At 36.8% G+C, this 60,948-nt stretch overlaps 4 protein-coding genes, 1 long non-coding RNA gene and 1 other non-coding gene across 9 annotated transcripts in view; 1 reads left to right on the plus strand and 5 right to left on the minus strand.

The window, feature by feature from the left end:
• Positions 1–2,178, plus strand: part of LOC113716474 (uncharacterized) — a 3,274-nt gene extending 1,096 nt beyond the window's left edge. Inside the window, exons 3-5 of the mRNA XM_027240814.2 lie at positions 307–414; positions 920–1,398; positions 1,501–2,178. Coding sequence (XP_027096615.2) covers positions 307–414; positions 920–1,398; positions 1,501–2,112 — 1,199 coding nt within the window. The 3' untranslated portion in view covers positions 2,113–2,178. The remainder of the gene's footprint in view (positions 1–306; positions 415–919; positions 1,399–1,500) is intronic.
• A 20,042-nt stretch (positions 2,179–22,220) lies between these two features.
• LOC140016637 (uncharacterized) lies at positions 22,221–23,500 on the minus strand. Its single transcript, XM_072070199.1, has 5 exons — positions 23,353–23,500; positions 23,144–23,264; positions 22,841–23,054; positions 22,651–22,746; positions 22,221–22,568 (listed from the first exon to the last, which is right to left on the minus strand). The coding sequence occupies exons 1-5, from the start codon at positions 23,445–23,447 to the stop codon at positions 22,441–22,443; spliced, it is 654 nt and encodes a 217-aa protein (XP_071926300.1). The 5' UTR covers positions 23,448–23,500; the 3' UTR covers positions 22,221–22,440.
• A 96-nt stretch (positions 23,501–23,596) lies between these two features.
• LOC140016769 (uncharacterized) lies at positions 23,597–24,109 on the minus strand. The gene is made up of 3 exons (XR_011822974.1): positions 23,991–24,109; positions 23,814–23,892; positions 23,597–23,713 (listed from the first exon to the last, which is right to left on the minus strand). It is a non-coding gene; the product is annotated as an uncharacterized lncRNA (long non-coding RNA).
• Positions 24,110–24,242: 133 nt separating this feature from the next.
• On the minus strand, positions 24,243–30,213 carry LOC140016562 (uncharacterized). The gene is made up of 6 exons (XM_072070110.1): positions 29,871–30,213; positions 25,969–29,701; positions 25,082–25,789; positions 24,794–24,938; positions 24,437–24,710; positions 24,243–24,343 (listed from the first exon to the last, which is right to left on the minus strand). The coding sequence occupies exons 1-6, from the start codon at positions 30,211–30,213 to the stop codon at positions 24,243–24,245; spliced, it is 5,304 nt and encodes a 1,767-aa protein (XP_071926211.1).
• Positions 30,214–34,113: 3,900 nt separating this feature from the next.
• LOC113716455 (uncharacterized) lies at positions 34,114–38,134 on the minus strand. Of its 4 annotated transcripts, XM_027240789.2 has the most exons (8): positions 37,845–38,134; positions 37,620–37,697; positions 35,806–35,842; positions 35,599–35,655; positions 34,871–34,918; positions 34,673–34,702; positions 34,467–34,577; positions 34,114–34,368 (listed from the first exon to the last, which is right to left on the minus strand). In XM_027240789.2, exons 1-8 carry the CDS (start codon positions 38,006–38,008, stop codon positions 34,357–34,359), a joined length of 537 nt encoding a protein of 178 aa, XP_027096590.1. In that variant the 5' UTR covers positions 38,009–38,134; the 3' UTR covers positions 34,114–34,356. The 4 variants fall into 4 exon arrangements, 1 of the variants encoding a protein (XP_027096590.1); XR_011822867.1 differs by lacking the exons at positions 34,114–34,368; positions 35,806–35,842 and adding an exon at positions 35,325–35,393 and having other exon boundaries at positions 34,474–34,577; positions 37,826–37,987; XR_011822865.1 differs by lacking the exon at positions 34,114–34,368 and having other exon boundaries at positions 34,474–34,577; positions 35,325–35,655; positions 37,826–37,987.
• Positions 38,135–43,870: 5,736 nt separating this feature from the next.
• On the minus strand, positions 43,871–43,977 carry LOC113717449 (small nucleolar RNA R71). The gene has a single exon (XR_003454379.1). It is a non-coding gene; the product is annotated as a small nucleolar RNA R71 (small nucleolar RNA).
• Positions 43,978–60,948: the final 16,971 nt, after the last annotated feature.

The following is a 60,948-nucleotide window of genomic DNA, read 5'->3' on the forward strand; positions in this document are numbered from 1 at the left end:
TTCTTTTCAAGTACTTAAGTACTCTACCCGCATAGCTGATTAGGCAAATTGACAATAATCATTGGGCTGAATGTGATATGGTTTTGAAGTCAATGCAGATCCTATCAAGCATATGATTATTCCCCTCTTGTAGTATGTTCAGGTGACATGAATTTGTGCTTAGCCTGGAGACCTTGCTAAAAATCATCCAATTTAGTGTTTAATGGGTTCGGGATCCATGGAGAAGCAATTTGAACTACCATTTTTTTGAGGTTGCCCTCAAAATTTTGAAAGAGTGATACTATCAGTTCATTGTGTTGCTGGCAGGTATTGCGGTCGTGTACAAGGAATCACAACCTGTCAACAGTGTAGAAGAACCGAATTTTGCTTCTATTCATAAATTGAACAGATCTTCTTTTGCCAATTTTATCTTGGGTAAAGCATCTTCTTGTATCTACTTCATATGCATTCATGCTAGTGATGATAGAATATACTGGTAAAATTTTGTTTTCCCAAATTCTTCTTTTGAGAGTTGAAGCATAGTGTTGTCTAGCCTACCTTAGTAGTGTCAAGAACGTCTTATTTCCTTCGAGTAAATTAGTTTCTTTTTCATGCCTAAGCAATGTAAGAATTTTGTTTTCAAGCTCTCTTCAATTTCCTTTTACTTCACATATCTTTTATCTGTCGGCAAGCTGTAGAAAAAATGTATAAACAAGCAATTGCAAGTCTAGGAATTCATTTCGGCCAATTGAACCTCCTCAAACTGTTTCTTTTCAAGAACCGAATAGATTTGTGCCAAAATAATAGATGCTAAGAAGAGCAAAAAGCCTAGGACATGTATTGGATCTCGAAGTACTATTTCTGCATCTCCCTGACCAAATCCTCCCACATTGGAGTTAGTCATTAATGGTTTATCCAATTTGATATATTTGCCCTCTAGGTTTTCCTTGGCTTAAAGAAATTGATGATGCAAAGCAAAGCCATGCAGTTGCACTAATGCTTGCAGAAAGGTTAATCAGAAGAGAAGATTGGAGCCACTATGTGCATACAGGGGCCAAAGATCATGAAGGCAGCCAGTTTGGGATATCATCAGAAAAGAAAAATAGTATGCCAGATCCACTAATACAAGCAACGAGACTCGGCATCATTGAGGTAGTTCAGGAAATCCTCAGCGTCTACCCTGAAGCTGTGTATACCTTCGATGGAAAAGGAAGGAATATACTGCAAATTGCAGTGGAGGAGAAAAAATGGTTCTTGTACGACCACTTGATGACTAGTGGTACTGACAGGGACAGAATGCTAAGCGCTATTGATCACGAAGGAAATAGCATTATACATCTCGCAGCACTCCTGGAATCCCCTCCCAGCGTTCCCCCTGGAGTTTTTCACCAAATGATGTGGGAAGCCCTCTGGTTTAAGGTACCAAATTAAATTAATACCTGTATTGCATTGCCTGTTGTATATTGTTTAATATTCTTTTCCGGACTATTTGCAACTTATGATTGATCTTTGGCTCAACAGCGGGTGCAATATGACTCTTTTCCACATCTCTGGCAACTGCAAAATTCTGATGGGACGACAGCAAAACAAGTATTCGAGACGAACCATGCACGTCTACGCGAAAAGGCTGAGGAAACTGTGAGAGCATTGTCCAACAGTGTGTTGATTGTGTCTGTCCTCATTGGTACCATAAACTTTGCTGCAATTTTTACCGTACCCGGAGGTTTCGATCAAACGACTGGAGAGGCCATTTTTCTCAAGAACCGGCGCTGGGAATTCGGCTTGTTGATGTTCTACTTAGCTGGAGGGCTGTTCTCCTCTCTGTTCACCATGGGGACTGTGCTTGTGATCATCTTTTTGCGATTTACAACTGAGGATTTTTATATTTCCCTGCCCTGCTACATTGTGACGAACATAATTTCCATCTTCTACTCCACGGTCTTCACAATCGTAGCAGCTGGACAAGCATTAATAGTGCAGAAAGTCGTGATTACCGACTACAGGCTCCTCGTGGTGGTCTTCTTTATCTATTGTCTGCTGGCCCTTGTGCTCATGGAAACATCATATCTGATATTCGACTATGTGTATTACCTAATTCGTAATTGCCTTTGCTATAGAGGGCAAGAATCTTAAGCACTTCCTTGCTTAGTCATGCCAATTTCGTGCAGACTGAAAAAGTTTGAGCAAGTTTGTGAAGAACTTTTGCATGTCATCTATTGATTTAGATGAATTTCATATGGGGAAAACCCAATGAAGAATGTAACAATTAACATGTTCATGAATAAAAGCTGAAATCTAACTCGAATACCACCATAAAGAATTTTGATATTCATCTTGAAAACCAATTAGCAATAAATTGACTAACTCAGGATCTTAATAATAGAAAAAAAAAACTCAAAATCTTCTAAATTCGACTAAAAGTTCTTGGGAAGCCAATGCCTTTGCATCTGTCAAAGGTCAATATGCTATTCTAAATTTGATAATCAATTTGTGCAGCAGTTCTCAAAGCCTTTAAAGAACGAATTTTCCTTTTAAAATATTTAACAAATCACTTTCTTTAAAGAATTTTACCAAAAGAAAAATAGGCGCAAACAAGAAAGCTCAGCTCCCTTCTATTGAAGTAACTTGCATCAAGTGCATTGCAAAGTCAACTTAAAAAATGAAAAGTTTTAATAAATTACATCTCAAAAATGTTAGTAATTAAAATTAAAAACTATCCACTTATAACTATATTCACCAATCATTTTCGTCATCTCAAATTATTGTATGTGTTAAAATTATTTGCAATTAGTATATTCTTATGCGTGATAATTAAAGCTAACTATTTTATATACGAATTGGTTTAGAAGAAAGTTACAATTAAGAAGAAGACAAAAGGTTATAAACAATTAATGAGAAAACAAAAGGTTAAATTGATGATTAAATTCACTATATTATGCGATATTCAATAAGAAAACTTCAAAAAAATTATTGATAATTATAAAAATATATAACAAAAAGGCTTACAACTACTGAAATTGATAAAAATTTGTTGTATCCAAATCATAATGTTTTAGTATTTATTTGGTCAGGTTTTGTTGTATACACTGGTTTGATAGAACATAGAAAATTTCCTCTTCTTATTGTTGCAATCCAAATAAAATATGTAACAATTTAGTTTAGATATGATAATCTTCCATCTTCAAAGTTTAATAAACTTTTAATTGCTTTGTATAAAATAAAAAATTTTTACAACTAGCAATTGCTTAATTTTGTTTATATGGTTTCTTAGTCAATATTATATTAACAACTTAGCTTAAATATGATAATCTACCACCTTCAGAGATTTTATAACTATAAAATGTACAATAAACTTTTAATTGTTTTGTACACAATAAACATTTTACCAATTACTTAATTTTGTTCAATATATAGTATCTTAATTTATTTTATGCCAATAGTCAAATTTTTACACAAAAACTTAATATGTTAAAAATTTTACTTGAAAAAAAAAATATTCACATGCATAAAGGAAAATAATACACATACTTTGCATGTAAGTATAATAACCTAAATATGATATTTTTGTAGCTACTAAAATTTGGATTGAACTTTGTAACAATTGTTAATATTATCATGTTTTACCAAAGGTGTTGTGATTACCCCCTTAAATTATAAATTGTACTTTTTTGCACAGTTCAAAATAATGTTTTTGAGAAGAAAATATATATGCACACATCAAGTATTCATATGAGAGACAATTCTAATTTGCAAGTGCTACTAAAATTTTAAAAGGGGCATTAGAATACAGCATAAATTGACTTGTTAGATCTTTATCATTTCGATTATTGTACTATGCATCTACTTTCCTCCCCCCATGACTTTGCATGCTCATTTATCTATTGGGGTTGAGATATGTCTTTCTTCCTATTGAAAATAAAATATGTGATGTACTTTCTAGTAAAATTATTAGATTTTAATAATTAAAAACTAAGGTTTGGCTAAATTATTAATCACTTCATGAATAGTATTTGCAATATCAACACTTGTCAATGCTGACTATTTCATTGTAAAATTACAATCGGTTAATTTTTTAAGAATAAAGTATGTGAATGGTATTTCTTTTTTCTTTTGATTCAGGTTTTCCATAATTTTAATTTCATATAAAACCTAATTATTTGTAGAGAGGACAATTATTTTTTATCATGTAATATGAGTTGAATGAGGTAGCTTTTTGATGACGTCCTTTAGTATGAAGTTAGCTGCACTATTATTTTAATTTTTTTGGTACCACTTTTTAATTTGTTTATGTACAAACTTTTAGTATATAAACTCTCTGTAATTATGTAATCCACAAGGGAATTTTTATCCATTATATTTAATTATTTCTATGTAAATGTTCATTATCATCAATTAAGATTTTATTGACAAAGGTGGTTAAGTATTCTCTTTTTCATTTTTCTTCTATTGCTTTTATAATTTTATTTGAAGACAATGCAGCATAAAGCACAAATAAGAACTATTCCTTTTTCCTACTAATTTTATAATGGCATGTTTAATATGGATACATTTAAATTAATCCATGAATTTTTTCCCCTTTTGTCTTAGAAGAAAAAAAATCTAAGTATGATATGAAAATTAGTTAGTTGATTATAGGTGAAATATAAGAAAATCTTTTGTTGTTTGCTTGGGCTTGGGTGACATGAACTCTCATTTCAATTAAAATTAAATTGTTTGCATATTTGTTAGTTGCATGAATGTTTTAAGTGCTCTCTTTTGTGACTTGTTAGTTGTTCAATTTTACAATTTTTATATGAATTTGAATAAGATAAAATGAAGTATAATATTCATTGAATTTGGAATAAATCTACGTAATGTGTTAGTTGAAATGCCAGTGTTAACCTACTCAAAGTACTAGACAGAATAAGGATCTGATCACTTTGCATAAAATCATAGAAAAATCATGTGGATATATATTCGTAATGTATTAATTGAAATGCCAGTATTTACTTAGTCAAAGTACTAAACAAAATAAGGTTCTGACCACTTTGCATAAAATCATAAAAAAATCATGTAGACATGCAAAACCATCACTTTACATGAAATCCTAGATTTAGTAGGAATCATGTAACAACATGCAAAATCACAATCGGTGCTTGGTAATTTTACAAAAAAAAGAGTGAACTGTTCTGACTGTTTAAACATTGAAAACTGAAAAGCCTGTTAATTGCCCTTTTCTCAAATCAATATTCAGCACTAAGTTATGGACCATGAAGTATCGACAATAATTGACTGCTGTTATGTGTGGCTTTGTCCCTCATCATTTTTTGTAAATGAGTTTTTTTCCTTAGTTGCCTATAAGTAGAGTGGGCCTGTGATAGGATTAAGTGCACCAAACCAAGAAAGTTTTAGTGGATTACTTGAGTCTTTGGGTCATTAAATCTTTTATTAAGTAAAATGTTTTAGACTCTCTTGTGTTTTAAGTATTAAGTATTTTGGGCCTAGAAACACTTTTCTAAAACATTTTTGTACTCTCTTCTTCATAGTAAAATTTTGTTCCTCCTCCGCTTGTGGACGTAGGTTAATTTGATCGAAACAAATAAATTTCTATGTTTCTATTGTATTTATTTCTACTTTGTTATTTGTCTTTTGAGATTGTCAAAAACACTTTTGTCAATTTCTAGGGGTCAGGCTTAACAAACTGGTATCAGAGTTTCTTTGAAAGTTTTGAGTTTTGTGTCAACAATGACAATAACAAAGACTGTTGCTGAGAAATTTGACAGGAATGTCAATTTTGGGATATGGCAGCTCAAGATGTACGCTATTTTGATTCAAAACGAAGTTGATTTAGCAATACAAAGAGTGTGACAGATGTATATTTTGCTAAGATGAATAAGAAGGCTTGGTCCAATATTATCTTAAATTTCTCTGACGAGATTTTACAGGAGGTAGTCACTGAGATTTTGACAAAGGTCATGTAGGACAAGTTTCAAACTTTGTATATGAGGAAGACAATTGAGAATAGACTGTATTTAAAATAAAGTCTGTATATGCTTTGTATGACTGAAGGTAAATCTATTCTCTCACATCCTGACAAATTTAATTCAATTATTATGGATTTGAAAATATAAATTCAAAAATTGATGATGAGGATCAGGCCCTTTTACTTTTGTGTTCCCTTTCCCAGTTCTTTAAATATTTTCACAATACTAAAATTTACAGAAAAGAAATAATTTGGTATAAAAAATTTAGTCTGCATTAAAATCTTAGAAGTAGATAGACAGGAATATTATTGAAAAAATTAATGGAGGTCAGGTGGAAGGTCTTGTTGTTAGGAGCAGAATAAAAAAAAAGAATTTGACAGTCATAGATCTAAATCTAAACATAAAAATTTGGAGTGCAATTATTATCATAAAATGTGGCACATTAAGGTAAATTGCTTTAAATTAAAAAAAATTAAAGCAAAAGGGGAAATCTGATGAGAAAAATACTAAAACTGCTGAAACTCGTGTTGCAACTAATAAGAGTGAAGGAAATATTTTCTTCGTGATTGATGAAAGGACAAGGTCTAAACATGAATGAATATTAGATTCTGAGTGCTCTTATCACATGTGTCTCAATAGAGATTTGTTTTCCACTTATGAACCTTGTAATGGTAGAATTATTTTGATAGGCAATAATGTCATTTGTGATGTTATTGGTAAGGGTACAATGCAAATTAAAATGTATAATGGTATTATGAGGGCGCTCATTAATGCTAGACATGTTCTGGATTTGAAAAAGAATCTCATCTCTTTGGACACTTTGGAGGCTCCTGAATGCAAATACACAATTGAAAATGATGTTATGAAGGTTTTTAAAAGTGTTCTTGTTGTTATGAAAACTTGCAGGTCTGGTAGTTTATTTTTTTTGTAAGGATCTACTGTCACAAGTTCGGTTGCAGTTTCGTCATCATTTTTATCTAATTCTAATATTATCAAATTATAGCATATGTATTTGGGATATATGAGCGAGAAAAATTTGGACATACTAAGTAAAAGGAGACTTATTTGCGGTTAGAGTATTGGGCCATTGAAATTCTGTGAATATTTTATCTTTGGGAAGCAGAAAAAAGTTAGTTTCAATTTACCAGTAATTCATAAGATGAAAAGTACACTTGATTATATTCATTCAGATTTATGGGGTCTATCTCGTATTCCGTCTAAGGGTGATGGCAGGTATATATTGATTTTCATCGATAATTATTCAAGAAAGTTTGGATTTATTTTCCATTTTCTTAAATATAAAAATGATGTTTACCTCAGTTCAAGTAAAAAAACTTTTGATTGAGAAACAAACAGGTAGACAAATCAAGCGGTTTAGAACAGATAATAGTATGAAATTTTGTGATGGTGAATTTGATGAATTTTGCAAGAATGAAGAAATTATTCTGCATTGCACTGTGAAGATGATGTCTCAACAAAATAGCATGACCGAATATATGAACAGAACACATTTAGAAAGAGCAAGGTATATGATCACTAATACTGGGTTGACAAAGGATTTTTGAACAAAGACAATCTCTATGGTTTGTTACATTATCAATCGTACTCTTTCTGCAGATCTTGATTTCGAAACTCCTGAGAAAGTCTAATTAGGTATTCCTATTGATTATTCTAATTTAAAAATTTTTTAGTGTTCAGCATATATGTATGTGAATGTTGAAAAATTAGTGTCTCGAGCAAAAATTCATTTTTCTTGGATATGTTTTTGGGGTAAAAGGGCACAAATTGTGATGTCCTGATTCCAAATTTTTAAAATTTATAATCAATATAGATATTACTTTTGATGTTATCTTTCAACAAAGAATCTTCTAGTTCTTGTCATGCAGATGATAATATGCAAAAGCTGGTAGAGTTTGAGATTGATAGTTCTGATCTTTCCATTCAACAATTGCCAATAGATGCACCTGAATCTACTTATGAAAATAATCCTAAAGAGGAGCAACATTTCATAGAAAAAATAGACCAAAAAGGGATATTCGACCACCACAAAGATATGTAGATTTGATTGCATATGCTTTGTCTATTACAGAAGAAACTAATGGAGTTGATAAGCCTACTACCTATTCAGAGGCAGTTTCCTGTGATGATTCTGTTAAGTAGTTGATTGCGATGAATGAAAAAATTAAATCTCTCCATCGAAATGGGACTTGGATTCTTGTGAAGCCGTGTTTAGATAAGAAAATTATTTGATGTAAATGAATTTTTAAGAAGAAAGATGGTATTCCAGAATTTGAAGATGTAAAGTACAAAGCACAATTGATTGCAAAGGACTATAGTCAAGTACAAGGTGTTGATTTTAAAGATATATTTTCACCTGTTGGTAAGCATAGTTCTATTCATGTTTTACTTGCTTTGATTGTCATATATGATTTGGAGTTGGAGCAGTTTGAAGTTAGGACAATTTTCTTAAATGATGAATTTGAAGAGAAAATTTATATGAAATAAGCTCATGGATTTGAAATTGAAGGAAAGGAAAACTATATTTTGTTTGTTGAAGAAATCTTGATATGGATTGAAGTAGTCTTCAAAACAGTAGTATAAGAGGTCTGATACTTTCATGTTGGGTCATGGTTATTTAAGGAGTATGTATAATAGTTATGTTTACTTCTAAAAGTTAGATAATGGTTTTTCATTTATTTGTTGCTTTATGTTGATGACATACTTATTGCTGTCAAGAATTTGTTAGAAATTCACATTTTAAAGTTGCAATTAAGCAGTGAATTTGAAATAAAATATTTGGTAGTAGCTAAGAAAGTTCTTGACATGAAAATCAAGAGAGATCGAAGAGTTGAAAAGTTATTGTTAACTCAAGAAAATTTTCTTGAGAAAGTCTTGGAGAAATTTAATATGAAAGATGTTATACCGGTGACTACTTCTCTTACTAGTCATTTTTAACTATTTGCTATTTAGTCACCACAGTCAGTTGAAGAGAAAGAGTATATAGCAAGGGTTCCCTATTCCAATGCAGTCAGTAGTATTATACATGTAATGATTTGTACTCATTCAGATATCGCACAGACAGTCAATGTTATTAACAGATATATGTCTTATCCTGAAAAATCATATTGGCAGGCTATGAAGTCGATTTTCAAACATTTGCGAGGGACTTCAAACAGTTGTCTGAAGTTTGGGAGAAATATTGACACTTTGATTGGTTTTATAGACTTTGACTATATCGAGGATCTTGATAGGAGAATATCACTTTTGAGGTTATGTGTTCTGTATTGGTGGTTGTGCAATTAGTTGAAAAGCTACTTTCCAACCTATTATAATTTTATCTACTGTGGAGGCAAAATATATGAATTAACCGAGGCAATTAAAGAAGTCTTGTGGTTGAAGAATTTGTTTGATGAGTTTAGTCTATATCTGATAGGATGTAATTTTATCATTTATTTTATTATTAATTTCTCCCAATTACCTGATCCAATGTGGATTAATTGTCCGATTCTACTCATTTTTGGCATTTGTACTTATCATAGGGACTTGGAGCAAAATATAATAAATGAGTGAAAATCTCGCATTCCAAGTGCTGTCTGGCGGGGTCGTGTCAACTCAGATCTTCACAAGTCCAGAAGGTATGAGAAAGACATGTGATATCAACCACCAACTGAAAGTGCAATATGGGAGCCGCAAATACTCTATTAGCTGGTCATTTGATTTGAATTAATGAGAGCAGTTTGGCATAGAAAGGAAACTTACTAATAAGTAAGTTTCCTTACTTTTGGGATGGCAGCTCAGCGGGAAAGAAGAAAGCCAAAGTTTGATTAGGACTCTAGTGCTTTTGGGAGTAGGGCCGGCCGCAAGATAGAAACAAATAAAGCAACAGATTGAGTTGGGGCAGCTATGACTTCACTTTGGATTATTCCCGTAAGCCTCTGGCTAGAGGCTACGGAGAAGACATTAGCATCCCCTTCCACTTTGTACTTTTCCTCTTATTCTTAATTATTCGGATTTCTTCATCATATAGAGAAGAATGTCCTTGACAATTACTGCTGAATTGTCAAATGGGATTTTCTCCATAGAGATGAATTAACTCTCCTCTTCTAGCTAAGGAACAACGGATGCTTTGGCTCGTCTAAAATTATGAGATCGATTTAATTTTAATCTTTTCCTTTTAATTATTGGTATTCGCATATTTCTTGATTGCTATGCTTATGATTGTTCAATTGATTGATTGTCTTAGATCCGGATAATTAGTTGATTTGATAATCTATTGTCAATTGGGGCATTTAAATCCGTAATTGTTTAATTGCCTTTGAATAGTGACAATTGGCATGATTAGATTTGTGTCATGGGGATACGCGGGCTAATCTGAAATAACCCTGGTAGTGCGTTATTTGATTAGAATAGAACTCCTCTAATACGTAAGGTAATTGGGGAATTAAATCTTATGGGTATACTTAGGATTATTTCCCAATTAAAGTAGTGATTAATAGGCGTACCTTAGTCACCGACACAGTGAGGAGGGGTTGACTGCCATCGCTTGTTTGGTAGTTATAACCTATTTATTGATAAATAATTGGGATTGCCTTTGTATCGATGATCAATTAGATGCACCAATGCTGAAGTTATTCCTTGGCTAGATTCTTAATTACCACTCATTTGATTTTAGTAAATTGTTATTTAATTTCTAGTTGGCTATTTTATTTTTATTATTTTATTTTTAGTTGAATTGCTTAAATTGTCACCCCTGAGATAAAAACACCCCCTGGTCACTGTGAATTTGAAAAGAAATAATTACTTCCAATCCCTGTGGATTCGACCCTGCTCACCGCTATCTACAGAAATTGATTTTAGTTTGAGCAGGTTTTTATTATTGCACAGGTTTCGATAACCTGTCAATTTTTGGCGCCGTTGCCGGGGACTGGTGTCAGATTAATTTGTTTCCTTTTAAATTCATCTTGTTTTCATTTTTTTTATTATTTTGTTCTCTTTTTTTATATGGTTTATGGCTGCTAATATTCCGTATTTTGATAATAGACTGGATTTTATTCCTGAATAGGGTTATGAGACTCATGTTTTTCCTAATGATCAATGAGCTGTTGCAAATTTGAAACTTATTTTGCCTCAGGTTATTCAACCGACACATGCCCCGTATTTCAAGATAATCTAAGTGCTCCAATTGATACTTTTGGAGATTTTCCACCTCGATTTCAAACGTGGTATGACCCTTACCCAAACAGGTATGATCAAGGATGGTGGGATAATTTCAATTTTAATTATGCGACCGGGCCAATGGATTTTCAACAGCAAGAGTCTCAGCAATCATCCTCCGTGTCAGGTATGTCTCTTGAAGAAATGATGGAATTACTCATTTATATCGATCTCAACAGGAGTTACAGGCGATGGCGGATCAAATGAATCAATTGACATCCAGGATAGCGCGATTAGCTTCTCACATTGAAGAATTGTCCTCACAAACCAATATCAACTTTGAAGAAGATGAGAGTGCAATTATCCGGCCAAATAATATGGAACTGCAAGAGTTTCAAGGAAACAGATCTAAAGATGCAGTTGAAAGAGAAAGTGAAGTGCAAGAAATGAGACCCAATATCAATTCATCCAAGTGAATGAATCCAGTGTACAATCTCCAAATGCGGTGATATCTTCTTCATCCCTTAATCAATATTTTCCTGACTCCTATTCTTCAACTCCTGTTACTGAAATTGATTTTATTAGACCAGAAAATTTGAAATTTTATGACAGGAATAAGTTAAGAGTGGAGATGGCAAAATATCTTGAACCGACAAATGCGTGTGATGGAGAAGTGAGTGGAGAATGCAAATTATTGTTGACTTGTTTGGCGTCATTTACTAGTTCAAGGAAAACCGTAGCTCGTGTGCTCAAGAATTACTCTATTTACGAGAGTTATCAGGACTATATAGAAGATGAAGCATTAAAACGAGCCACAAGATTTTATCCTCCCTGAGCAAACATGATAATGTCTAGCCAAAAACATTAAAGAAAAGCACTCATTGGGAGGCAACCCAATTTCTTTTAGTTGTTTGTTCAATTTTGTTTGATAGTTTGACATATTTTTCCTTGGATTTGACTGATTTTTTGCTTCAAATTTCGTTTTTGATGATTCATAGGCATCCCTCTGACATGACGCGCCCGCGTCAACTAGGTGCGTGGCACAGTGCGACTTCCTGGTGCTTAGTAAAAAGGGTTTCAATCCTCTTGACGCGTCAAGTCCCATGAAAAGTTCATGGTCAGAGAGCTCTCTTGTCCTCATGACGCGCACGCGTCATGTCATATGGAGAGCTCCAGAGTCCGTGCCTTCATGACATGCCCGCGTCACATTCGCGGGAAAAGTAAGTATTCAAAAAAAAGCTCAAGAACGATTATTGATTTTCTATTAATCTCTACTTTTGGATTTCAAAAATAAATTTTGTCAATAATAAAAGAAAAAAGAAGTTATATACATAAAACAAACAAAAAAAAATTTTCAAAAAAAAATTTCCAAAAAAAAAACCTTTTTAGTAATTAACTAAAAAAAAGGGGGAGAGTCTTCCCGTAAAAAAAAAATTCTAAAAAGAGAAAAAAAATTAAATGAAAAAAAAAACTATTTTCTTTTTCTTTTTCTTTTTCTTTCTTCCCTCTTCTTTCTTTTCTTTCTTTTTCTTTCTTTCTTTCTTCTTCTTTCTTCTTTCTTTCCTCTCCCCTGTTCTCCTCTGTGTCAACCGAGGCTCCCTCGCGCGCCTACCTCTCTCCACCGTAGCTCCATCGCCACCACCTCGCGTGACCAGCGTCGCGCCGCAAGCCACTCTACCTCACTCCAGCTCACCTCCACCGTACGCAAGCCACTCCATCTCACTCCAGCTCACCTCCACCGTACGCAAGCCACTCCACCTCGACTCGTGACGCCGCCGACCCTCGCTTCAAAGCCGCCCGTTCCAGCTCCCGCCCTTCTCTGCTCGCCTAGCTCGCACGCCACAGCCCAGCAGCCTGAGCTCTCCACCCGCGACTCTACCCTCTCTCGCGCACCTCTCACCACTAGGCCGCCGCCACGCCAGCCACTACCACTCCAGCTCGTTGTTTGGCATCCAGTGGAGGTATTTCAACCTCGATCCCAAATTTTTGGTGTTGATTGGTATCGTTTAGCGACTGTGTTATTTTACTTCAGATTTGTTCATTCTCTGTTGTTGCCTACGTAATTGAGAGCGCGGAAATGGTGCCTATGTTAGTACTATCTATATTCTGACTTGATATTTCGGGTCGGCCAAATTCTTGGGAATATTTGTTGCATTTTTTTTAGTGGATTTGAGTTCAATTGTTTTGGGTTGTTAGGTGTTTGACAGTTGCCCTGCTCTTAGCCTCTTCGATTAGCATATTCGTTGAAATTAGTTGTGCTCTTGCACAGTGCGGGGGTCCTTTGTTGACCTTTTGGATACTATTGTTGAGTTTTTGGGTGCTATTATTGGAATATTTTCCCTTGAATGTGTTAGCTCTCTTTGATTAGATATCTGATTGACTGCCACGGGCTTGTTACTGCGTTGCTATTACTAAATTCCTAAACTGCTATTGTTGGAATTGCCGCTTTTGAGTTGAGAATTTAACTGTCCACTTGGAGCCATTTGTTGAGATTTTGGGTGAACAGAGTTTTGCATTTGCTGGTTGAATTGAGTATGTTGTCTCAGCACTTGGCCGCGTACTTCCACCACATCGGTTTCCCTCCACCGTTCTTGCCTACCCCCTCGCCACTCGAGAGGGAAGTTTCATTATTCTCTTCGCTTTAATTACTTTATTACCTCCATTGAGAACAATGTAGGATCTAGGTATGGGAGGGACAGCTATACTAGTTTTTCTGTTTTTTTTTCTAGTTTTTAGATTTTTTTCTTTATTTTTAGTTTATTATTTGTCCACCTCTCGTTCATTTTTTTTCTTTCTAGTGATTGGCTCGTAAGTATGCCAAGGTTTGATGTTGGATTATTGCCTCTATTTCTACTTTTGCCAAGTTTTAATAATAAGAATGTATTAAGTTAATGTGGTTGAATCCAAGAACATCTCTTTGGTGAATATCGATAATTGTTTTACTCTTATAATTTTTGGTTAACTTTTCTAGACATAGGGAATGATTGTTGGCATTTTCATGTGAATTGGTCCAGTTATTAACTTTAGTTCTCCATTTTTGAAAATGAGGCTAGCAGCTGCAAATTTTCTTTTGATTTTTGTGTTATTTTGAATTTTTGGTGCTATTTGGCTGTGAATAAGAGTTGACTGTACTCCGCTAGTATTTACTACCGAGTAACCGGGGATCTTCATCAAAAGTGTCGATTCTTGCATCAAAAAGTAGTAATTGCTATGAGTGCGTGGTCACGTGGCGATAGAAACTGAGTAACCGGGCTCTTTCATCTAACAAATGTCAGAGTTCGCGTCACAAAATTCCAATGGCTAGTGACTAAGTCTTTTGTTACTATTGAGAAAAGTAAAAAAAAAAAAAAGCGAATCAAAAAGAAAAAAGAGAAAAGTAGAAAGATGTAATAAAAAAGCGAAAGTTGTGTTAGTGCATAATAAAAGTTAGCTTGCCGATTTATGAATTTAATGTTGCGATTTTGATTAATAGTTGGACCATTTGATGTTAAAAATGTTGTGTGCCATTCCCTTTTCTTAGATTAATTAACCTGAAATTGGAAGAGTGTACAGTTTAGAAGCTAATCGAGGTGATATTTCTTGGACTTGATCACTGATGCTTGATATATATTTTTCTTGATATCTTGGCAATATGGTAGATAGAGCAATAGCCATTATCAAATATTGGTGTTTGTTCAATTGCTGTTCCTATGCTTGAGGGCAAGTATGGTTTAGGTGTGGGGGGAATTGATAGGGTGTAATTTTATCATTTATTTTATTATTAATTTCTCCCTATTACCTGATCCAATGTGGAGTAATTGTCCGATTCTACTCATTTTTGGCATTTGTACTTATCATAGGGACTTGGAGCAAAATATAATAAATGAGTGAAAATCTCGCATTCCAAGTGCTGTCTGGCGGGGTCGTGTCAACTCAGATCTTCACAAGTCCAGAAGGTACGAGAAAGACGTGTGATATCAACCACCAATTGAAAGTGCAATATGGGAGCCGCAAATACTCTATTAGCTGGTCATTTGATTTGAATTAATGAGAGCAGTTTGGCATAGAAAGTTTCCTTACTTTTGGGATGGCAGCTCAGCGGGAAAGAAGAAAGCCAAAATTTGATTAGGACTCTAGTGCTTTTGGGAGTAGGGCCGGCCGCAAGATAGAAACAAATAAAGCAACAGATTGAGTTGGGGCAGCCGTGACTTCACTTTGGATTATTCCCATAAGCCTCTGGCTAGAGGCTACGGAGAAGACATTAGCATCCCCTTCTACTTTGTACTTTTCCTCTTATTCTTAATTATTCGGATTTCTTCATCATATAAAAAAGAATGTCCTTGACAATTACTGCTGAATTGTCACATGGGATTTTCTCCATAGAGATGAATTAACTCTCCTTTTCTAGCTAAGGAACAACAGATGCTTTGGCTCGTCTAAAATTATGAGATCGATTTAATTTTAATCTTTTCCTTTTAATTATTAGTATTCGCATATTCCTTGATTGCTATGCTTATGATTGTTCAATTAATTGATTGTCTTGAATTCGAATAATTAGTTGATTTGATAATCTATTGTCAATTGGGTCATTTAAATCCGTAATTGTTTAATTGCCTTGAAATAGTGACAACTGGTACGATTAGATTTGTGTCAGGGGGATACGCGGGCTAATCTGAAATAACCCTGGTAGTGCGTTATTTGATTAGAATAGGGCTCCTCTAATACGTAAGGCAGTTGGGAAATTAAATCTTATGGGCGTACCTAGGATTATTTCCCAATTAGAGTAGTGATTAACGGGCGTACCTTAGTCACCGACACAGTGAGGAGGGGTTGACTGCCATCGCTTGTTTGGTAGTTATAACATATTTATTGATAAACAATTGGGATTGCCTTTGTTTCGATGATCAATTAGATGCACCAATGCTGAAGTTATTCCTTGACTAGATTCTTAATTATCACTCACTTGATTTTAGTAAATTGTTATTTAATTTCTAGTTGGCTATTTTATTTTTATTATTTTACTTTTAGTTGGATTGCTTAAATTGTCACCCTGAGATAAAAACACCCCATTGTCACTGTGAATTTGAAAAGAAACAATTACTCCCAGTCCTTATGGATTCGACTCTGCTCACCGCTATCTACAGAAATTACTTTTAGTTTGAGCAGGTTTTTGTTATTGCACAGGCTTCGACAACCTGTCAATTTTTTGCGCCGTTGCTGGGGACTGGTTTCAGATTAATTTGTTTCCTTTTGAGTTCATCGTGTTTTCATTTTTTTTATTATTTTTTTCTCTTTTTTTATCTGGTTTATGGCTGCTAATATTCTGTATTTTGATGATAAACTGGATTTTATTCCTTAATGGGGTTATGAGACTCATGTTTGTCCTAATGATCAATGGGCTGTTGCAAATTGTGGAACTTATTTTGCCTCAGGTTATTCAACCGACACATGCCCCGCATTTCAAGATAATCTAAGTGCTCCAATTGATACTTTTGGAGATTTTTCACCTCGATTTCAAACGTGGTATGACCCTTACCTAAACAAGTATGATCAAGGATGGTGGGATAATTTCAATTTTAATTATGCGACCGGGCCAATGGATTTTCAACAGCAAGAGTCTCAGCAATCATCCTCCGTGTCAGGTATGTCTCTTGAAGAAATGATGGAATTACTAATTGCTAATTCATATCGATCTCAACAGGAGTTACAAGCGATGGCGGATCAAATGAATCAATTGACATCTAGGATAGCGCGATTAACTTCTCACCTTGAAGAATTGCCCTCACAAACCAATATCAACTTTGAAGAAAATGAAAGTGCAATTATCCTGTCAAATGACATGAAACTGCAAGAGTTTCAAGAAAACAGATCTAAAGATGCAGTTGAAAGAGAAAGTGAAGTGCAAGAAATGAGACCCCAATATCAATTCGTCCAAGTGAATGAATCCAGTGTACATTCTCCAAATGCGGTGATATCTTCTCCATCCCTTAATCAATATTTTCCTGACTCCTATTCTTCAACTCCTGTTACTGAAATTGATTTTATTATACCAGAAAATTTGAAATTTCATGACAGGAATAAGTTAAGAGTGGAGATGGCAAAATATCTTGAATCGATAAATGCGTGTGATGGAGAAGTGAGTGGAGAATGCAAATTATCGTTGACTTGTTTGGCGCCATTTACTAGTCCAAGAAAAACTGTAGCTCGTGTGCTCAAAAATTACTCTATTTACGAGAGTTATCAGGACTATATAGAAGATGAAGTATTAAAACGAGTCACAAGATTTTATCCTCCCTGAGCAAACATGATAATGTCTAGCCAAAGACATTAAAGAAATGCGCTCATTGGGAGGCAACCCAATTTCTTTTAGTTGTTTATTCAATTTTGTTTGATAGTTTGAACATGTTTTTCCTTGAATTTGACTGATTTTGGCTTCAAATTTCGTTTTTGATGATTCATAGGTATCCCTCTGACATGACGCGCCAGCATCAACTGGGCGCGTGGCACAGTGCGACTTCCTGGTGCTTAGTAAAAAAGGCTACGATTCTCTTGACGCATCAAGTCCCATGAAAAGCTCATGGTCAGAGAGCTCTCTTGTCCGCATGACGCGCCCGCGTCATGTCATATGGAGAGCTCCAGAGTCCGTGCCTTCATGACATGCCCGCGTCACATTCGCGGGAAAGGTAAGTATTTTAAAAAAAGCTCAAGAACAATTATTGATTTTCTATTAATCTCTACTTTTGGATTTCAAAAATAAATTTTGTCAATAATAAAAGAAAAAAAAAGTTATATATATAAAAAAAAATCTTCAAAAAAAATTTCCAAAAAAAACCTTTTTAGTAATTAACAAAAAAAAAGGGGGGGGAGAGTCTTCCCGTAAAAAAAAAATTCTAAAAAGAGAAAAAAAAATAAAATGAAAAAAAACTATTTTCTTTTTCTTTTTCTTTCTTCCTTCTTCTTACTTTTCTTTCTCTTTCTTTCCTCTCCCCTGTTCCCCTCTGTGTCGATCGAGGCTCCCTCACGCGCCTCCCTCTATCCACCGTAGCTCCATCGCCACCACCTCGCGCGACCAGCGTCGCGCCGCATGCCACTCCACCTCACTCCAGCTCACCTCCGCCGTACGCAAGCCACTCCACCTCGACGCGCGACGCCGCCGACCCTCGCTTCAACGCCGCCCATTCCAGATCCCGCCCCTCTCTACTCGCCTAGCTCGCACGCCACAGCCCAGCAACCTAAGCTCTCCACCCGAGACTCTACCCTCTCTCGGGCACCTCTCACCACCAGGCCTCCGCCGCGCCAGCCACTACCACTCCAGCTCTTTGTTTGGCGGCCAATAGAGGTATTTCAACCTCGATCCCAAATTTTCGGTGTTGATTGGAATCGTTTAGCGACTTTGTTATTTTACTCCGGATTTGTTCATTCTCCGTTGTTGCCTACCTAATTGAGAGCGCGGAGATGGTGCCTATGTTACTACTGTCTATATTCTGACTTGCTATTTCGGGTCGGCCAAATTCTTGGGAATATTTGTTGCATTTTTTTTAGAAGTGGATTTGAGTTCAATTGTTTTGGGTTGTTGGGTGTTTGACAGTTGCCCTGCTCTTAGCCTCTTCGATTAGCATATTCGTTGAAACTGGTTGTGCTCTAGCACAGTGCGGGGGTCCTTTGCTGACCTTTTGGATACTATTGTTGAGTTTTTGGGTGCTATTATTGGAGTATTTTCCCTTGAATGTGTTAGCTCTATTTGATTAGATATCTGATTGACTGCCACGGGCTTGTTACTGCGTTGCTATTACTAAATTCCTAAACAGCTATTGCTGGAATTGCCGTTTTTGTGTTGAGAATTTAACTGTCTACTTGGAGCCATTTGTTGAGATTTTGGGTGAACAAAGTTTTGCATTTGCTGGTTGAATTGAGTATGTTGTCTCAGCACTTGGCCGTGTACTTCCACCACATCGGTTTCCCTCCACCGTTCCTGCCTACCCCCTCGCTACTCGAGAGGGAAGTTTCATTGTTCTCTTCGCTTTAATTATTTTATTACCTCCATTGAGTATAATGTAGGATCTAGGTGTGGAGGGGACAGCTATACTAGTTTTTCTATTTTTTTTCTAGTTTTTAGATTTTTTTTCTTTATTTTTAGTTTGTTATTTGTCCACCTCTCGTTCATTTTCTTTCTTTCTAGTGATTGGCTCGTAAGTGCATGCCAAGGTTTGATGTTAGATTATTACCTCTATTTCTACTTTTGCCAAGTTTTAATAATAAGAATGTATTAAGTTAATGTGGTTGAATCCAAGAGCATCTCTTTGGTGAATATCGATAATTGTTTTACTCTTATAATTTTTGGTTAACTTTTCTAGACATAGAGGATGATTGTTGGCATTTTCATGTGAATTGGTCCAGTTATTAACTTTAGTTCTCCATATTTGAAAATGAGACTAGCGGCTGCAAATTTTCTTTTGATTTTTGTGTTATTTTGAATTTTTGGTGCTATTTGGATGTGAATAAGAGTTAACTGTACTCCACTAGTATTTACTACCGAGTAACCGGGGATATTTACCAAAAGTGTCGATTCTCGCGTCAAAAAGTAGTAATTGCTATGAGTGCGTGGTCACGTGGCGATAGAAGCTGAGTAACCGAGCTCTTTCATCTAACAAAGCGTCAAAAGGCTCCAATGGCTAGCGACTAAGTCTTTTGTTACTATTGGGAAAAGCAAAAAAAAAAAAAGAAAAATGAATTAAAAAAAAAGAGAAAAGTAGAAAAATGTAATAAAAAGTGAAAGTTGTGTTAGTGTATAATAAAAGTCAACTTGCCGATTTATGAATTTAATATTGAGATTTTGTTTAATAGTTGGACCATTTGATGTTAAATATTGTGCGCCATTCCCTTTTCTTAGATTAATTAACCTGAAATTGGAAGAGTGTACAGTTTAGAAGCTAACCGAGGTGATGTTTCTTGGATTTGATCACTGATGCTTGATATATATTTTTCTTGATATCTTGGCAATATGGTAGATAGAGCAATAGCCATTCTAAAATATTGGTGTTTGTTCAATTGCTGTTCCTATGCTTGAGGGCAAGTATGGTTTAGGTGTGGGGGGAATTGATAGGGTGTAATTTTATCATTTATTTTATTATTAATTTCCCCCTATTACCTGATCCAATGTGGATTAATTGTCCGATTCTACTCATTTTTGGCATTTGTACTTATCATAGGGACTTGGAGCAAAATATAATAAATGAGTGAAAATCTCGCATTCCAAGTGCTGTCTGGCGGGGTCGTGTCAGCTCAGATCTTCACAAGTCCAGAAGGTACGAGAATGACGTGTGATATCAACCACCAATTGAAAGTGCAATATGGGAGCCGTAAATACTCTATTAGCTGGTCATTTGATTTGAATTAACGAGAGTAGTTTGGCATAGAAAGGAAACTTACTTTTGGGATGGTAGCTCAGCGGGAAAAAAGAAAGCCAAAGTTTTATTAGGACTCTATTGCTTTTGGGAGTAGGGCCGGCCGCAAGATAGAAACAAATAAAGCAACAGATTGAGTTGGGGCAGCCATGACTTCACTTTGGATTATTCCCGTAAGCCTCTGGCTAGAGGCTACGGAGAAGACATTAGCATCATCTTCCACTTTGTACTGTTCCTCTTATTCTTAATTATTCGGATTTCTTCATCATATAGAGAAGAATGTCCTCGACAATTACTGCTGAATTGTCACATGGGATTTTCTCCATAGAGATGAATTAACTCTCCTTTTCTAGCTAAGGAACAACAGATGTTTTGGCTCGCCTAAAAATATGAGATTGATTTAATTTTAATCTTTTCCTTTTAATTATTGGTATTCGCATATTCCTTGATTGCTATGCTTATGATTGTTCATTTGATTGATTGTTTTGGATCCGGATAATTAGTTGATTTGATAATCTATTGTCAATTGGGGCATTTAAATCCGTAATTGTTTAATTGACTTGAAATAGTGACAACTGGCACGATTAGATTTGTGTCAGGGGGATACGCGGGCTAATATGAAATAACCCTGGTAGTGCGTTATTTGATTAGAATAGGACTTCTATAATACGTAAGGCAATTGGGGAATTAAATCTTATGGGCGTACCTAGGATTATTTCCCAATTAGAGTAGTGATTAACAGGCGTACCTTAGTCACCGACACAGTGAGGAGGGGTTGACTGCCATCACTTGTTTGATAGTTACTAGGAGGCAATAACCGCGCGTTGCGCGGTAGGGATGAATCTGTGAATGCCCAGCTTAGTATGACGAGGTAGATCAAGAAAAAAAGAGGAAAACGAAGCTAACAAAAGTAGTACGATCATAGCATAGAAGGACGAGTAGCAAATTATACATAAGGAAAGGTAGAAACGAACTTTGTTATTGAGATCCATTGCGGCGTGAACCTGAAAGCCATCGAAGGTGCAAAGGTAGAAACGAACTTTGTTATTGAGATCCATTGCTCTCCACCTTTTGAAAGGGTTTTTGGGTCTGGCCATTGGAAAAAAGTGGAAGGGAAAGAAAAAATTGTGTGGAATGTCATGTATCAAAAGACAGAAGCAAAAGTGGGCATTTTATACGTGTTCAGGATGATAAATGAAGAAAAGGTGAGGGTTTATTATTAATGAAGAGACTTCATTGCCTAGCAAATAGTGGTTGGGCATTGCTTTAAAGAGCCTTTATTGCCTAGCTAAAGAAACCCTGTATTTCTGGCTACAGAGATACGAAGCCATGTGCAAATGGGTATTAGAAAGTATTACCTTCAGCTAAATAGTGGTTGGGCATTGCTTTAAAGAGCCTTTATTGCCTAGCTACAGAAACTATGTATTTCTGGCTACAGAGATACGAAGCCACGTGCAAATGGGTATTAGAAAGTATTACCTTCAGCTAAATGATCAAATGAGGAATATAAGTGTGATAATATATGGCAAATGAATAAACTGGAATTTTTTCAGAGATTGATTGTTTGGTTTTCCGAAGGTCAATCTCTTTAACCCAAGAAAATAATAATATTAAACTGGAAAACAACAAAAATGTTGTTTTGGGAAACTATTGTTTATTTACATGGCTTGGAAATTGAAATTGCCAGAAACAAGAAGCTCACTTTCTCTGATGGTCATATTTCTTCATCATGTTGATCATTGCCAAATAGAAGAGCTTAGCCACAAGACATCTCATAGCAATAGCATAAGTCTACATGGTACATAATAATACGACAAAAGACCGCTGGACAAAAGCAGTATGGTGCAAATGAACGTCTGGAAACTGACAAAGAGGGAAAGCATCCATAAGAATATAGAGCCAGCTAGGTTTACATAGCAGGAAATGTTATGACAGTAAACTTTCTGATAAGTACAATTAGATCAAGCATTCCTTGGTTTTTTGCTGCTTGTGAAAGCACAATGGGCAGATTCAGCACGTTCGGCTTCGTCGCTGAGTTCAAATTTGTTTGCAAGGCAAATGCGAGTCTTAGAGGAACCACAAGGCTTATCTGCAAAGGAAGGGTTTTTTTAATCGTTTAAAGGCTCAAGAAAAAACGAAAAATAAGTATTCATGGAAGGGATAGGAACAACCTGCAGAGTTAACTGCAGAAGATTGACAATCAACTTCAGAAATGCTCTGCTTCCTGTCAAGGTAGAGTTGGCCCACGGGAAAAGAACAAGGTTTGTCTGTATAACCAAAAAAAAGCGAAAAGCATTTAATAAAAAGGGAATTGTTCCTGAGCATGAAAAAATATTATACAGATAACAAATTGGTAGCAACCTGGAGAATCAGCTGCAGAGAGCTGACTGGGCACCTGAGAACTGCACAAGGATTGTTCCTCAGTAAGCTCACAGTCTGAAGTGTCCTCAAAGTAATAAACAATCGTATAGCGTTGATAAGTCCCGTCATCTTTGGTGTTTCCAGGCTTAACCTGAGCAATGAATGTCTTGGACTTTAACTTGGCATGAAGCAATTCCAGGGGGAGTTCTTCATTCTGAGTATTAATCACGAAAGAATGGCTAAATAAGAAGGGGTAACAAATGGCTGACAATATAAACTTTCTCTTTATAGGTTAGCATAAACCTTGTTAAAAAAATCCATTGCTTCAACTGCAGTACTTTCAAGTAATTGCTCAGCTAATTCCCCAAACACAGAGGCTGTCATGATGCCGGTATCATCAGTGAGGTCAACATCAAAGCGGCATCTGGTTTGAAAGATAAAAGCGTGAAACAAATGAGAAACTACTTCCACAACAAAGGTTCATGTTTAGTAAACAGGAAGATATAGCTTACCTCGGCGCTGCAGACTGTTTTTCATTACAATGATTGCAGGTATAAGTGTGGCCGTAATTGGCCGACGTCTGACGATGACATTTAGTACAAGACATATACCAATATTTTTGGAATATGTTTTGGAAGGAGAAGCGAGCCTTCACCCAAGAAAGCTGTGAACATCAAAACAGAAATTGATTCACATTATGCTTTTGCTGGTTTAAAAAAAAACAAGTATATCAATGTAATGACCTTTTGGTTTGCCAGAACACCCTGGATAGTGGAAATTCTTTGTTTGGACTGGTGAAACATACTCGGACTATGCATATTATATGGTTTTTCCTGAAGGACAGTAGCAAACTGGTTCTCATTCCTCATTGCCCTTCCATTGAAAATAAAACCAGGTCAATAGCGATTAGATACAATATATAATGGATAAGTTCACAAAAGCAAAGAGGTAAAAAGGAAATGATTCTAACTACCAAATCTTCAGCTGCCTTGCATCTCCGACAGGCGGATCAATTAGAAGAGCTGAATCGTTTCTTGTGGAGAGCGCAAGTCCTACGAGAAAGAGGGATGTAAAATATTTTAATAAACGAAACAACCACTGAAATAGGCTAAAACGTATATAAATTGACAAGCAGAATAATTAATGATACCATTATAAGAGACAACTTTGAGCCTGCGGCAAATAAGAACTGGGCGATTCTTTAACTGCTGTATAAGAATCTTGCCCTCAGTTTCAACAAAGTTGTTCCAGAGAGACAACATAACTGGCTGCAGCCTACTTTGCAAAAAAAAAAAAAAAAAAAAAGGAAAAAGTTCTAATAAATCATAACACATGCACTTGTATTCTTAGATGCATCTCTGAAAAAAAGCTACCAAGTACAGAGGAAAAGGTCTTTAGAAACTCACTCCTCGTTAATGATTACAAACCGCTGAACATATGAATCTTGCGACTGAAGTTTGATTGGAACAGCGGACTGCACATCAATGACAACTCCGAGGACATCTGATGGCAAAAATTTTAAATAGTTAGGTGTCTGAAAGCCGCATCTGATAATATAAAAAAATGCAACAGGCACGGAAGCTATTGTGGGATTACCAACAGTTTTACTCTTTGAATCTACAAAGAGCGGGAAATCCTTAAAAGGTGTGTAATCAAAGTGGAAGGGTAAGACGGAACCATCTTCATCAGTATCTTCTTCAACAACAGTTCGAGTGCTTATAACCCACTGGATGGTTATTCCATCAAACTGATATTTCTTGTCAATCTCTCTCACCTCAGCATTGGTGATACGATATTTCTTATACAACTGCAGCTTCGGACCCATCTTCTCAATAGCATTGTTAAAAAGGATACCCTGGACCCTAGAACCCTGTTAACAATTTACATGAAATGGGTTAGTCTAGGTTAGACATCTGGTAAAGGCGACAAAAGCAAGGAGGTTGAGGGAAAAACCTCTGAATCAGATAGCACAAATTTTTGATATCTTGTCGGGCTAGTTTTGCCCGAACCAGGATGCATCTTTTCTTTGACAAAAACCTTTGCAGTCCAATTTAGCATTTTTGGCTTGACATCAGCAATTTGCAACAACTCAGACATCCTGGAGGGAACAAGCTAATTATGTATAATGGATAAATACGCTATAAGTATTCCGTTAACTGTTCAAAATGCATCAGATTAAAAGGAAAAATGCAGATGAATAGAGAGAGAATCAAGAAGAGCTAACCAAGTCAAAAAAATGACGGTTTAGACAGCTGCAAAACCTCACGATAAACAACATTTCTTGTTTTACAACAAGTCACAGAATCACTATAAGTCCCTGGTACAATGAGAACCTTGACCGATGTAGATGTTTTTGCACGAGAAAGAGCAACGTACAGTTGTCCATGGGAAAAGACCGGTTCACGTAAATAAATTCCCACATAATCTAGTGTCTGACCTTGGGACTTGTTAATAGTCATTGCAAAACAAAGCTTAATTGGGAATTGAGTTCTCTTGAAAGGAATACCATTCTTCTCACTATCGGCTGACTGAAGTGGAATTCTTGGAAGCAAAACCTTTTTGCCTCGATGCTGTCCAACGGCAATCTCAACACAGATTGTATTTTTCCCGAGCTCTCTGCAGATAAGGCGAGTGCCATTGCAGAGACCTTCAGCTGGGTTCAGATTGCGCAGCAAAATGACTGGACAGTTGTCCTTTAGGATTAATTTATGAGGAGGGAGGCCTTTTGGATTCAGAGAGTTAAGAAAATCTTCGTAATCTCCTTGATCTCGCTCATTAAGTGTTCTATCAGTGCTTGTATAAGTATAAGGCTGACCTGGGAACCGATTAATTATCATTTGATTTACATCATCAACTGCACTATTCATTGCGGATAGGATACACCTATTTATCATTAGATAGGGGTCCAAAGAGTAAAGCCGCAGGTCTGAAAACACTGATCCTATTAACCTGAGCGAGCATAGGAGCTAGTCAAGACAAATACAATTTGCGGTAGGATAGCCTATAACGATGCTATAATAAATAGCAGAACAGTACTTCCGTAGGCAAGCGCACATCAATACCAACGGAAGTATTATAATGCAGAAACGTACGGCAATATATATAAAATGCGTGAATTAGAAAGCAACCTGTCAAGAGAAGCATCCTTGCTATCATATGGTACTAATATGTCATTGGCTAGAGATATTCGGCCATCTTCGTCCTCAGGTTCAGTTCCTTCGCCTACTCTAAGAAGGAATTCCGAAAAAGGTTTATCCAGAAAAGCTCGCATATTTTCTGTTAGAGTAATTTTTTGTAAGCTCCCCCACAAAGTAGAGTTGACAAAGCTGGCTTGAACCTGAATATCTCGCGTTGCATTTTGAATGACAGGGAGTGTTTGACGAAAGTCGCCGCCAAAAACGACGACTTTACCACCAAACGGCTTGTCACTGTCCATGATATCCTTAAGGAGTAGGTCAAATGCTTCAATGGTATCTCGCTTCGCCATTGAAGCTTCGTCCCACAGGATTAACTTGGCCATGACAATCAGTTTAGCAGTCGAGTTCTGCTTACTGATCTGGCAAGTCTTAGTGCTTGATGCATCAAGAGGAATCTTAAACCGCGAGTGAGCGGTTCTCCCTCCAGGAAGAATAGACGCTGCTACCCCGGATGAGGCAACCGCCAATGCTATATGGCCTTGTGTCCGCAACGTAGTAAGCAGGGCACGATACAAAAAGGTTTTACCCGTTCCTCCAGGACCATCGACAAAGAAGCTTTTGCTATCAGGTGAATAGATGTCCGACATAATAGCATTATATGCAGCTTGCTGACCAACGTTCAATTGATAAACCGTTAGCAGATCATTATCCGCAAAGGGAATATTCCGTTCACTTTCAATTTCCTTGGCAAAACGTTCATGGTCAGTAAACAGATCATCGTCAGGGACCAGATGGTAATCACCAATGCGTCTACCCATCTGCTCCAACGATCTATTTATGTCCTGTAGCACACATCTCCTAATGTAAGAAGGATCATGGCCATTTGCAATGCCATTTCTTTCGAAATCACTTGACAAGTCCCTCTCATATTTTTCCCATAAACTAATAGGATTGGAAGGAGTACAGAAAACAAGTAACATTGAAAACAAGGCTCTAAGTGACCAAGGCATGTGAAAAGCACTGGCTTCGGCAAGAGTGTCTTCTATATAGGCATCTGACTGAAGCAAACCCATTCGAAAGGCAGCTTCTCGATAGGAAGACGAAACTTGGCCATTGACAGTAAGAAGGTGGTTAAATGACTTTGGTGCACGAATATGAGATAAGAGCAACCTTAGAAAGTATCGTTCACCTTCACTGGGATTAACTGCAACCACTCTTCCGATGACCTTTCTGCGTTTTCTGCGAGTCCATTTTTTCTTATCGGAATGCCAAACAAAGTACTGGGGAAAATCCCGATACAGACATTTAAGCATGCGTGTCTGTTTACTCCGTCTATTCATGGAAAAAAACTCAGTCAGCATTGTTTTAGAGAAATCTGTACTGTTGATGAGATCTGATAGGTTCGAATTCCTATGGAAAGAAACCATTTGTTCGCCAGGAAGATGGAGCTGAAGCGTGTAAACAGAAGGCGACATTTCTGAAATCGGAAATCGATAAATGCGCCACATCGCTTCAGCAGCTGCAACCCATCGAGCAGATTGGAATTCGTGGATCTCATCTATATCTTCCGGAGCATCTTCAGAATGAATATGGAAACTGACTCGGTCGTGCCCCTTGTATACATATTTGTACAAGTATTTGACCAGCTTAATGGTGGAGCAAATTTCGACATTTAAGTGACAATCTATAAGAGCAAGAAGGTATGGAGTGTAGGGGACAACCCATCTATTGTCTAGACAATGATTCCTCACCCTAACAAATCGGTTATTCCGCCTTCGTCTATAATGAGGGTAGCTATCTTCAGAATGAGTAGTCTGTTCAAGATAGTCCTTTGGATAATGATTCTTGCACATTCCATTGCGCATGCAGACATTTTCTTTGTTTAGTGACCCACAAGGGCCATGCATCATGTGTTTTATAACAAGGGAGTACAAGTAGCTCTGTTCTGTTGGGTCAGGCAGCTCGGCAGAAACTATCCTGTCATAGGCATCTGGATTAAGTGGTTTAGCATCTGGTTTCAAAATCACCAGCATGTGTGCATGAGGAAGGCCTCTTTTTTGGTGCTCAATTACATAAACAAAGGCTGCAACTTCGCCAAAGAGTTTCTTCTTAATAATTTCTGATCTAAGAACCTCAAATTTTGCCCGAAAAACTCTAGCAACCAAATCTGGCCTATCCTGAGCCTTTTCTTCGTATTTCAAGTTATCTTGTATTTCTTTCCACATGGTGTTACAGGTCATAGTCAAGAAGAGGTCCGGTTTACCAAACTTTTGGACCAAAGCCATAGCATCCAGATATCTACGCCTCATATCTCTTGGACCACCAATGAAAGAAGCTGGAAGATATATCCGACGACCAACGTCATTCCCAGTACTGCAGCCGGTAGACATACCATCAATGACTCCCTTAAGTATTTCAGATCTAACTTCCCTTTGTTTGTTTCTATGAAAATTCAGCCTAGACGTTTCAATCTTAACATAAACATCAACTGAGAACTGTTGTAACAATCTTCTAGCGTGTAAGAGCATAGACCTATCATCTTCTCTTATTTGGAACTTGTAACAATAATATTCTCTAGCTGAAACAGTGTCTCGTTTTGCCTTCCCTTCTTCGGCCACTGCAGGGAAAATTAAAGGTGGTAGAAACTGGTTTAATAGAAGGACCAATGGGCAGGGAGTAGAAACAATGCTATAGTTGTTTAAGCACTTGAAAATACCTGTATTTTCAAGAGCAATCAAATCAGAAGGTCCTTCTATATGAGAAAAATCCAGCATATCTTCTGCATCAGGTTTTCGTTTTCTCTTAGGAGGAGCAGGTTTCTTTGGAATACCATGATGCCACCCAGATTCCCCGCGAGGGAACAAGAGCGGATACTGTAAGGGGTCGTAACAAGCATAATAATGTTGTATCCTATGACTGGAGCTCGAATGGCTGTACACCTGAATGTGGACATTTTTTTCGAGATCCTGGTCATCGGACTCGGTCCAAATCGCAGCTACCTGAGAAGTAGCTGGAAGGTTATATACTCGCTGGTCCAAACCCGGATCAGAATTGAGTATGATTCTATGTTTCTCAAGTTGGGGAACATCACGGAGACTCCTAAAGAACCTGGTATAAGGATTCCTCTTAAGCACATGCATTAGAAATTCAAGAGTGCTCCCACGTAAACGGGGCGAGTCACGAAGCCTCAGCGAGAGCTCTTCATCATAGTCATAAAACAACAACTGAATACCAGTAGGAGGAGAGGCTGAAGGCGAAAGGCTGCTAAGTAAGTGATAGACCTGACCTTGAACGCGAAACGTGTAGATCCCATGGCTATTTTTTGTGAGGTTTCTATCGTATTTTGCAGCAAAGGTAGTAAAAGCAAGATTGTTGTTAATTGTGCGAATATTTCTCTGGAATTCTGTACTTTCCTCGTCTGTCCCAGTGAAAAGGCGAACGAGATCATAAGGAAGCGCGTGCTGCACAAGCGAAACCCCCCCGTTTGAGCAACAAAAACCTGGAGGTTCAAGATAGAACTTCTTTGCACCACAATGCTGACAATGTGGTACATTAGGAAGAGTTAGAGGCTTAGTTGGAATTTTTTCTAAACGGGACCATTTCGCGATGCTAGGCTTTGATCCCCTGGCAGGCCGTCCTTGTTGAACAGGACTGGCTGGTGAAGAACCAGGCCGAGCAGCTGCTAAGCAGAAAGGGCATTTGTGAGAAACAAAAGAACCAGAAACTGACAAAAATAATAAGAAGTTGATAAAAACCCGTGAATGAGTGAAACAAGGTGTGGTTTGGAGAAAAGGCCAGACAAGCAGGAAAAGGAACAACGAGAAAGGGAAAAAAATTAGTCCAAGTGGTTTGGCCAGGAGGAGGAGAGAATAGCTAGTGAGGCAAAAGTATACCTCCAGGAGGTAGGAGCGAAGGCTGAGGCGAAGGAACAGAAGAAATAGGCCTTTGAGATAGATCAGATATGTTAGTAGAGGGTTGGATAGCAGCAGAAGCGAGTGGTTGATTGACCGGACGGGATAAGGCCGCACCACTAGCGTCAATTCTAGATCTAGAAAGATACCCCCTCCTGTTTTGTTCAGATTTTCTCAGCTGACGTACTATCGGCGAAGGAACATGAACAGGAGATGATTGTGCTCTCTGTTCAGCATACTTTTCTCTCCTACGGCGTAGCATGTCGTCTCTCAAATGCTGTGGCATTTCAGCATAACGCTTGCGGCGGGTCGCATTACGATCCATAAATGTAGGCCTTAATAGGGCATCAATTGCAAACAAGAGAAATATGAAAAAAGATAGCTAGAGCAGGAATTCAGAAGGAAGAAACAGGTTGCTACAAAATGTTTTACAGCAACTTAACTCTTAACACACTGTCAAAGGGGCTAAAAACGTAAGCAACATGAAGGGGAAAAAACCAAATGGCAATCAGCCTATTCAAAGCAAGAGGAAAAAGTAGGCAACGAGCTGAAAGGGAGGGGGGGCATAGCTGGACAAGAGAGCTAAAAGTAAGAAGCAATCTAGTAACATGCTACATACGGTCACAGCAATCTAGTAGCAAGCTACACACTATCATTGTATTGATAATAGGAAAAAGATCAAAAGCACAGCCATCTGGAAGAAGCATAAAAAACAAAAATATACTTCAAACAAGAAAGGAAGCTACCAGAAACAAATAAATACCAAGGAGGACTGCATGGCAAGAATGGGAATGGTAGAAAGAACAAATAACAAAGTGTATGTACATAAAAGACAACAGAGGCAAACGTAAAACCTGATAGATCAGTAAAGTAGGAAGACGAACAGCAGTAAAATGCAGAGGAACACCCACAGAGGCTCCTTTGAGTCGGTAGCTGAGGAGGGGGAAAAAAGGAAAAAAGAGCCAGGCCTCCCGTGTGAACAATAAACTTAAAAAAGAAAAGGCTAGTTTACTGAAAAAGAAGAAGTTAGCACAAATGATAGTATGTATTGCAGAAAGTATATTCACAAGACCCTAGACCTAGAATGGAATTAGTTGAAGACAATCAATGATAAATAAAAGAATTCAAAGAGTAAATACAATTGTGAAGACAGAAGTAGAGAAAGCTTCTCAATGTTCCCTGGTACTATTTCTATCGTGAACACCCTTTCATTTAATGTCTCAAGTATTTTAGTTTAGTCCATAAGGAAAAAACCCCTAATTTCTTAAAATAAAAATATTAAGGGGTCACTCTGTGCATGATTTTGAAAAACACAGGGTCTTTTTTTTTTTAAGTTCTTAACCTGTACTCACAGTGACTATGATTTAACTATTGTGATATTTAAAAGTGAAAGTGGGCTGAAACTGTTGTCATATTATGAAATCAAGGGGTTCTTCCACTGATAAGCTAAGGTATGAATCTCAACATGTGCTAGGTTGATTCATAGAAAAGGCGTGGAGTTTAACTACCTCCATACCCAATAAATTTGTTTAAACCTCTTTCAGAAGCAGGTAAGCAATAGAACTAAGGGAAAAAAAAAAAGTTCCGCATCAAATTGCGGCCTACACGTTTCATTTGAAAAAAGGGACTATTTTTGTGCCCTACACGCATCAAATTCTGGACATTTTTTGTCAAAAAATCTGCATCATGGACTCCTATATGACTTTACAATCACGAGGCAGGAAATAAATAAGAACATTGAAAGCATAAAAACACGGAATCAACTCCTATGACTGCATAAGGAATTACAAAGTCTGGGTTAAAAGTTTCCAATCTCCGCCCCCCTTCTTGAGGTTCATCCCTCCCTAACCAAAGGTTTTTAAAATGGGGAAAAAAACTAAGAACGAAACATAAGAACACGAACTAAATTTGGGATAAAATGGCATTACCAATTTTTTTGAGCTTCCCGTTCTCCCCACAAGAGGTGAGTGAAGTTCTTAACCTGGTCAGAGATATTTGGAAGAGTTTCTCATCCTCGCAGAAAGAGCAGACGGAAAGGATAGGAGAAACAATAGTAAGAAAGCCAGTGCCGAATGTAATAAGAGGGAGGAAAAAGGATAGAGGCAAACTTAACAATACAAACGCACCTGCCATAACATGAAAGCAGACTGCAGGCAGGCACAGAAATAGGCATCATCGGTAGCAAAGCTTGCAAGGATGGAAGCTCTTTTGTGCTGCGGCAAGCGGGCGGCCCTGCAGTTATGTGAAAATGGAAAGTTTTTTTGAATCGCATTTAATGTGCAAAAAAATATGCAGATGAAACCCCTCTACAAAGCTTGAAAGGGTGGAAGCTCTTTTGTGCTGCGGCAAGCGGGCGGCCCTGCAGCTAGGTGAAAATAGAAAGTTTTTTTGAACCGCATTTAATGTGCAAAAAAATATGTAGCTGAAACCTCTCTACAAAGCAGATAAAGAAGCAAGCACCGAACGATGTATCAGGAAAAAAGAGGAGAAAAGAACGAGGCAGGGGTGTTTTGTGGTGGAGACAAGACTGAAATAGGATCCAAAGCAGATGCACAGAGTCAACGGGATGTAACACACACCCACTCCCAGCGCGTGTGGGTTGTTTCTAGCACAAGGGTTTAGCCCACGAAGGATAAAAATGACAAGTTTCTGTGCTTCTTCAATTTTTCCGATATAGGTGGCCAAATAATTCTGCTCTGTTTATCCTAGTAGGGGCATTTTTTTTGTGCTGCTATAGGGAACGTAAAATGGACATTAAAGGCAACTAATGCGTCTGGTTTAGTTCAGTGAAGGATAAAAATAACAAGTATCTGTGCTTCTTCATTTTGTTCCAATATAGGTGGCCAAATAATTCTCCTCCTTTTATCCTAGTGGGGGCCTTTTTTGTGTGCTGATTTAGGGAACGTAGGAATGGGCATTAAAGGCTACCATTTCGTTTTTTTTTAGAAAGGCTGTTTAGTAGTGTGTTCAAAAGAATCTAGCTGAGAATGCAACAGAAAGCACGCAAATTGAGTAGAATAAAAAAAGAGAGAGATGTGAACCAGTAGCTAAGTGCAATTTGTAAAGAAATCTCTTCTAAGAGTGCTGTCTGGAACCGCCGGTAAAATTAGGAAAAACTGGCGTTAAGAGAACCGCTGGGAAAATTAGGAAAAACTGGCGTTTTTTTAGTCGTTTAGTCTAGCATGAAAGAAATTTGCTATTTGATGAAGAAGTGGGGTGAGATGGCACATGACTAAGCAGTCTGTGAATGCCCAGTCTTGAACTAATCAAAATAATAATTTATGTAGAAAAGTATATTCTTAAGTATATGTATTCTACAAGTCTGAAGTTTTGTTGATATTTCTTGAATGTTTCTCACAATGCATTTGGTGAATGGCAATTGGCAATTTATATTTTTTAGAAAATCGTTTCTGACGAAACAATGGAGCCAATGTAGTATATAATACAGAGTAAGGAAAGAAAAAGTACCCCACAAGTTCCTCTTGTTTATGATTATAATTAGCAGACCAACATTTAAATTTCTATAGTTTGTTTTCAAGGCACGACTCTTTAATAATTTTCCAAATTAAGAATTTTGATTTTTCTTTCAAATTTTTTTTCTATGTCTATTACATCTAAACTATTAATTTTGTAATGCATTATTCTTATTTAGTAGTGAGAGGTAAACAATAACAGACTTTAAAAAAATTATAAATTCATTTTAATATTGTCATTTCATCAAATATTTATCTTTTTTTATCATACGTTTTTGTTAGCTTCCATTTTGATTTTGAGTGTCATTAATAGGTGGTATAGAATTGCAGTGTTTTCTTAAGTCCTAACATTTTTTGTATTTTATTTAGGCCTATTATTAAAAGTATTTGAATGCTAGTTATTGGCTTGTAAGTTTTAAGCTTAAATTTATATTTTTCAATGTAACATAGTCACTGTATAAAAGGCTATTCCTGTGTTACTATGGTACCAACTTATCATACGTTTATTAATAAAAAAATTTTAAGGACTAATGTTAAGAAAAGGAATAATCAGAACGGGGGAAATAATTTACACTTTCTCAAAGGGTCAAAGCTGGCCAACGGTTGTGGAAGGGGTTTTAGTTTTACAGCTTAGTTAACAAATTGACGGGATGGGGCTTTAATTCCAAAACATGAAAGAGCATCCATGTCAGACTAATGCTGAAAGCTACGAAATAAATCAATCTTAACAATGCTAATGTTCCAAGTCCAACTGTTCATAAATCTAAAACTAAAACAGGCATGTTTCTCTTTTGGTTCTAATGGCTGAGCCAGATGAGAATAAAGAAGTATCGCAACACCAAGTTCATGCAGCCTCCATATCCTTTTTTTCCCCTAAACAGCAATTATACAGTTAAAAGCTAAAAGGAAAATGAAAATGTCCAAAGCTCAGTTGCCAATAAAGCTCTTCTTCGCAGCACCATGTTCGGCCAACAACTGCACTCGTACGTATTTTCCTACAGCTCGTTCTGCAAAAGGGTGGAAGTAAGAGCGTTAAAACAATTCAAATTTCTGATAACAAGTCATCATAGTGAACTCAACACTGAAAGATCAGACAAGCCTTAACTTTAACATTTTCCTCAGCTGCGGCAGTAACATCTTCCTTTGTTTCTGATTTGGGGTCTGCATCATCACTATCTGCTTCATCAGCAGCATCATCATCATCGCCTTCCTCAGCCTAATAAGAAAGTGCATGCAATAAGAACATATCACAAATAAAATCTGGAGCAAAAAGAGTATCTTTTGAGAACAACATTTTAGTCAGGAACTTACATCAGAATCAACTGGGTCATCCTTTGCTTCCTGAAACAAAACCAGACAGGAGTTTGAGATATAAGTTGTCTCTTCACAATCAAATGATCACTATTCAAATAATGCAGTATAAAGGAAGTCCAAAGTCCAAACTACACAGAAATGGAATTCAAATGTACTCAAGACATTATGCAACAGAGGAGAATTAATGAAAAGTACCTCCTCCTCTCTCTTATTTTCTGCCTCATCAAAAGCAGCTTTTTCAGCCTACAACATGAACATTTCCATGTGTCAACAAGCGGAAGTAAACTCTAGGTAAAAATTAGTCAGAGCACATAAAGCACAAGGAAACTCCAGGTAAAAATTAGTCAGAGCACATCAACTGCAAGTTGGCTCCGAACCCTCAGATCAGTAAAACACAAATCATGATAAGTGTTCAGAAACTGAAGATTTAGATAACAGGTCAAATCAGTTGAGTGGCAAAGTGTGAGATCATTAAGACACAAATCGGTTGAGTGTCAAATCATTGAAACACACACTGTTCAGATCATTTAAAAACACAACTCAGTTGAACATCAGAGTACTTCAAAGGTAACAGGTTTGCTATATGCATGTAAATCCTCACTATTCTAAGAGAAACTGGAGATTGTATATAAAATAGAAGGTAACATACACGAAGTTTGCTCAATCTCCATCCTAATTAGCCTTTTTTGTTGGGAGGGGAGGGTGCAGTTCACATCACCTCACAAGTAAATAAAAGAATATCATCAGAACTCAAACATTTATCCAATTGTATTGTGAAACTTACACCTAACAATCATAGTAAACAGTACTATAAATATTAATGCCTTACCTATTGGTGAATCTGCCTCCAACTTCTGTAACATGTTCAAAATCCTAACTTTGATAAAATCTAGGCACTTAACAAGATAACAGTATTGTCATACCTCGCAGACAGTGTAGAATGTAGGAGAGTCAAGTGGAATTCCAATCTTCACCAACCCCTGAAAACATTGATCATGGATAGCGTACTTTTCAAATTGATGGCTGGCGGAAGAAAAGGAGTAGTAGAAACATGTATTGACCAGCTGAAACTAAATGCAATGCTTTCTCTAGAAGGGAATACAAGAAAAAGGTCATCTGCAAACTATTACCTTGTAGACATCGTCTGGAACAAGATATCCACGACCGCTACGGGTAAACAGATAAAATATCATGATTAGGCCTTGGGTCAGAGCATTTAAGAGGAGGTACCTCAAACTGTGAAACTTAAACATTCATTTGACCTAGTGACTCAACCTGAATACGTGCTATGCAAGATGTCAACATGACCGTATACCTATCAGTACTACATCAAATAAGTTACTTTTGCCAATATGTAATGATCAATCCTAATCATGCATATTAAAACAACAACAACTTTGCTGAAAGATCAGTTAGTTTTGAACTGACAAACTTTTTAGCTTTCATCAAGAAAATTTTTAGAAGAAAATGTTAAAAAGAGATTCATTTGACAGTTCTGGCCAATTCCCAACAACAATATATTATTTAGCCAAGCAAACATTCCTCAAAAGCTGTACCGATGATGGACAATTTGAGGTGGTTTAACTTTGACCCTGTTTGATTTATTGCAGAGATTAACCTCAAATTAATTTCCTCACTTGTGACTATATAACAAACGAGATTTGACTAATTTCCTAATTTAGTAGCATTGTGGACTGAAGGAACTTAAATTATTTTTTCCACCGAAGCAATGGAGGGGGGAAAACCAAGAAAACATACAAGCGAAAACATACAGAACATTTTCTCCCTGGGAATGTGATTCACAATTACATAGAAAATGTTCCTATAAAGGCAAAAGCAAAATATGCACAATGACAAGTTTAAAAGCTTATCAAGTTCCAGCCTAGTCTAATTGTGGACCAAACATTTAGGACCTGGGGCAAAAAATGGCAAGATTCAATAGCGTATGGACCGTAGCATCACAAATAATTATCATTTATTTCTCTAAGTAACAACCATTACCAAATCCTCTAATACGTGTTCAAGGCCTAAACTGGAACATAAAAAATGTAAGTTAATTAGTGAAAACGCTAATCAAGTGGCTGTGAGGTCTAAGGTTTGATTAGCAAAGCCCTAACTTCTTTCATTTTTTTTTTTTGGCCTTTTATAAACTGGAGTCTCCTTTGAAAACGAAAAGCAAAATGGACACTGTCAGCTATCATGTGCACCACTTAATCATGGCTATGTATATTAACAAATTGAGCTCTATTACGTGTAATGTAATAGAAGAAAAAGATTATGCACAGGCGACTATAAATAATAATCGGTATTGGAACTTCTTATGAAGAAGGTGGAAAGATAAGCATGATTGTTGGGCCACAGTTTTTTATGTGAAGATTAAGAAACTGGTAACTAACAAAAGGCAAAAAACACAAGCATCTTGCAGGGCCTAAAATAGCGGACGTGAACAAGAAAGGCAGACAGAGGAAGTTTTTTTTTTTAGGAGGTTTTTTTAGGCAGAAGACACTGAGTTTTTTTCTCAGATAACGGTTTCAACACATCAAGGCAGACACGACGAGGACCATTTTTCTTAGATAACGGTTTTTCTTAGATAACGGTTTCAACACATCCAGGCAGACACGACGAGGACCATTTTTCCTAGATAAGAAAAAAACAAGGAACAAACAGCATATGAGAACAAGGGAGACAGAGACATAGAAAAGGCCTTTGCTAGCCGTACTGAGCCAGCAAGCACAGAGAACCTAACACAGCGCAAGAACACAAGAGAAAGACAAGGTTCCCCCACATAGCACAAATGAACAGTTCACTAAGAACTATAAAAAATGAACAATTCACTAAGACAAAGCACAACACAAATGAATTCAAGGCAAAGGGAAAAAGGGAACAGAAGAAGCTCGTAGCAAAAAAAGCAATTCCACTGGAGAGGAAGGAGAAGAAGGCTTACGGCGAAAGAGGAGGAAGAGAACTCAGGCGAACGGCATAAGATCCTAAACCAGCAACCAACAACGAAGACGGGACCTCTCTGTCAGTGAGAAGAGAATCGTGGATGAGAAACAAAAAAAAAAAAAAAAAAAAACTGCACGACATTAGACAAGGGGCGAAAAAAAATACGAGCGCCAGAGAGGGGGGGGAGGAAAACAGGAAGCTTACAGAGAAGATCGGAGCTCACTGGAAAGGAGAAGAAGGTGAAAGCTCGCGACGAAGGAGGACGAAAAGCGTTCGGACGGCAGAAGATCCAGATCGATGCAGCCAGTAGCGAAGGCGGTAGCTCATTGGGCGGTAAGAAGACAACAGAATACCACACCGCAACAAAGCTCTGTACCAGAGCAACATTGTTGTGGGGGGAAAAAAAGAAAAAGAAAAAAGAAGAGAAAGGGAAAAGGTGGAAAAAATGACAGAAGAAAGAGAGAGAGCAGTTGAGAGGCAAGGCAGGGGGGAAAAAAAGAAGAGAAAGAGAAAAGGCAACAAAAATGTCAGAAGAAAGAGAGAGAGCAGCTGAGAGACAAGGCAGGAGGAAAAAAAAAAGAAGAGAAAGAGAAAAGGCGGAAAAAAATGTCAGAAGAAAGAGAGAGGACAGCTGAGAGACAAGGCAGCGGGAAAGGAGAATGCAGCAGAAGCACATGGGATTCTGGCAGCGAGGCCAGGTGGGAAGCCAGCGCGCATGGCGCGAAGGAATGAATGGTTCTAATCCACACGCCGGGCACGTGAGAGGACGACGAAAGTTTCGGCTGAATTCTGTTGGGACGTTTTCTACTTATGTTGATAACCTATTTATTGATAGATAATTGGGATCGCCTTTGTTTCGATGATCAATTAGGTGCACCAATGTTGAAGTTATTCCTTGGCTAGATTCTTAATTGTTGTTCATTTGATTTTAATAAATTGTTATTTAATTTCTAGTTGGCTATTTTATTTTTATTATTTTACTTTTAGTTGAATTGTTTAAATTATCACCCCTGAGATAAAAACACCCCCTTGTCACTGTGAATTTGAAAAGTAACAATTACTCCCAGTCCCTGTGGATTCGACCCTGCTCACCGCTATCTACAGAAATTACTTTTAGTTTGAGCAGGTTTTTATTATTGTACAGGCTTCGACAACCTGTCAATATCAAGGTATTATTGCAATTTACTATGATAGTAAAAGTGTCATTCACTTAACTAAAAACTAGATGTATCATGAAAAGATGAATCATGTTAATGTTAAATTTTACTTCATTCGAGATACTATTGTTGAGAAAAAGCTCTTGCTCAGAAAATTAATATTAAGAAAAATTTTGCTGACATGTTCACGAAACCTCTTCCAGTTCACAAGTTCAAGCAGTATGTGGATTTGTTTGGTGTTCATTATTGGTGATTTCAACCCATTGGGACTTATGTGAAAAGGATAGAGCAGATTTACTACTGTCAATGTTAGAGATACGTCAAGGAGAAGATTTGTTATGTGTGGCATTGTCTCATATCATTTTTTGTAAGGGAGTCTTTTCTCTTAATTGGCTATAAATAGAATGGGCTTGTAATGGGATTAAGTGCACCAAATGAAGAGAGTTCTAGTGGGTTATTTGGGTTTTTGGATCATTAAATCTTTTGTTAAGTAAAATATTTTGGACTCTCTTATATTTAAGTATTAGGTGTTTAAGTTTAAAAATACTTTTTAAGGCATTTTATACTCTTTTCTTCATAGTAAAATTTTGCTTCTCCTCCGCCTGTGGACGTAAGTCAGTTCGATCGAACCATGTAAATTCCTGTATTCCTATTATATTTATTTATATTTTGTTATTTGTCTTTTGGGATTGTCAAAAACTCTTTTGTCAATTTCTTGGGTCAGACCTAACAACTGTGACTTGGCATAGGTGAAATTTTTCCAGGCACCAAATTTTGTCAATGAAAGGTTCATAGCTTCTAGAGAAGCAAACTTCTTCAAGGCCTAGCAAATCACTTCAACATTCAACTACTATGCATAGTACATACTAGTCGTTTCCTCTCACACCACAACAAAACAATGATGCCTTCAGTTCTTCTATGGCAACGAAAGTCGTAGGATCTATTTGTAAATTCACCATTTACTCAACCTAGCAATCAACATGACTAAGTGGAAACACTACACAAGCAGATATTGTTGCAGACAAGTGGTAGGACAATGGCAATTCTAGATTGGAAAAAAAATAGTATGATTGTGAAAATTGTGGGAGAGCAACAATTTAGAGCTCGTGTTGGCTATTTCAATACTAAAATATCATAATTCTAACTAGCAGGCAGGCGCAAAAAGTTTCTGATGATCATGAAAAGCTTTCAGTAAATGGGACTAAATATATCAAGTGAAATTCTATAATTCCTTTCTAAGAAGTACGAGTGCAAAAATCAGCAAGAAAATGGAATTTCCAATCTGGTGAATGATAAGGATCTTTAGATCATCATTTCCAAATCAAAGTTTCTCCTTCTCCTTAATTTTCATAATTGATTTTTCAACTGAGTCACCCTAGTGCTGCGCTTCAATTGTCTGCAAGGTAGATATTTTCACAAAATCAATGGGAGCATCATTGAGCTTCTCACATTTTTGTAACACCAACTATTGAAGCTTAGGCATGTGATCTTGTCTGGCAATCCATTCGACAATGTTTAGATTGTCTAATTTCAAGAATTTGAGTTCTGGGAACTCGTCATCACTCATTTCCCATGTAGTATCCTCAAAAACTATTGAAACTAATTTGAGAACCTCAAGATTTTCCAATCTGCCAATTGTCGGAATATGATCCCACTACAAAGAGAGATGTGACAATGATAGCCTTTTAAGACTTGAAGGAAATCTAAATTCACCAGCATTAAGTGCCATACCACAATATAGTATTTTAAGTGACTCCAAGTTAAATCTTCCGATCTCAGAAATTCAAAACTATTATGTGAATAATCCCCTAATTTTGTAAAAACACAACTCAATCTTTTAACATTAGACATCCTTCTGATGAGTTCCTCCATATGATCCCCACAAGAAAGATAGGGAGTTGAGAAAGACACCAAATTGGACAATGTTGGGTTTGTGGTCCAACCCATTTGGTGGGCCAAACCACAATTTAAAATCATTAGGTTTCCAAGTCAATTCTTGACTTGAGATTATGGCATGTGACTAGTCAATTTGACTCAGTGTTGTTAGACCGGGACCGAACCAACTAATTCGACTGTGAACCAGCCTTCTTTCCAAACTGGTTTGTAGCACAGAGCCTCTTTGGTTAAAAAATAGTCAAAACTATAAAAAAAAAATCGGCTAAATCAATGACCCGATTCAACTGGTTGACACGGTTCTCAAACTTTTCTTTCTTCTTTTTTTCGAAGATAATTGTAACACTTTCATTTATTAATAGGAATGAGTAAACCCACTTACTTAATGCAAATATCAAGATCACGCGTTTTCTTGAATGATCTCTAAATCAAGATATTTTCATTCCTATGATCTTATCAATTTAGGATCAGTGATTCTAACTTGCATTAAATTGTTTTAATTTAATTTTTCAAGTAGTTTTAGAGAATGGATATACTTTAGTTATGAATTTACATTTTTATATATAATTATTTGGTGCATATAGAAAATTTATATTTTCTAAGGTTGGCCAAATATAACCAAGAACTTAATTTCAATATTTTTGAAACTTATAAAAATATAAAATAATTATGATATCATTCCGATATCAACGAGTTTTATAGAACGGTCTAATTAATCCGACCAATTGACCCCTGACTCGGTATTTTAGTCGAATCTCTATCCGGTCCGAATTTAATAACATTGATGTGAATGGTACTTGGATCCGCACAAGAGAAAAGAAATAGCAATCCGCACAACAATTGTTCTAGTCACCACCTTTCTTTCTTACCGAGAAATGAAGAGAGAGAAAAAAGTGACTCAGGAGAAAAGAAATTAGAGAGAAAAATTCAAAATCTTGATTGAATGGTGATTTAAAACTCGATTGAGATGAAATTTTAGCTACATGATACTCGTGTCAAATTCTACCCATCAACTAGTTTAGATTTTGGATTTCCTTTTCGCTTGATAATACCCTTCCAAACCCACTTTTTTAATAATTGTAAATTTTGGTAGATGAATTTGAAACAATTTTGCATAATTGACGTTGGTGATGTTGTTGTCATATTGATAGGGTGCATTTTAGTGGGTTATTTCACTAATATTCCATAGTTGTTTGGACTAAATATTGCACTATTTGATAGATTCTATTTAGATTTTGTGTTTGATGTTAATTGTAGAAATTGGTGAAGAAAAGGTGCTGAAAATCAATTCCAGAAGACTTTCTGACAGTTAGGCACGGGTACGCCTAATTCCAGCCTTCAAGTCCGGATTCTCGAAATTTATTGCACGTGAGAGGTTTCCAAAAATGCATCAAGTAGTTGACTACAAATTAGGAAGCTAGTAGGTCACTCCCACGAAGAAGGAAAGCTGAGGAAGTTGACTTGTAATAGGGCTTTCTTTTTAGAAGTTGATTGATATTAGGATACTAATCAATTAGGAGTAAAAGTAGGAAACAGTGGGCAGACATTCCATCATCGTTTTTAGAGGCTAGAAACGAAAAGGAGAGAAGGTAATTTTGGTCTTTTACTTTTCCTCTGTTGATCGAATTTTTGTGAGACAAGAATTGACAACTTTTCCCAGTTCTTTTTCGCATGGCCTGTTTTCCAATTTTGGAGAACTAATTTCATACTTCTAGTCAATGAGACAACTGAAAATTTGGTTCAACAATAACTGTGAGATTTAAATTATTTTAATTGCTTCCTTCATTCATTGATATTTGTATGTTTTCTGTTTCTAATGACTATAGCCATTGTGTATGATTGAATAGTTGCTCAATATTTAATTATTTACGTAGTTTATTCGCTAATTGGGGGTAGTTGAATCCGTAATTGTTCGATTACTTTCATCTCGGTAGCAACTGATATAATTGGGTTTGTGTCAGAGAAACGTACAATCTAATTTAAATAAATCCTCGCAGCATGTTTATTGAGTAGAGTAGGGTTTCTCTAGTTTCTAATGCAATTGAAAAATTAAATTCTATGGTCGTACCTATGATTATTTCTAAATTAGAGAAATAATCAATGGTCGTACCTTGACTATTGAAACGATAAGGAGTGATTGACTGTCAAATCGTATCGACAGTTAAAAACTTACTTATTAATGAATATTGAATTTATTTGTGAATCGATGATCAGTTGCATGAACTAACTCTGAAGTGTATTCTTGGTTAGAGTTTTCTAATTATTTCTCTCAATTAATTATTTTTCACAGTTAATTTATTTAGTTAGCAATTCATTAGCATTTAATTTTCAAACCCCCTCTCCCGTTTGTCTTGACTTAAAAAGAAATGAATTTTTTTCCAGTCCCTTAGGAGATGACCCTGCTAACCACTGTCTACCAGTTAGTAATTTCGTCAGTTAGTCAATTCTGGTTTATCGGATTAAACAAATTTTTCGGAGTCAGGGTGAATCAAGTAACTCATTACATATCCAGAATCCTTGCTCCAATATCTGGAATTGATTATTGATTACTTTTGGTGGTAGTTAGGTTTTTATTATTATTGCATAGGTTCGATACTTGTTAATTTTTGGCGCCGTTGCCGGGGACTGGTACTTGAATTATTTGTTTCTTTTTTAGTTCATTTTATTTATGATATTTTTGTTAGTTTATGCCTCATTCTTCTTGCACAGGTAAATTGATATATGACCCTGAAGTTGAGAAGGCAGCACATAGGCAAAGACAAGAGATCAAGAGACGCAAAGAGGGATAGTCATCTACTGCATACGATTCCAAAGAAGACGAAATTAGCATGGCCAACAACCAAACACTAAGGGAGCTGACTGCCCCGGAGTTGATCCACCAGCCTTTGTGCATTACATTCTCAACTCTGGCTGAGTTTACTTCCTTCGATCTAAAATTAGGACTAATTCACCTCTTACCCTCGTTCCATGGCCTCTCTGGTGAGAAACTCCATAAACACATTCAGGAGTTTGAAATGGTATATTCTATCTTGAAGTCTCCTGGAATGACTAAAGAGCAGATTAAACGTAGAGCATTCACTTTCTTTATCAAGGATGCAACAAAAGATTGGCTATACTATTTACCCGTAGGCAGTATCACAATATGGGCACAGTTGAAAAGAAATTTTTAGAAAAATCCTTTCCTGCTTCCCGGGTTGCAAGTCTGAGGAAAGAAATATGTAGCATCAAACAGTACCCCGTGGAGTCTTTATATGATTATTGGAAAAGGTTCAATAAGTTGTGCACTAGATGCCCTCAATATCAAATTAGCGAACAACTATTGATCTAGTACTTCTACGAGGTTGCACTCATCTGACAGAAGTATTATCGAGGTTGCGAGTAGAGGAGCACTGACGAATAAGACACTGAGAGAAACATGAGAGATTATTGAAGCAATGGCAGAGAATTCTCAGCAATTTGGCTTCCGCAAGAGTAATCCTACCCGCAGGGTCAACGAGGTAGAAACATCATCCATTTAGCAGCAACTATCGGAGTTGACGTCTTTTGTTCGGCAACTAGCCATGGGGAATGCGCAGCGAGCGAAGGTCTATGGAATTTGTACAAACATGGACCACTCCACAGACACATGTCCCATTTTGCAAGAAGATGGAGCTGGACAAGTAAACATGGCTGAAGGTGTGCCCGCACCCCGTAAGTAGTATGACCCGTACTCTTCAGCAACCAAGGCAAGCAAAACCTCAGCCTTCGTCTGCAGATTCAATAGACTTTTTACAAGATATTATCAAGAACCCGGCCGCAAGTACTGCTCAATTTCAAAAGAAAACTAGATCGAGCCTGTTGGAAGCTAGATCGGGTATAAAAAATCTGGAGACTCAAATAAGTCACATGGCAACTGCAATTAATCGCCTGGAGTCTCACGTTTTTGAAAAATTGCCATCGTAATCTAAGACAAATCTCAAGAATGTAAGTGCCATGACACTGAGAAGTGACAAGAAAGTGGAGGGGTCTAAGTTAATGAATCCAAAAAGCAAAAGTGAAGAGGAGATAGAAAAGGAGATTAAAGAAAAGGGGCGCATTCGCGAAGGCCCTAACGTAATATTTACTCCTCCAACTCCTATTAAGTCTAATCTACCTCTTTTTACTTGCAAGTTAGAAAAGACAAAGAAGACAGAGAAGAAAAAAGAAATTCTGGACATGTTCTGGAAAGTGGAGATCAACATCCCCTTGTGGGATGCAATTAAGCAGGTACCAAAATACGTAAAATTTCAAAAGAATTTATGCATCCATAAAAGGAAGTTAAGGGGTGACAAAAGAATGATGGTAGAAAAAAATGTATCGGCGGTACTTCAAAAGAAACTACCACCAAAATATGGGGACCCAGGTATGTTCATGATTCCATATAAAATAGAAAATACTCCAATTAGAAAAGTAATGTTGGATTTAAGGGTATTGATTAACGTAATGCCTAAAACCATTTATGTGTTTCTAAATTTTGGGCCACTAAAAGGAACAAGTATCATAATGCAACTAGCGGACCGTACCAATGCTTATCCAGAAGGGTTAATTGAAGATGTTTTGGTGCAAGTAAATGAGTTAGTATTCCCAATAGATTTTTATATTCTAAATATAGGAGATGAAAAGTCATTAAATTCGTTGTCTATTTTGTTAGGTAGGCCGTTTCTAAGCACTGCTAGAATAAATATAGATGTGAATGAGGGTACTCTGTCAATGGAGTTTGATGGAAAAATTATAAATTTCAATATTTTTGATACGATGAAGTACCCGAAGGAATCCAACTCAATTTTTGTTTTGAGTGTTATTGAGCCCCTTGTACAGGAAACTTTCAAATTAGATGGGGAGGATGCACTGGATAGCTTTGGCCAAACATCTTGAGTTGGGAGCAACTCGTAATGTGGAAATAAGTGATGAGTTGTCCCATGCGGTTGAAGCACTGCATTCGCTCCCATCAATTTCTCCAAAGTATGAGTTTAATTCTCTCTTTACACCCGGAACTCAGAAAAAGTTGTTGCCTTCTGTTATGCAGGCACTAGAGTTGGAGCTCAAGCCTCTCCCGAAATATTTGAAGTATGCATTTCTCGGAGATGAGGAAACACTGCCGATAATCATTTCTGCACACTTATCACTGAGTTAAGAGAACAAGCTGGTTCGTCTTCTTCGAGATCATAAAGGCGATTGAGTGGAGTATCGCAGACATCAATGGAATCAATCCATCCTTATGCATGCACCGAATCCGACTCGATAATGATACGAAACCAGTAAGACAGACGCAATGAAAATTGAACTCGCTGATGATGGAAGTAGTTAAAAAGAAGATACTTAAACTCCTGGAGGTGAGAATTATCTTCGCCATCTCGGACAGCCTGTGGGTGAGCCCCGTTGAAATAGTTCCCAAAAAGACGAGAGCAACTGTAGAAGAGAACCAGGAAGGCAAGATGGTTCCAGTCAGGAAACCCACAAGATGGCGCCAGTGCATCAATTACCGGAGATTAAATGCATTGACAAAAAAGGATAACTTCACTCTCCCTTTTATTGACCAAAAGGTAGAGAGGTTGGCTGGTCGTATTTATTGTTGTTTCTTGGATGATTTTTCAGAATACTTTCAAATCGCGATAGAACCAAAGGACTATGAGAAAATCACATTCACCTGACCATTTGGTACTTTCGCTTACCGTAGGATGCTTTTCGGCCTCTATAATACTCCAGCAACTTTCCAAATATATATGGTAAGTATCTTCTTCGAATATGCAAAAAAAATTGTTGAGATATTCATGAATAATTTTAGGGTATATGGGGATAGTTTTGATGAATGTCTTGACAATCTGACTCTGATTTTAAAAAGGTGTATAGAGACACTTGATTCTTAATTGAAAAAAATGTCGCTTTATGGTGGAGCATGGTATCGTCTTAGGACATGTAATGTCTGTTAGAGGAATAGAGGTAGACAAAACAAAAGTAGACCTTATTTCTGCTTTACCTTACCCCGTAAGTGTATGGGAAGTACGTTTCTTTTTGGGTCATGCATGGTTCTAAAGGACATTCATCAAGGATTTTTCAAAGATTGGAACACTCTTGTTCAAACTGTTGCAAAAGGATGTAGCATTTGACTTAACCAATGAATGCAAGGTAGCATTTGATAAACTGAAGGAGTCGTTGACATCGCCACTCGTCATTCAATCCCCAGACTGGAACCTGCCGTTTGAAATAATATGCGATGTGAGTGATTACGCAGTGAGAGCAGTGTTGGGGCAGAGGATTGGCAAGGCTATGCATGCAATTTACTATGCATCGAAAGTATTAAATGGAGCTCAACTTAACTATTCTACGATGGAGAAAAAATTACTAGTTATTGTTTTTGTACTAGAAAAATTTAGGTCTTATTTGTTAGGTGCAAAAGTAATAATTTCTTTGATCATGCAGCCTTAAGGTACTTGTTGACGAAGAAAAATGCAAAATCAAGACTCATTAGATGGATTCTGCTCCTGCAAAAGTTCGACTTGGAGATTAAATATAAAAGTGAAGCAGAGAACTTGGTTGCTGATCACTTGAGCCACTTGCTTACGAATCAAGAGGATCAATCATTAAGAGAAGCGTTTCCAGAGGAGCAATTATTGGCCGTTAATTCGTCTGCACCTTGGTATGCTGATATTGTGAATTTCTTAGTAACTAGTTGATTATCTGCAGACTGGCTAAAATCTAAGAGAGACAAATTGAAAAATGATGTCAAATACTATATTTGGGACGACTCCTACCTTTGGAGGCAATGTTCGGATCAAGTTCTAAGAAGGTGTGTAAACGCAGGTGAATTCCACTCTCTTTTAATTTTTTGTCATTCGTTTGCATGTGGAGGGCACTTTGAACCAAAGCGAACAGCTCGTAAGGTATTGAAGAGTGGCTTTTATTAGCCCACCCTTTTTAAAGATGCATATTTATTCTGTAAATCTTGTGATAGGTGTCAAAGGGTGGGGAATATTTTTCGTAGGGACCAAATGTTTCAAACCCTCATATTGTTTATTGAAATTTTTGATATTTGGGGTATAGATTTCATGGGTCCTTTTTCCTCGTCTTTTAATTTCTTATATATCTTACTTACTGTTAATTATGTTTCCAAATGGGTGAAAGCAAAAACCTGTCAGGTGCCGAACCTGTACAATAATAATAACAAAACCTAACTACCACCAAAAGCAGTCAATAATCAATTTTAGATATTGGAGTAGGGACTCTAGATATGTAATAGATTACTTGATTCACCTTATTTTTGAAAAATTTTCTTAATCCAATATACCAGAATTAATTAACTGATAACATTTGTTAAGTAGTAGACAGTGGTAAGTAGGGTCGTCTTCTTAGGGACTGGAGAAAAGTACGTTTCCTTTCGAGTCAAGACAAATAGGGGGGTTTAGGATTAAATGCTAATGAATTGCTAACTAAATAAATTAAAGGCAAAAAAATAATTAATTGAAAGAAATAATCGGGAGAACTCTAGCCAAGGGTACATTTCAGAATGGTTCATGCAACTGATCATTGATTCAAGTGTAATTCCAACATTCATTAATAGATTGGTTATACCTGTCATACACGCGATAAACAACCAATTTTTCCTTACTTTTTCGATAGTCAAGGTACGACCGTTAACTATTTCTCTAACCAGGAAATAATTCTAGGTACGACCGTAGGATTTAATTTCTAGATTGCATTTAGAATTAAAAAAATCCAACCCTAACTAACAAATATGCTACAAGAGTTTGTTTAAATTAGATCGTATGTTTTCCTGACATAAATCCAATTACATCAGTTGCTACCGGGACGGAGGTAATCGAACAATTACGGATTCAACTACCTCTAATTAGCAAAATAGCTTACGTGGATAATTAAATACTGCGCACTATTCAATCATACACAGTAGTTATAATAATTAAAAGTAAAAAATATATAAATACCAATAAATGAAGAAAACAGTTAAAATAATTTAGATGTCACAGTAATTGCCAAACCAAATCTTCAGTTGTCCCCTTAACTAGAAGTAGGAAGTTAGTTCTCGATGAATGCAGAACAAGCCATGTAAAGCAGTTGAGAAAAACTGTCAACTCCTATTTCCCCAAATTCGATCAACAGAGAAAGAGGAACAGGTAAAAAATCGTTACTTTCTATTGTCTCTAACAAAAGCATAAAAAGAGTCTGATGACTTACCAATTCAATCAAAAGAAACAATGGAACAAGTCAACAATTGTGGCCTTTTTCGTTTGTTTCCTCCCAATTGTGCTAAGAAGCAAAATGTCAAAGACAAGAATAAAAGTACAATACTTTCTGTGTTTTTAGCCTCCCAAAAGAGACAGTCCTACAATCTCTCACCTTTCCTACTTTTTCTCCTAATTAGTTGGTAACCGAATACCAATTACTTCCTAAATAGCCATTCTATTACAATTCAAAATTCTTCAACTTCTGCTTTTCTTTTGGAGCGACCCACTGATTTCCCAATTTGTAACCAGCTACTTCACTCATATTTTTGAAGCTTCCCACGTGCGAATAATCCTGAGAATCTGGCTTTGAAAGTTGGAGTTAGGCGTGGGCACGCCTAACTGTCAGGAAGTTTTCTGGAATATTGATTTTCAACACCTTTTCTTCACCACTTCCGGCAATTAATACCAAACACAAAATCTGAATAGAATCCATCAAATAGTGCAACATTTAGTCTAAATAATTATGCAATATTAGCAAAATATTTTACTAAAATGCACCCTATCAATCTCTCCCACACTTAAACTATGTTTGCAGTCAAGCATACTTAACACAGAAGTGAAATTAAGATACCAAGCAATTCATAGCAGTTCACACAAATAACGGTATTTCAAATTCCCCAGCAACCTTATCAAAATCAGGATATACCAAACTGACAATTCTCATATTTAATATGCATTCATTCATTCCAAAGTGTATAAGATGTAGGATGGCTTCTTAAATCGACACAATGGAATGACATTACTATAAGCTCGCTCTTATATCACATCTCAACTACTTAACTATGAATTAAATGAACAAATCAAAGGGACTTCACAAGGTTGTAATGAGGCTCAGGTGAATAGGTAGGATAAAAAGAATTTTAAGGGTGTAAATATGTCAAAGAAAATGCCTAGAAATTCATTGTACAGGTTCTTGTAAATTTGTACCTCCAAGGCATCTCAGCAACCCATCAAGCGAAGTAAGTCGGCACTTGTCACTAACACTTTGATTTCAACTTCTTTTTTTTTTCATATATATTTTTCTCTCTTTTTTTCTTTTTTTTTTGTTTTTGATTGCTTCGTTCTTTTTTTCTCTTTTTGTTTTTTGAATACCGACACCATAGAAATCAACTTCACTTGGCATTCTTGTGTTTTCACTGCCTTTCAAATAATATCCCACTCCCATGTAGTGGAATCAAAGCATTTTTTCAACTCAAGGTACAAAGAGAAAGTATAAAAAGAAGATTTTCGGCTAACAATTAGGGTGTCAAACAAAGGAAAGGGTTAAAGGCTCAATTTGGCACACTAAAGGTAGATAAAATAAAGATAGATTTTTAAGCAAGCCAAAAATTGTTCAATCTTAGGTGCCCTCATCATATTAATGCATCAAATTCAATTAAATGTCAATTAAATGTGGTCTTGACATGCATAACCGAACAAGTTTTAGAATGACAAACCATGTGCAATAACTACTCAACAAATGAAAAATTAAGCCCAAAAATCGCACAAGTGATCAAAATTATGTCAAGTTCAACATATTCATCAATCAATTCATCATCGAAAAAAGTAGAAAACCTCATGGCATGAACTTACTACTCATACTCGTATCTCAATTGCAATCATCATTATTTAAAGCAAAGAACTACTAAGACAAAGAAAATGCAAATCAAACAACTAAAAACATAACTAACCCTCCCCCACACCTAAACCTTACATTGCCCTGACTATAAGCAAATAGAGACCAAAAACAGAGGTAATGGGGCAACGATACTTCACTGAATACAGAGGAGGATAGAAATGGACTAAGGCTCAGGAGAAAATGGTGGACGGAAGCCCACATGGATGAAATATTGAGCCAAGTTCTGCTCCATTCTGGACACCTGGCGCTCGATCCGCTCCAATCGAGTATCCATGTGATGTAGCTGGAAGCGAAGGTCAGAAGACTGTCTGTCAGCAGAGGACGACGATGGAGGTGCCCAAGAGGAAGGCCTAGGGGTGTCAGTAGAAGGGCTACCGGTCTCAAAAGTGGCAGATTTGTAGGCTTTGTGCGTAAGAGAAATCTGGATCAGCTCCGGAGAAGCGAACTGGAATACACCATTCACCTGTTGCACTAGACCCATTTTTTTCAAACAAACTAAATCAAGAGGTTTCATAGTACATGTCAAATGTAGATTATGATTAGTCAAGTCCAGAACCCCAAGATTTATAACCAATTGATTGATAAAAGAATCCAGAATTAATGGCTTATTTTTCTTGCTTAAGACAGTTCTAAGGTGAGAAGTAAACCAACAACTCAAGTTGACCTTAACCTTGGCAACCATACACCAAATAAAAAGAACTCGGGTTTAGTCAAAGTACCCGAACTGTCTTTCCTACTGGAGAAACTATAAGCCATAAAACGGTGTAAATAGCGAAAAACGGGGCTCTTAAGAAAAAAGACTTTAGACAGGTTAGGATCATAAGATTGTCGGTCAACCGACAAGTCTCTTCAATAGCCAGTGTTATGGGAAAAGAAGGGTTCAGTATACTCGCAAGCACTTGCCATATATTCATTACTTTGGGAATAGGAAATGTCAATAAAATCAAGAACCAAATTAAATTCAGTGATTGACTGTTTGAACTCCTTACCCATCAATTTAAATCGCACCACCCCTGGAGTAGTAACGGAAAATTCATCAGGGACATTAAACTCAAAAGTGGCATAGAATTCCCACGTTAGCTCAATGAAAACAAGTAAAATAATAGAAGCATAATTGGTCCAGCCTATGGCGGCTAACTTCCTAGTGAGCTCGTCCCTAATATTTAGAAGATCGAGTGTAGGGCCATGGATAAACTTACAAGGAATAATTTTCCTTGTACAAGTAGCGGCTTACTGCTCCTTATCAGCAGCCCTGGTGAAGGTCAAATGGCCGCCGAAGTGGGTCGGAGAGGAGATGTGAACCTCCATATTCCTCCCAAGGCGAGTCCGGGGGCCTCTCAAAGCAATCGCTTGGGAAGACCCACTCAAAGGGACAGTTGGTTGTGGGTTGGAGGTGGATGGTCTATTCCTGCTTTTATCTTTTGATTTAGCCATTTGACACTAGTAAATAGGGCAATGCAAGGTACAAATACTCAAAATAAGTCAACTGCCAGTCAATTAAATAAAGGGTCCCCAATTACAACTTCAAGCACTAATAATTAAGGAAATAGACAATAAACACACCAAAAACTAAGTAAATAGGTAAACATAGCAAAAACTTTTCCAAATACTAAGATTTTAATACAAAATTGAGCAGATAGTCAAAAGCAACCAAAGATAAAATCACAGCACCCAAATTAAGTACAAATTATTTGTCATCTGCTAAAAATTAAAAATCTGTCATTAGCTAGAAATTAAATGTCTGGCCTTAGCTAAAAATTTAAAATCCATCCTCAGCTAAAAGTAATAGAAAATTAAAGAAAGAAGGGACCTGAGGTGGTAGCCAGTGGTAAGGATGACGGCTAAGGAGTAGAGGCGACAGCGGAGGTGGAGACAGCGCCCCGCGTGGGTCACACGCGCAGACAGATGAGCGTGGCTCGAGCACGCTGGTGGTGCGGGGCTGCGCTAGAGCTCTCGCGCCTGGCTTGAGTTGAGGAGAGGCTCGCAATAGGCTGCTACACTGCTGGCTGTTGGTGCATGCCCAAGCGCAAAGAGCGCGTTATTGGCACGCAGGCTAGTTGGCCAGGCTGCTAAGTGCACGGGTGCGCGCACAGAGTATGCGCACGCTGAGTGTGCATTGCTGCGGCGCTATAGGCCTGGACGTATGGGCTAGGTGTGTTGACTGTGCGCTTGGTAGGCGTGCTGCACGTGCGGAGGAGGCACGATGGCTGGCGGAAGGCGGCGGCAAAGAATGAAACAGCGGCCAAGGGGAAAAGTAAGAAGAAGAAGCAAGAAGAGAAAGAAAATGAAGGAAAAAAAGAAGAAAGAAAGTAGGGCACCGGTGGGGACATTCCAATCGGCACCTTATACGCAGTGTGGTAAGCCCATAGTGCATCTTCCAATTTCAAGCTCCAATCCTTTCTATCAGGACACACCATCTTCTCCAAGATTGACTTGATCTCCTTGTTTGACACTTCAACTTGACCATTTGTTTGTAGATGATATGGCGAGTATATTTTGTGCAGTATGCCATATTTGCGGAATAGGGCAGTAGTAGTATTATTACAAAAATGTATCCCCCTATCACTCACTACAGCTCTCGGCATCTCAAAGCGAACAAAAATATTAGACTTTAAAAACTCTGTAACCACTTTAGAATCGTTAGTTCGAGTGGCCTTTGCTTTTCACCCACTTGAAAACATAATCAACAGCAAGTAAAATATATAAAAACCCAAAAGTTGAGGGAAAAGGACCCATGAAATCTATACCCCAAATATAAAAAATTTCAACAAACAACATGGGAGTTTGAAGCATTTGGTACCTACGAAAAATATTCCCCACCCTTTGACACTTATCACAAGATTTACAAAATAAATACATATCTTTAAAAATGATGGGCCAATAAAAGCCACTCTCCAACACCTTACAAGCTGTTCGCTTTGATCCAAAGTACCCTCCACATGCAAACGAATGGTAAAAAGTTAAAATGGAGTGGAATTCATATGCACTTACACACCTTCTTAGCACTTGATCCGAACATTGCTTCCAGAGGTAGGGATCATCACAAATGTAGTATTCGGCATTACTTTTCAATTTGTCTCTCCTAACCTTTGGCCAATCTGCAGGTAATTGATTAGTTATTAAGAAATTTACAATATCAGCATACCAAGGGGCAGATGAATCAACGGCAAGAAGTTGCTCATCTGGAAACACCTCTCTCAATGGCTGCTCCTCGTTATTTGTAAGCAAGCGGCTCAAGTGATCAGCAACCAAGTTCTTTGCCCCACTTTTATCTTTAATCTCCAAGTCGAGCTCTTGCAGAAGCAGGATCCATCTGATGAGCCTTGATTTTGCATCTTTTTTTTATCAACAAGTGTCTTAAGACTGCATGATCAGAGAAAACTATTACTTTTGCACCTAATAAATAAAACTTAAATTTCTCTAGTGCAAAAACAACAGCTAATAATTATTTCTCCGTTGTAAAATAGTTAAGTTAAGCCTCATTCAATGCTTTCGATCCATAGTAAATTGCATATGCCGTCCTACCTATCCTTTGCCCCAACACTGCGTAATCACTCGCGTCCTTTCATATTTTGAATGGAAGGCTCCAGTCTGGGGGTTGGATGACGGGTGGTGATGTCAATGACTCCTTCAATTTATCAAATGCCATCTTGACAAGTGTCGAACCTGTGCAATAATAAATACCCATTCGAGAAAAATATAAATTTTGTATATAGCGGTGAGTAGGGTCGAATCCATAGGGACTGGGGATAATTCGTTTCTTCCAGAGTTCGAAGTATGGGAGAGTTTTTGGAGAATATAAAATAACTAATTAACTAACTAATTAAACAACTAATAGAAATAAACAGAAATTAATCAATAACTAATATGACTCTAGCCAAAGATGTAACTTTTCAGACACGATCCATTCAATTGATCATTGATGAAAAGATAATTCAATTACACATTACTAAATTGGTTATAATTGTCATACACGCGACAAACAACCAACCTTTCCTTACCTTTTCGATAGTCAAGGTATAACCATTAACTATTTTCCTAACCAAGAAATAATCCTAGGTACGACCATAAGATTTAATTTCTCAATTGCAAGAAGAAAGATCATACGTTTCCCTAACATGAAACCAATTACGCTAGTCGTCACTGGTATTAATCAATTGATCAATTACGGATTCAATCAATTAATCTAACAATAGATTATTAGGTTAATTCGAATATCGGGTCCTTGACATTCAAATAACATAACAATCATAAAAAATTAAATTAGAAAACGTACGAATACCAATGAATAAAAGAAATAAATAAAATTAATTCGATCTCATAGATATTTGACACCATATCTTCAAGTTGACCTTCGACTAGAAAACAAGATTAAGTACTCTCCATTGAGTGTAACTCACGCCATTCCATTCAAGGAAATTGCATCAACGTTTTTCAATCGAAAAAAAACTACCAAGAGGAGGAGAGAAGCCAACGGCTGCCGTCCTCCCTAGAAGTCTCAAGCTAAAAGACTTACTAATAGTCTAGAATCCTAATCTATATGAACTTTCCTAATCTAATAGATTTCCTAAAAACATGTTTCCTAATAGTACTCAACTACTAAATAGAAAAAGACAATAGTTATTCCAGCATAGCCTCGGATTTGGAATCCACAATTTTTTGGAAATTGCCTCCGTATGCGTGACATCCCGACTTTTCCATTTTGAGCAGTGAGTTTAGGCGTGCCCATGTGCAACCATAAGATTTTTTCACTAGAAAATCTTCATTTAATCACTTTTCATTCCCGCTCCTGAAATAAGTACAAAATACCAAATATAAGTAGAATCTATCAAATAAGACGATATTTGGCAAAAAATAAGAAGAAAATAATTATAAATTTAGCAACAAATTATGACCTATCAATTTCCCCTACACCTAAACCATACGTGTCCTCAAGCATGAGAACATAAATCAAACAATCAAATTCAAACAATGGTTATTATTCAAATATTCTATTGCCAAAATACAATTAAAACATATATCAAGTATTAGTGGCAATTTTTAAGAAATATCTCTCCAGTTAACTTTCAAGATAAAGGACTCTTTCAATTTATAACTAATTAATCTAAGAATATAAAATATTCAACCAGCATCCATTAGCAAATGGTTCGACTATTAAGCAAAATCTCAACATTAAAATTCATGGATCAGTAGGTTGACAATTCATTCAAACACTTTTACATTTTTCACTATTAGCACATTTTTGTTTTTACAATATCCTCACACTTGATTGATTTTTTGTTTCAGAAGGAATGGTTAGTCTTTAGCTATTTAAGCGTTTTGACGTGAACTCCAACATTGGCCAAATGAAGGAGCCCTGTTACTCAGCCATCATTGTTTAAAAATCACATACTCATAGTTATCGTCGCTTTTTGATGCCAAAATCGACACTTGTGATAAAAACTTCCAGTTACTAGCAATGATACTAGCGGAGTATAGCCAAATACTATTCGTAAATAAGCACCAAATTAGAATTAAAAATCACACAAACCCGCTTCATTTCTTAAACATGGAGAACTAAGATTAATAATTGAACCAATTTGCAAAAAAAATGTTAGAAAAATATTTACAATCCCTAGAAAAGTTAATAAAAAATTGTGAAAAGTCACAAAATCTCAAATATTTACGAAAAAGATACCCTTAAACTTAACCATGTCATACGTAACACCTTAGAATATAAAATCTTAGCAATAGAAAATTTTGAAATATCTAATCATTGTTTATCAGGAATAATCACAAATATGTACAAAGATATGGCAAAAATTGGATAAAATTTGATATAAAGTCAAACAAAAAAAATTTCAACAAAAATACCTACATTTGCACTTTTCCAATATATTATCAATATACGCTCCCCCCATACATAAATCTTACATTGTCCCTAATGTAAGAAATAAAAGAAATAGAATACGAAGCAAAAGGGACAATGAAACTTCCTTGGTAATTGAGGAGGGTTGTGGACAGCTATGGATGGAAATGGCAGCGTGAAGTGATAGCGAACGGCCAGCAATGGATGGTGAAAATGAGTGGCGCCGGCCAGAGTTTTAAGTCGAGCGGCTCCATTTTACCCCAAACAAAGAATAGGGATGCCAAACTAATGATGAGACCAGAGATGGCCGTGGAAAGTGGCCAGCGACGATAGCATGGTGTGGTAGCGATGGTGACAAGCAGAAACAACTCAAGCAATGAAATTTGAGGTCCTAAGGTTGTTGTCTTGCAGCTGGAAAAGGAAAGAAAGGAAGAAAAAGGAAAGGGAGAGAAGAAGAAAAGAGAAGAAAGAAAGAGAAAGAGAAAATGAAAATGAAAAGGAAAAAGAAAAGGAAAGAAAGAGAGAAAGAGAGAAGAGAGAGAAAGGAATTTTTTTAAAAAATTTTAGAACTACTGCATTAGACGCGAGTATGCCTAACTGCCCTCGAGTCTTTTGACCAACTTTCGAAAATTAAGTTCCTTAAGCGTGACCATATGACGCTGGCAAGCCTAACTATTAAAAAGTCTTCTGTCCATAGACAAAAATTCATACCTTAGGCGTGATCACCTGGTGTGGGCACGCCAAGATGGGGAAAAGTATTCTGACCTTAGGAGTCACTTTTCGCAATTTAATGCGACCTTAGGAGTCACTTTTCGCAATTTAATGCGTGCCCTTCTCGCGTGGGCACGCCAAGTTTCCACTTCCTGTCGGTATTGCAAAATGTTGAGGTTTCACCAACATGGCGTGAGCATACTATGTTTGGCAAAAGTCTCTTAACCATGAGGCTGGGACTTACAAGATTAACGCGTGCCCTCCTCGCGTGGGCACGCCAAATTTTCCTGTCCTGATCACAGTTTGGGAAAACATCAAGATTGATCAATACTCAATTGAGAAATGACAAATTTAAAGAATTGAACAATGAAAAATAAACAAAACCAATATTTGGGTTGCCTCCCAAAAAGCGCCTTTCTTTAATATTTTTTACTAGACATTGACATGTTTATTCACGGAAGATAAAATCGTGTAACTCGTTTCAGTGTTTCATCTTATTTGTAGTCCTGATAATCCTCGTAAATAGAGTAATCTTTGACCACATGAGGTGGGTCTTCCATGGATTAATAGATGGCACCAAACAAGTCAACAAGAATCTTAATTATTCACCCACTCCTCTATCACGAACACTTATTGGTTTGAGATATTTTTCCATCGTGGCTTTTAACTTATTCCTGTCATGAAACTTAAAATTTTCTGGCATAATAAAATCAATTTCACTAACAGGAATTAAAGAATAAGAGTCAGAAGAATATTGATTAAGGAATATAGGAGATATTGCCGCATTTGGAGATTATTCACTGGATTCATTTACTTGAACCATTTGATGTTGGGGTCTCATTTCTTGCACTTCAATTCCCTTTTCAACTACATCTTTAAATCCTTCTTCTTGAGACTTTTGGAACTCCATGTCACTTGTTAGAATAATTGCATTCTCATCTTCTTTAAGGTCGTTGATGATCTGTGAGGGCAATTCTTCAGAAATTGGAGAAATTAATTGCTTATTGTAGATGTCCATTCATGCCTTTTATCTTCTATCTCTTTTTGAATTTGATCCTGTCTCTTATCCTTCAGAACTGTAGGCCCTTTAATTTCTTGTCCACTTCTGATGGTCATGGCACTCACATTCTTTGGGTTAACTTCAGGCTGAGATGGAAGTCTTCCTTTCTCTTGAGACTCTAAGCGATGTAGTGTAGAGGCCATCTGACTCAACTGATTTTCTATGTTTCTTATGCTCGTGTCCATTCTTTGTTGGTATTGAATGGCATTTTACTGGAGTTGCGTGGTATTGGCAACCAATGTCTTGACCATATCCTCCAAAGACATGTTAGCATTTGATGAATGAGATTGAGATTTCGAGAAGCACTGCAGTTGAAAATCTTGCTGCCTATTGGAAAAAGAATTTTGTTGCTTGTTACCTCCATAGTTGAAATTCGGATAGTCTCTCCAATTCTGAGTATACGTGTTGGAGCAAGGGTCATACTGCATCTTGCCAGCTATGGTCACTTGTTCAACTCCTTCATCTTGTAACACTGGACACCAATCTATGAGATGACTCGTGTTCTTATAAATACCACATGTTTTGGCCTGCTACAAATTCCCTACAGCCAACTATCGAATAGTTGAAGTTAATTCAGATATTTATTGTTGAATTGATGAGACAGTTACCTCATTTGCTCGACGAGTATGGACATCCTCCCTTGTGCCAAATTATTGAGAATTTTCTGCTATCCTTTCTATCAATTCTCAAGCATCTTGGGAGGTCTTATTCATCAATGCACCTTCACTACCAGCGTCTATAAGACTTCTATCTGTATATAACAAACCTTCATAGAAATATTGAATCAAGAGCTGCTCGCTAATCTGGTGTTGGGGGCATCTAGTACACAGTTTCTTGAATCTCTCCCAATAGTCATAGAGAGACTCCCATGGATGTTGTGTAATGCCGCATATTTCCTTTCTCAAACTAGTGGCTCTTGATGCAGAAAAATATTTTTCCAAAAGCTTCTTCTTTAACTATTTCCAAGTTGTTATACTACCTGATGGCAGATAATAGAATCAATCTTTTGCTGCGTCCTTGAGGGAAAAGAGAAATGCTCGCATTTTTATCTGCTCCTCAGTAATCCCCAGAGGTTTCATATACTACATCAAATTTCTGCAAGTGCCTGTAAGGCTCCTCACCTGAAAAACCATAAAAAGAAGGTAAAAGGTGAATTAGGTCAAACTTTAATTCAAAAGGAGTTTCTTCATCTAAATTTGGAAAGGTAATGCTTAATGATTGTTGATTATAGTTTGGAGTAGCCAATTCCCTTAAAGTTCGAGCATTAGCCATAGCAACGTCTTCTTGATCATCGGTGAAGTCAAATGCCACGTCCTTTTGCAACAATTTGAACAAGGGTGCTCCAATCTTCGAAAAGTCCTCGAGGAATCTGCTATAGAACCCTGCATGACCCAAAAAGGAGCGTACTTTCTGTACGTTTACTGGATAAGGTAAAATAGAAATAATGTCGACTTTTGCTTTATCTACCTCTATTCCTCTAGCCCACACTATATGTCTTAAAACGATACCATACTCCACTATAAAATGATATTTTTTCAATTAAAAACTAAATTTGTCTCTATGCACCTTTTAAAATTAAAACTAGATTGTTAAGATATTCATCAAAACTATCCCCATATATATTAAAATCGTCACCTCTACCGTCGTTGCTGTCGCTGCTGCTCCGCTGTCATGCCCACTGCCTACTCTTACCTTAGGTCCATTTTTTCTTCGATTTTCTGTTTTTGTTAGTTGAGGACAAACATTTAATTTTTAGCTGAGGACAGACAATTGAATTTTTAGCTGATGACAGATAATTTGTGCTTACTTGGGTTGCTGTGAATTTTTCTTTGGCTACTTCTGACGGTCTGCTTAATTTTATATTAAATTTGTTGTATTTGGGGAGTTTTGCTGTATTAGTCTATTGAATTAGTTTTTGTGTGTTTACTATGTTTGGGTAGTTATCGTTAATTGTTGTGTTTGTCTGATTATCTATTTCTTTAGTTATCGGTGTTTGGAGCTTTGATTGGGGACCCCTTATTTAATTGGCTTGCCGGTTGACTTATTTCAAGTGTTGGTACCTTGCTCTTGTCTTGTTTACTGGTGTCAATGGCTAAGACAAAAGATAAAAATAGAAACCAATCATCCATTTCATCCCCACAGCCAACTGTCCCTTTAAGTGGACCTTCCCAAGCATCTGCTTCGAGTGGTCCCCAGACCCACCTTGGGAGGAATAGGGAGATTCACCTCTCTTCTGCGGCCCACTTTGGCAGCTATTTGACCTTTACCATGGCAGCCGATAAGGAACATTATGCCGCTACTTGTACAAGGAAAATTATTTCTTGTAAATTCATCTATGACTCCATACTCGATCTTTTAAACATTAGCGATGAGATCACTAGAAAGTTAACTGCCATAGGTTGGACAAATTATGCGTCTATTGTTTTACCTGCTTTCACTAAATTAACGTGAAAATTCTATGCCATTTTCGAGTTTAATGTACCTGATGAATTCTCTGTTATGACTCCTGAGGTGGTTCGGTTTAAATTGATGGATAGGGAATTCAAACAGTCCATCACTGAATTCAATTTAGCTCTTGGTTTCATTGACATCCACTATTCTCAAACTGATGAATATATGACGAGTGCCTGTGAATACACTAAACCCTTTTTCTCCCATAATACTGGCTATTGAAAAAAATTGTCGGTTGACACTCAATCTTATGATCCTATCCAGTCTAAAGTCTCTTTCCTTAAGAACCCCATTTTTCGTTATCTACACCGTTTTATGGCTTTTAGCTTCT

The sequence above is a fragment of the Coffea arabica genome, chromosome 11c (assembly GCF_036785885.1).
Source record: "Coffea arabica cultivar ET-39 chromosome 11c, Coffea Arabica ET-39 HiFi, whole genome shotgun sequence".
In the NCBI taxonomy this organism is placed as follows: Eukaryota; Viridiplantae; Streptophyta; class Magnoliopsida; order Gentianales; family Rubiaceae; genus Coffea; species Coffea arabica.

Bases quoted from the DNA above. Each gene is read 5' to 3' on its own strand.
- LOC140016637 (XM_072070199.1), bottom strand. From the start codon at position 23,447: ATGTCTTGTACTAAATGTCATCGTCAGACGTCGGCCAATTACGGCCAC. The intron at 23,265-23,352 runs GTAAGCTATATC...CTTTCAAACCAG, and splicing joins AAACAGTCTGCAGCGCCGAG to ATGCCGCTTTGATGTTGACC. The intron at 22,569-22,650 runs GTTGTTCCTATC...CTTCCTTTGCAG, and splicing joins TTCTGCAGTTAACTCTGCAG to ATAAGCCTTGTGGTTCCTCT.
- LOC140016562 (XM_072070110.1), bottom strand. From the start codon at position 30,213: ATGGATCGTAATGCGACCCGCCGCAAGCGTTATGCTGAAATGCCACAG. The intron at 29,702-29,870 runs GTATACTTTTGC...TATTTTTGTCAG, and splicing joins TTCGCTCCTACCTCCTGGAG to TTTCTGGTTCTTTTGTTTCT. The intron at 24,939-25,081 runs GTCATTTTTTTG...TGTTCCCTCCAG, and splicing joins GTTTTGCAGCTGTCTAAACC to GATGTCTGAGTTGTTGCAAA.
- LOC113716455 (XM_027240789.2), bottom strand. From the start codon at position 38,008: ATGTTGCTCTGGTACAGAGCTTTGTTGCGGTGTGGTATTCTGTTGTCT. The intron at 34,919-35,598 runs GTATGACAATAC...TTCATGTTGTAG, and splicing joins CATTCTACACTGTCTGCGAG to GCTGAAAAAGCTGCTTTTGA. The intron at 34,703-34,870 runs GTACTTTTCATT...GTTTTGTTTCAG, and splicing joins AAAATAAGAGAGAGGAGGAG to GAAGCAAAGGATGACCCAGT.